The sequence below is a fragment of the Hemiscyllium ocellatum genome, chromosome 5 (genome assembly GCF_020745735.1).
Source record: "Hemiscyllium ocellatum isolate sHemOce1 chromosome 5, sHemOce1.pat.X.cur, whole genome shotgun sequence".
Lineage (NCBI taxonomy): Eukaryota > Metazoa > Chordata > Chondrichthyes > Orectolobiformes > Hemiscylliidae > Hemiscyllium > Hemiscyllium ocellatum.
This window is the reverse complement of record NC_083405.1, coordinates 48,925,730-48,997,818: the sequence shown is the minus strand read 5'-3', so window position 1 is coordinate 48,997,818 and position 72,089 is coordinate 48,925,730.

The window sequence follows — 72,089 nt, the reverse complement described above, 5'->3', positions numbered from 1 at the left end:
TAATAAATAACTTGAAAAGCTTTTAAACATTTCATAGGTTGAATTCAACCTTCTCTTTTCCAGAGATAAGAGCTCCAGCCAGTGCAATGTCTCTTGATAGTTATGACCTATCTTCCTTGGCAATACTCTCTTACCTTATTCTATGACTCTATTGACTTATTTTGACACGGGAATCAGAATTCTGAGTGTAGTCTAACCAAGATACTATACTTGTTTAATGAATCTTTATTATCCAATTTTATGGATCTAGGAATGAAACCCAGTTCTTGGTCTGCTTTAATTTACTAACTTTATTAACTTATGCCTCCTCTGCTTAGTGATTTGTTTAACTATACCTCTAGATCCTACTTAAGTGGTGTGTTGAAATATTCGCCCCATAGCAGCTCAATATGTATTAATAATTTGCTAAGCAGTACTTCTGAAATGGTGTTTATATATGTTCAAATGTTTAGAAATATTTAATCTGCATCTTTGTTTTGTCTCTTGAGAAATAAATTATTCATAAGCTTCACCTATTCCATAGCACACATCCCTTCCTTGTATTACAGAAACTCAGTAACTAATTACTGTAGCATTGCATGTTACTCTCATTTTTTGTTGTAATTTTATTGTTAATTTAATTAAATTACTCATAAATAACTTAGAAAAGAACACATGGCTGAGCTGTCTACATGATTAGATTTTTTGATTGCATAATCAGTCTAGTTTGGAACAAACAAAAGAAAATTGATGTAAATGAAAACAAAGATTACTAGAAATTTGTTTAGCAATGTATCTGATCTTGAGGGGAGTAAGAATGAATAATTATAACACATGCAGGTTTGCATTTTTACAATAGCCAAAGTTGCCAGCATTTTATCCTCCTCAGACTAAAGCAATAAATTATTATATCCACCAACAGTGAAATAAGGCAACAGCAGATTTATAACAGATTCATTGTACATGGCGATGGAAAGATGGTAGCATAGTGGTAAAGTCACAGGATTAGTAATCCAGAACATCCAAGTAAATGAGTTGGAGGGCCTGGGTCGAAATTCCAACATGACAGAAATTTGAATTTAATAAAATCATCTGAAATAAAAACAGACAGATCAGTGGTGACCAAAATCACTGTTGATTGTTGTTTACGTACATCTGGTTTGCTAATGTCCTTTTGGGAAGGAAATACGCAATTTTCATCTGCCTGGCTTACATTTTCCTCCAGACTATCAGTAATGTGATTGACTCTTAAGTGCTCTCTGGTCTATTAGGAATGGACAGTAAATGCTGCTCTAGCCAGTGATGCAAACATCTTGTACATTTAAAAAAGTATTTGAGGTTCTGTAGATTACTTTTCTCTTTGAATATTGCAATGTTTAGTGTTGGGATTTGCACATTATACTGAAATTTTCTATGTCTTGTCTCGGTGGCCTCAATACTTTAAAATTAGATTCTGAATTCAAAGTCATTTTGTAAATGGGTAGGAAGGTAAAGCAACACACCTCAAGAGAGAAGAAAAGAACATACACGTGGTAAAATAAATAGAAGCTCCTTCCAGCATGTGCTGTGTACTCAGATGACTTGCTTTCATCCTTGTAAAGGAAATCTGACACTAAAGGGGTGAAAGGGTTAAGGGGTACTGTGCGGCCCAACCAGAATAACACTATTTATGTATGTTTGATGGTTTATGGCCAAAATGTTAGAATGTCCAGATGTGATGATGTCTTTGGAGTTATATTCCTGTCCAAACATAGTTGGTCAACATCTGAATTTTCAATTGTGATTACACATATAATTCAAGTCTTGGAGAACATTACCACTAAAGGCTTTCGTTTTTCATCTCACTTAATAAGAAATCATCAATTTCTACCATCCACCCTGTTTTAATTTGTTACAGATAGCTTAGAGGGTTGTTTATCACAGATCTTCCAGCTTCAGGAACAAGTTATGAAAGCAAAAACTCAGCCAAGTGTTGAAGGCACAGAGTGCAACCAGAATTTTTTGAGATCCAAGGGATTGCTTTAATTCTTTAAGAGTTTTGGCTTGTGCCAACTATTCATTTAGTTTGAAATGTATCCTCTCTCTACAGATGCAGCATGGCTTCCTAGTGTTTTCCAAAATGTTCTGTTTTTATTCCTTCTTTTCATTTGATTACAGAAGAATAATTTAAAAATGGAAAATAAATTGTTATAATTTTAAATGCTTAGAATCAACCTGTCTAGACATGTACTAACACACTAATGGCTCAGGTGAGACTTGAGGTCAGGCCGTTGTTGTGGTTCTGTTCGCCAAGCTGGGAGTTTTTGTTGCAAACGTTTCGTCCCCTTTCTAGGTGACATCCTCAGTGCTTGGGAGCCTCCTGTGAAGCGCTTCTGTGATGTTTTCTCCGGCATTTATAATGCCAGAGGAAACATCACAGAAGCACTTCACAGGAGGCTCCCAAGCACTGAGGATGTCACCTAGAAAGGGGACGAAACGTTTGCAACAAAAACTCCCAGCTTGGCGAACAGAACCACAACAACAAGCACCTGAGCTCCAAATCTTCTCCCAAACTTTGAAGTCAGTCCGTTTCAGCCCGCCTTCATGATAACTTTATAATCATGATGAAGAGTCGTGAGTGTGGTGCTGGAAAAGCGCAGCAGATCAGGTAGCATCTGAGGAGCAGGAGAATCAAAGTTTTGGGCAGGAGGCCTTCAGCAGTGGATTTGCTCTGGTCAATGTAGGGTTATGAGTGGGTTTGCCTAGACTCTCAACTCTGAAATTCCTTCCCTGAAATTCTGAAAGCAGATCCTGGATTTGGGGATTAGAACAAAGAACATAGAACTATACAGCGCAGAACAGGCCCTTTGGCCCTCGATGTTGCACAGACCTGTGAACTATTCTCAGCTCGTCCCCCTACACTATCCCATCATCATCCATGTGCTTATCTAAGGATTGTTCAAATCTCCCTAATGTGGCTGAGTTGACTACATTAGCAGGCAGGGCATTCCACACCCTTACCACTCTCTGCGTAAAGAACCTGCCTCTGACATCTGCCTTAAATCTATCACCCCTCAATCTGTAATTATGCCCTCTTGTACAAGCTGATGTCATCATCCTCGGAAAAAGTCTTTCACTGTCTACCCTATCTAATCCTCTGATCATCTTGTATGTCTCTATCAAATCCCCCCTTAGCCTTCTTCTTTCCATTGAGAACAGACCCAAGTCTCTCAGCCTTTCCAGTTAAGACCTTCCCTCCAGACCAGGCAACATCCTGGTAAATCTCCTCTGCACCTTTTCCAATGCTTCCACATCTTTCCTGTAATGGGGTGACCAGAACTATACACAATATTTCAAGTGTGGCCGCACCAGCATTTTGTATAGTTGCAGCATGATATTGCGGTTCTGGAACTCAATCCCTCTACCACACTGTTGCCTTCTTAACAGCACTATCCACCTGGGTGACAACTTTAGGGATCTATGCACATGGACTCCGAGATCCATCTGCACATCCAAACCACCAAGAATCTTTCCATTGACGCAGTACTCTGCCTTCCTGTTATTCTTCCCAAAGTGCATCACCTCACATTTAGTGCATTGAACTCCATTTGTCACCTCTCTGTCCAATTCTGTTGTTTATCCAAGTCCCCCTGCAACCTGTAACATTCTTCCAAACTGTCCACTACTCCACCAACTTTAGTGTCGTCCGCAAATTTGCTAATCCATCCACCTATGCCTGCATCTAAGTCATTTATAAAAATGACAAACAGCAGTGGTCCCAAACAGATCCTTGTGACACATCACTAGTAACTGGACTCCAGACTGAATATTTTCCATCAACCACCACTCACTGCCTTCTTTCAGAAAGCCAGTTTCTAATCCAAACTGCTAAACCACCCAGAATTCCATGCTTCTGCATTTTCTCCAACAGCCTACCATGTGGAACCTTATCAAAGGCATTACTGAAGTCCATGTATAACATGTCAACTGCCCTACCTTCATCTACATGCTTGCTCACCTTCTCAAAAAACTCAATGAGATTTGTGAGACGTGACCTGCCCATGACGAAACCATGTTGACTGTCTGAAATCAAATTGTTGCTTGCTAGATGATTATAAATCTTATCTCTTATAAGCCTTTCCAAAACCTTTCTTACAACAGTAAGGCTCACTGCTCTATTATTACCTGGGTCACCTCTACTGCCCTTCTTGAACACAGGCACAACATTTGCAATCCTCCAGTCCTCAGGTACTAAACTTGTAGACAATGATGACTCAAATATCAAAGCCAAAGGCTCTGCTATCTCCTCCCTAGCTTCCCAGAGAATCCTCTGATAAATCCCATCCAGCCCAGGGGATTTGTCTACTTTCACTCCTTCTAGAATTGATACCACCTGTGCGTAACTAACCTCGATCCTTTCTAGTCTAATATCTCGTACTCATTCTTCTCCTCTACAATATTCTCCTCTTCCTGAGTGAACACCAATGAGAAATGTTCATTTCATGCCTCTCCAATCTCTACAAGGTCCACACTCAACTTCCCACTTCTGTCTTGGATTAGCCCTACTCCTACCCTAGTCATCATTTTATTCCTCACATATCTATAGAAAGCTTTAGGGTTCTCCTTTATTCTATTTGCTGAGGATTGCTCATGTCCTCTCTTTGCTCTTCTTAACTCTCTCTTTAAATCCTTCCAAGCTGATCTGTAACTCTCCATCGCCACATCTGAACCATCTTGCCTCATCAATACATAAGCCTCCTTCTTCTTCTTAACAAGAGATGCAATTTCTGTAGTAAACCACGGTTCCCTTACCTTATCACTTCCTCCCTGCCTGACAGGGACATAACTATCAAGGACACGCAATATCTGTGCCTTAAACCAGCTCCATATTTCGATTGTCTGCATCCCCTGCATTTTGCTACCCCATTCTAAGCATCCTAACTCTTGCCTAATCGCATTATAATTGCCCTTGCCCCATGGATAACTCTTGACCTGTGGCATGTACCTATTCCTTCCCTCGCTAAGCTAAACATAATTGAATTATGGTCACTCTCTCCAAAGTGCTCACCTACAACGAAATCAAACACCTGGCCTGGTTCATTACCAAGCACCAGATCCAATATGGCCTCCCCTCTTGTCGGCCCTTCGACATACTGTGTCAGGAAACCCTCCTGTATACATTGGACAAAAACTGATCCATCCAACGTACTAGAACTATAACATTTCCAGTCAATGTTGGGGAAATTAAAGTCCCCCAAATGACCACCCTGTTCCTTTCACTCTTATTCAGAATAATTTTGCTAATCCTCTCTTCCACCTCCCTGGAACTCTGCGGAGGCCTATAAAAAAACTCCAAGCAGTGTGACCTCTCCTCTCCTGTTTCTAACCTCAGCCCACACTACCTCAGTAGATGATTCCTCATCAAAAGTTCTGTCAGCCACCGTTATACTATCTCTGACTAACAAGGCCACGCCTCCCTCTCTTTCTTTTACTGCCTTGCCTGTTTTTAATGAAACCTGCAACATCCATTCCTCACCCTGCTCTCTCCATGTCTCCGAAATGGCCACAACATCAAAGTCCCAGGTACCTATCCATGCTGCAAGCTCACCCACCTTATTTTGGACACTTCAAACCAGCTTGCTGTCTGCCAGCACCTTCCTGTGACCCTGAAATCCTGTCCCTGTCCTTCCTACTCTCATCCTCCTGTGCACTGCAACTACACCTCCCATTCCCATCCCCCCTGCTGAGCTAGTTTAAACCCACCCAAATATCACCAGCAAATTTCCCACGCAAGATATTAGTATTCCTCTGGTTCAAGTGAAGACCGTCCTGTTTGTATAAGTCCCACCTTCCTCAGAATAAGCCCCAATTATCCAGGAATCTGAAACCCTCTCTCCTGTACTGTCCTTGCAGCCACGTGTTCAGCTGATATCTCTCCATATTCCTTGCCTCGCTATCACGTGGCACGGGTAACAAACCAGAGATAACAATGTTGTTTGTTCTAGCTCTCAGCTTCCTGAAATCCTGCCTTAATTCCCTATCCCTCTTTCTACCTATGTCGTTGGTACTTACATGGGACCCCAAAGATACAATCTGAGACACCATGGACCCTAGCAATTGAGAGGCAACACACCAACTGCAAGTGTTGTTCATTCCCAAAAAACCTTCTATCTGAGCCTCTAACTATATGAGCCCCCAAGGACTAACACTCTCCTCCTTTCCCTCCTTCCTTTCTGTGCAATAGGGACAGGCTCTGTGCCAGAGACCTGGGCCCCACTGCTTGCCCCTGGTAATTCGTCCCCCGCAACAGTATCCAAAACAGTATACATGTTTTTCAGGGGAACGACCACAGGGGATCCCTCCACTGATTGCCTTTTCTCCTTTCGAACAGTCACCCAGCTTTCCTCTTGCGTAGGAGTAACTACTTCCCTGTAACTCCTATCTACCATAGCCTCTGCCTCCCAAATGATCCGAGGATCATCCAGCTCCCGCTCCAGTTCCCTAACACTGTCTTGAAGGAGCGAGAGTTAGGTGAACTTCCTGCAGATGTACTTGGATGGGAAAATAATGGCATCCCTGACCTCAAGCATCATGCAAGAGGAACATTGCTCTCCCTGCACTGCTATCCCTGCTAGTCCCCTAGTCACAAAGTAAAAAGGAAATACTTATCTGATATGCCCCTCGTCTTTAAGGTTAGAGGAGTTGGTTGGGTGGGAAGCTCTACAAAGGTATATAGCAGGATGGACATAAAAATAAGAAGCCCCCCCCCACATTTCCCAGAAACCTCTGCTCTCTGACTTCAAATTTAAAAGCACAATGCATTGACTCACCACTCCTGGCAGGCCCCTGGTGCAAGCTCCCGCCCTTCAAGTTGCTGAGAGAGCAGAAGCTGTGACATTGTGGCTGGAGCGGAAAGGGAACACTGCGGATGCCAGGGACAGGAGACAAACAATTAGGCTTGTGGCTGAAGATGGGAGGCTGAGTTGCTAAAGGTAGGAGACCAGACTTTGGTGGTGGTGGGGTATGCTGGGAGAGGGAGTGAGCAGGCTGAGATAGGTTGGGATGGGTCAGGAAAACTAAGGTGTTAGAGACTGAAGGTGGAGGGTGCAGAGAATGTGTATAGGTCTTGGAAGAGAAGAATTAGTTGAGTGAGGAAGATAGTGGCTCAATTTGTTGGGTCAGGGTTGGCATGGTCTTACCGCAAGGGGTGGCAAGGAGCAAAGTTACTGGAGTGGGCTCTGATTGTGAGGAGACAGAAGCAGGTCTCACCCTGGGAATGGATTAAGGGAAGTATTGTGGTCACAGGCAAAAGCTGTCCTGCTACAGTAGGAAGGTACATATACTTAGTATGTTGCAGTATTAAACTTTAACAAAAGTGCTTGAACTGCTAAAGTTTCCTCCCTTTAATTGCTAGTTTGCCAGGAAGCTTAGCTAGCTTGAACCATTTGTAAATTGAAAGTCAAATCGGACACATCATTCAAATATTTAAATGAATCATCTGCCTTCTTGGAGTAGCTTAGTTCCTGCTCCCTATCCAGCTTCGGGGTTAAAATAAAAATTATTGGGGAAGCTGGAGACTGACTGTGGTGCATTCAAGAATTTTAACATCTGAAGAATCCAACTCTTTCTCCCATTGTGACAAGATACAAGTGTGAGAGTGAAACAGCTATCCTTTTACCCATTTGAGCTTCTGACTTCAATATGGTACTCTGAATTTCTTGAGACAGGGACCTCTACATTCAGAAACAAAAACAGGAAGTGCTCGAGAAACCCAGCAGGTCTGGCAGCATCTGTGCAGGTAATGTTTCAAACCTGATAAGACTTTTTCTATCCTGGATCATGTGACAACATAATTAGGATAATGCCAGACACTTTCTGATACAGCTATTGGGTCTCCCTGTCCTTGGTGGGCTTCGCATAGAACATAGAACAGTTTGGCACAGTGCAGGCCCTTCGGCCCTCGATGTTGTGTCGACCTTTTGTTCTACTCTAAGATCAAACTAACCTACATACCCTTCATTTTACTGTCATCCATGTGCCTTTTCAAAAGTCGTTTAAATGTCCCTAATGTATTTGACTCTACTACCACCTCCGGCAGTGCATTCCACACACCCACCACTCTCTGTGTAAAGAACCTACCTCTGACATCTCCCCTAAACCTTCCACCAATCTCCTTAAAATTATGCTCCCTTGTGATAGCCATTTCTGCTCTGGCAAAAAGCCTCTGACGATTCAATCTATCTATGCCTCTCATCATCTTGTGCACCATAACAATTCACCTCCATTCTTCTTCACTCCAATCAGAAAAGCTTTAGCTCCCTCAACCTTTCTTCATAAGACATGCCCTCCAATCCAGGCAGCATCCTGGTAAATCTCCTCTGTATCCTCTCTGAAGCTTCCACATCCTTTCTATAATGAGGCAACCAGAACTGAGCAAAATGTTCCAAGTGTGATCTAACCAGAGCTCTATAGAGCTGCAGCATAACCTCATGGCTCTTAAACTCAATCCCCTTGCTTTTGAAAGCCAATATACCATGTATCTTCTTAACAACTATTCACCGAGCTCCAGGCTGAATAGTTTCCATCAACTATCATTCTCTGTCTTGTATGGACCAATCAATTCTGTATCCAGTCTGCTAAGTTTCCCTGCATCCCATGCATCAGGGAATGCTGTTACCTTCAATCCTACCAGGTTATTACCAAGGAACATGTTGACCACAGGCAAAATGGGAAGACTTCCATGGTCACTGGTCCCAACACAAAAGGTCAAACTCCAGATGCACCCAGTAAAGGGGAATGGACATGTATTCTCTTTCAGTATCTTTCACCACCACCTTGGAACTTGCTGCAATCTCTGGTGGTAAGGTCAGACCTATTCCCAGTAGCAATGTTTGATTGATCTCAGTATAAGCTTGCTGTTCTCATTCTGAGGAAGAATGACCACTTCTCCTTTGGATATAAAATCCTGGTAACCCTCAGAGATTTGCTTAATGGTCAATATTCTATCATATCTGGCTGGTTAACCTCATAACAAATACTAGACTGGGGAAAGAAGGATATCAAGCTTTTCAGAAGCACTGTGAGAAGCCTTGGTGGAAGAGGTAGAAAGAAAGGAGCTTTTGATGAGAAGAAGATCTTCCCATCAGAAGACAGTGGCATCAAGTAATCCAGGGGTCCAAAGCCAACAGTCAAAGCCAAGAACTTGCATGCAGTGCCCTAACAAATTTATGAAATAATGTAAGTACACAAGGTCATTAAATGCATGTTCAATTGTCATATCTCACTAATTGCATCATTCGCCTCAGAAACTGCTCAATGCATGCAATTTTCAACATTCATCCATCATCAGTTATTACTCATATCTCACATGTACACTTTCAGCTATTCTCATTCGCTGAACGCAGCTTCAAGGCTTGCATCCACATTTCACAGGCTGGCGTAGACGTACTGCCAACTACTCAATCATGAAGAGTAGCATCGTGTAAGTGGGATAGCAACACACCTTCTCTCTTTTTGCAGGACAGTGGGATATAGATCCAGAGGCAGCAGGAGTTGAACAGGGAAGGTGTAGCTGCATGTGATAATGCCCATGAAAAAGATGAAACCTATTCATATTGGAGCAGTCATTGATGAAGCCATGGCCAGCTGGGACACTGAACCAGCAAACATGAAGTTATTCTCAATCCTAATTCCCCTTCTTACAACCTACTGCCCTCTAATATAAAGATTAGATTACTTACAGTGTGGAAACAGGCCCTTCGGCCCAACAAATCCACACCGACCCGCCGAAGTGAAACCCACCCATTCCCCTACATTTACCCCTTTTACCTAATACTACGGGCAATTTATCCTGGCCAATTCACCTGACCTGCACATCTTTGGACTGTGGGAGGAAACCAGAGCACCCAGAGGAAACCCACGCCGACATGGGGAGAATGTGCAAACTCCACACAGTCAGTCACCTGATTCGGGAATTGAACCCGGGTCTCTGGCGCTGTGAGGCAGCAGTGCTAACCACTGAGCCACCATGCCGCCCACAAAACTGCAGATAGCATCCATAATCACCTACTCTTCCTATGTGACAGCCTTACCCTTACATGTTTCTTCTGTTCAAATACCCAAGATGTCCAAAGTCACCCATCTCTGGAGGAATACCAACCAGCCAGTGATGATGAAGACATAACACTATCACCTCATTTCAACCCCTCTGTCGCTAACTTGGATATTGATCCCGTGTATTTATTTGGGGAGAAATTGGAGATGGATCTGAATATGGTGAAAATCTAGGACTGCAACTGGGACAGAGGGCAAAGATATCGCAGGTTTCAGCTTGTCAGGGGGTGACGTCACATATTCAGATGAGTGCATGGATAGAGTGGAATACAAAAGAAGTGGAACGGTGTGGACAGTAAAATACCTGGTGCGTTGGCATATGCATTAGAAAGCCTGAAGACAATGTCAAGGAGCAGCGTGGAAGAGTCCTGCATCAAAAAGGTACAGGGCTTTATACAAAACCTGGAGTCCTTCTTTACAAATATGGAAGTAGTGGTTAACTCTTTTTGCACTTTTATCAACATCAGAGGGCTGTCATAAACACTCTGACTACTATCATCATAACAGCACTACATTTTAATGTGAAAGTGACCTTTCAGGGACTAGAACTGTGGAAATGACGAGAGCTGCACAGATCTCAGATGAACGGCACAGACTCTCTTCCATCTCTCTCTCTTTTCTTCTCCCCATCTCCCTACCCTGCTCTGCATACTTCAACTGGGCACGCTAAGCTCTGCATTACCTAATTCACCCCATGTGTGCTGACTAAGGATGTCACTTTTGGATTTGATGGACACTGTTACATTGGCTGCTCTGTTAAGACTACAACTGAACACACAAAAACAGCTCAGCAAGTAATGCTGTCACAGTCTTACTCATAACTTAGGGCTGCAGTCTCTGCAGAGAGAGAACACTGCTGGCTATGGCTTAAGCTGAGGGTGAGGTGAGAAGTTCAGAAGGAAAGTCCTTTACAGCTGGATATGGGAATTGAACCAACACTGTTGGTACTGTCTGTGCATCAGAGACTAGCCACACAGCCAACTAATTAATTGACCTTAAACATTACCATTAAAAGGATCATCAAGTACGTTATGGGTTACTTGCTGGCTGTTTCCTTTCCTGGATGTTGCTGGATTTCTATAATTGCTTTTTGTATTTATTTAACATTACACGGCTACATGTAGTTGTTCAGCAAGTGCTGAAAACAAAATTATACTAACTTTAAGCTCACGCACAATTTAATTTGTGCGATTAGTGGTGCATGAGTAAGCATTTCAATTGGGATACTACATGCCACAAAAAAGGGGTGCTAACAAGCCCACCCTCTCACCCATAACAACTAAATTCTAGGAGATACTTTATCAAGTCAATCCTCATTATTAAAAACTCCTGGATACAGTAAGGACACGGGTTCTCAGTGTCTATCCTATTACAGTATGACCTTTTCTATTGACTATATGAAGCTTTCCTAGACCAGGGATATCACTTTAATGATATGTTTCTTGTAATAACGCACCACCTGTCATATCGTGGTAACAAACTCCAAATTCATCGAATATTTATAAGTACATAATCCAAGGGTAGCTTTCACCAATTATTCTTACATTTCTGTCCTCCGTTATGCTAGCAGACAATTTTCTACGCATGCAGCATTGTTGACTGGCTAATTATTTGGAGTTTATTGTCAAGTTTGAGTGGCAGGCAGCTACATTGCTGAAATGTTGGACATTCATCTCAGAGGCACTAAATCCCAAACACACTTAGCCTTCTCACAGAGCGTTTCACTACTGTCTGCTGTGCAACGTCTGTGTGAGGCAGCATTAAGATGGACAAATGTCTTTTCCATTCCTCTCAGGTCCTTTTTAGCAAGCTTCCATAGAGAGGTGTGGAGGCTAAACTGTAGTCTAAATTCATGAAATGAAATCATTCCATTCTGCACAAATGTGTACATCCTTTTACTGCTCAGAAAAATAAGAGAATCCACTTGATTTATTATAAACCCAGTGTTGTGCTTCAAAGTCAAAATCGATTCATTATCCCATTCATTGTAGTACAAGTCTATTTGCTTAAATGCAAAATGATAAATTTAATTAACATTTAAATCTTAGCTTACTTAGACAGAATTATTTGCATAATCAGTGCAGAATTATTTCAACAATCAATTAACTTTTTAATGTGGAGTATCCTATATGTGGAAGAATGGTTTTGAGTTAACTAGACTACATCTAGTGTATAACATTATGCTGCCATCCCAGCAAATGGATTAGAGTTTTTTTCTGCACATAAAAAGGTAAATGAATCTATTGTATCTGCTGCTCATTCATCTCTGCTGTTTCTCTGTATTGTTTTCTAGTCTTCCTGTTTAAATTATCATATCTAAATCCTTTAAAGATCTTATATAAAGAATGATTTGCTAATTTTATCTGGCATTGGAAATTTCAATGCAAAATGGAAAACATGGGTGTGCTGCCTGTACAAATGTAGAGAGTAATTCTTTAGTCTTTGTCTTTATACTTTTTACTAGCAGCTTCTATTTGGGTGAATAAATGTCCAATTTGTTGATTCTTTCTTTGCAACTAAACTCATTGATGACTCGGTATCCTTTTAGTTGGGTGACATGGTGGCTCAGTGGTTAGCCCTGCTGCCTCACAGCTCTAAAGATCCGGGTTTGACCCCACCCTTGGATGACTGTCTGTGTGGCGCTGTACACTCTCCCTGTGTCTGTGTGGCTTTCCTCCGGGTGCTCTGGTTTCTCCCCACAGTCTAAAGATGTGCAGGTTAGGTGGATTGGCCATGCTAAATTGCCCATTGTATCCGGAGATGTGTGGATTAGTCATGGAAAATGCAGAGTTATGGAGATGGATGTGGGTGGAATGCTTTTCAGAGAGTCAGTGCTGCTTCCACATTGTAAAGATTTTATTCTTTGGCTTTGCATTTTGAATGATTGAAATATTATTTTTGTGACAGGCTGCCCAGAATTTTATGTAATACCACCCTGACCTTTTCAGATTCAAAATGATTTCCTTGTTTTTTGAGCAATACAGACACAAATGTGATTCAAAATCACATTTCAGTTGAATTTTCCCAGTCCCGGAGTAAAGTTAGCAATGGAAAGACAGTGAGGAAACTATGGCAAGATTGGAAAAGTGAGATTCTTGACTTCAAGAAGGAAAAGTTTGATTTTCCACCCAAGCTTTGAGCAGTGAGGCAAAAGAGTAGCCAGTAACCAGCGACAAGTGTATTTGCATGCATTAATATCTCAATGTTACCTAATTTTCCCTCATTTGCATGCAATTTGCTATCATTCCAAACAGCAGAGAGGAACTGTACAGCAACAATCCTCAACATGGAGATCAGTACTTGGGAGGTCTTGCTTGCCTCTTGATTCTCTGATTCTCCAACATGGCCAGGAGTCCCTCACATCTCAGACCACAGCACTGAAAACAGTTTATGAAGCACTTCCATGAATACCAGGGTTCCTTTTGACCCATTTAAATCTGAACCCAAATAAAGATGAAACTGAAAGGATTGCAATTAGCAAACACTGTCAGAATGTTAAGCCTCAAAGCATAATCAGAGTGTGATTGTCAGTTGTTGTATACGTTAAAGCCCTTAGTTTTTTCCCATTGTTTGCAGTTGACAGCAATCATTTACTCTTACAGTAAAGACACTTGGAGGAAGATATATAAAATCCTTGTATCATTGCCTGGAGATCCTTCTGCATTTCTGAGGATGCCAGCCTAAAACTTACTATTGTTGTTTACTATAAAACAGGGGCACATTGTTCTGAATTCCAATAGTCCTCAGTGTAAAAATGCAGATATTCTCAGGATATTAACATATATATAGACAGCCAGAAGAGAGCTGCTCAGCAATGCATATTATTCTTCATTAAACATATTTTAACATATGTTTTTTAAAATCTGTTTCTGACTAACCATGCTTAAATTTGTCATTTTCCAGTTCAGACAAGGAAATTGATTTTCAATAGCAGATTCTAAACAAACATTCACATTGGTGACAAAGTAGAAATAGCTTGTCATCAAAATGAATATCTGGTAACTGGTGTGAAAGTGAATATCGACTTCAATAGCAAACAATTGACTGCCTAGTGACATTTAATATTTTCTAAAATCTCACTCCCATAGAGAAGACCATTGCATAGGGATCCTGTCAGATACATAATGACTGTAATAATAAAAGTAATTTGATAACTATCAAAAATAGCTTCATTAAATCCAGTTGCTCCAAACATATTCTTTTAAAAAAAATGTTAGCTCATGTTTGGACCAATCAGAGGTTGAACTGGCACCAAGATCCTATTTTCCAGCTGCAATTGAATGTTTCTACATGGAATTTTCTGGGCATTTTTTTAATTCAACAGTAATGTGTCCCTTTCCAGGAGGCACTTTGATAAAAAAAAGTTTCTTTTTCAAGTAATGGGGCAGCTATCTGGTCTGATGTAATACTCCAGAACCATCAGGTGAATTATATCTGAAGAATGATAGAATTATCAATATCAGGCAGAAACTTCAAAAGCAATCCAATGACTGGGTTCCAAGGTTGTTCAACCTTCTTTGATCGCACTGCACTGGCTGTCTTTAGAGTGAGTGCAGTAGGTGATGATCAGTCTGCTTTGAACATGTTAAGCAGATTGACTGAATGAGTACGGTTATGATTCCTCAACCTGAAGCAGGCTGGCTGCTTAGTTTTCATCTGAGATTACTCTGTTCAGCAGAGATGAGGCACGCTAGCTAGAAACATGATGCTGAAAAGGCTGAAACTGAGCTCTGTGGCGTTTTTGTAACTGAAGCACAGCTTTCTAAATTTTACTTATCTGCATGGACGTGCAACAAAAGCTACATTTTGATGTGGAGTACAATATGCCCATAATTTGCATTTTTCCATTGACAAGACAGAAACAATTTATGTACATGCATTAAATGGACACAAGTCTAGCGCCGGTGTTATCCAAAAGCTTCCTTATTACAACTTAAATGTCCAGCATGTTACACAGAGCAATGTGATGAGAAAGTAAACATCAAAGTCAAGTTGTAAAGTCATGAAGTAAGTTTGGTTTTAACTTTCTCCAAGAAAGACTCAGTACCTGTCTAAGAAACCAGTGCTTTATTCATAGCACCATTACTCCACCCAATATACCTGCTGACATTTTCTTGGGGACTTCCAGAAAAGTCACCCAGAAACCCACAGGAGCAGGTGGAAAACTTACTGCAGTCTTCAATATGGGGTCCACAGATAAAACCCATGGTTATTCTTGATTTTAAAATTAGAGACAACGTGTACTATCCGGTCCCATTCACTATCACTGTGTAAAAGAGTCCAGATATTGAAATTGGATGAACTTTTTCAGGGGGAACCCACCTATAAGAATACACATAATCAGAGGTCCTCTGTAATTCATTTTGCTGAGCTTTTTAAAAAGTTCCTCCTGTGTGACTGTGATCTCCTCCTCTCTCCCTTTCCCATTTCTTCCTCCTCTCATTTTCCTGACTGCAACTTTTCAGCATGATGTTATTCCATAATAGCCTTTCCATTTGATTAGGTGTTGATGAGGAATTGAAGAGGAAAGTATTAAATGACATCTTGCTGTTTGAGTTGGCAGGACCTCCATATTTTCTGCGACAAAAGCGCTAAATATCCAACTCAACTCCTGGTAAAAGTCAAGGTCAAGAATTCATATGTTCAGAGGCATCTATCTTCAGTTTTCCAAGAAGAAATGTGTCCAAAAAGAGACAGGTTGTCACAGGCTTATATGATGTCTTACAGCAAGGCCTATACACTGTCATTTTGCTATTTATGTGTGAGTGTTCATTAATGAGCTTAGCACTGACAGCAGAATGAACACAAGTCAGCTGTGTCAACTCTTAACACCAACATTTCAACCATGTCCCATGATTCAATTAACTCTGAGAAGAAGAGCACTTAAGATTTACCAATAGTGGTGACAGCGGTGCTTCTGGATAGAGCATGATGGGGTGGGGATTATGTGAGGTATTCCACACAAAGCCTCACAACCCCATAGAGAAGCATTCACAGGCCCACTTATCTATAAGTTGAGGCCATGAAGATGAATTCACTATGAAGGCTTTGGAATATTGTGTTCAGTTCTGGTTGCCTCATTGTAGGAAGGATGTGGAAGCTTTAGAGAGGATGAGAAGAGATATACCCCTGAACTGGAGGGCATGACTTATAAAGAAAGGTTGAGGGAGCTTGTGCTTTTCTCATTGGAGCGAAGAAGGATGAGAAGTGACTTGATAGAGGTATACAAGATGATGAGAGGCATAGATAGAGTGGATAGCCAGAGACTTTTTCCCAGGTCAGAAATGGCTATCATGAGAGGGCATAATTTTAAGATGATTGGAGAAAGGTTTAGGGGAGATGTTAGAGGCAAGTTCTTCACACAGAGTGGTGAGTGCGTAGAATGCATTGCCAGTGGTGGTGGTAAGGTCAGATGCATCACGGATATTTAAACAACTCTTGGATAGGTGCATGGAAGGTATTACAATGAAGGGTATATAAGTTAGTCTGATCTTAGAGTAGGATAAAAGGTCAGCACAGCACCAAGGGCTGAAGGGCCTGTACCGTGCTGCACTGTTCTATGTTTTATGTTCTATATTCTATGCTGAGGGAGTCAACACTGATGATCAGGACACTGAAAAGGTCAGAACTAAGATGAGTCAGACAGGTCTGAGAGAACCTGATAGCAGCTAGATTTGAGGACAAACGTGAGGACAAATCACGACACTAACAATAATGGAGAAGCAGAATTATGAGCCAATTATATTTCTGCCCTTGAGGAAATGCTCTGTTTCTACCTTTAAATCATTAGGATACTTTGTTTGTCATTAATTGCAAGTTAATTAGTTCCCTTGGTACCAATAACCTCTTATTCAGATTCCTGGCTAGCTTATCACCATAGAGTTATGTAGGATTACATGAATGCTGCCCTTATATAATTCAAACCTCAATTTGCAAGAGAATTTCATTGTTACAGCGATGTAGAGAGGCTAAGCTAACCTGACTGACCACTAAAGTCCAGGCATTGAGCTTAACCTCCCATTTTCCAGAGATCACTCCTGGAGGGCAGTGGTGAATGATAGCCTCAGAGCTCTTAACACTGTTGCATATGAAGTGCATGAGTAGATATGGTGACAACCCTGAAGGTAGTCTACTTGGTAAACACGATGGAATAATGCTAAGCACTCGAATTAGTTGGATGTGCCTAGTTGTATCCCGCAGCAATCTGTGTCGGGTCCTCAATTCATCACAATGTTCATTAAAGACTTAGATAATGGCATATGAAGTCAAATATCCAAACTTGTTAATAACAGTACAAGATTACAACAGGCTATTGATTGATTGGGTGAATGATCAAAACTGTGGCAGATGGATTTTAATAAAAACAGGTGTGAGGTTATCCATTTTGGACAAGAGAAGGATAGATCAGGATATCTGCAGTATAAGGATGCAGACATTGTGCTGCAGTTTTCCAAAAACCCTAGTTCGAGTATTTAGAGTATTGTGAGCAGATCGGAACACCACAATTTTGGGATGGACTTTGATCCAGATTTACAAGGATGATGCCTGGACTTTTGGCAGTATGTTATGAGGACAGATTAGACAAGTTAGACTTTATTCTCTAGAGTTTAGAAGTTTACTGAGTGATCTAATCAAAGTCTTCAGGATACTAACAAGAAAATGCAGGGTAGACAAAGATAAATCAGTTCCACTGGCTGAGGATTCCAGAGCTGGAGACACAGACTAAGAATTAAGCCCCAGCCATTCAAGAGATGAGATTACTTACAGTGAGGAAACAGGCCCTTCGGCCCAACAAGAGAGATGTGAGACAGCACTTTTACATGCAAAGAGCAGTGGAAGTTTGAACTCTCTTCCTCAAATGGCGTTGGATGCTAATTCAATTGTTACACTCAAATCTGAGATAGAAACATTTTTATTAAGCAAGGGTATCAAGGAACATGGGCCCAAGGCAGGCATCTCAAGTTAAGCCACAAATCATTCATGATCTTATTCAATGGAGGAGCAGGCTGGAGGAATTGAATGGCCTAATCCTGTTCCTATGAATCTATGTTCCTAGCATAAATATTAAGAAGAATTAACAGATGCAAAATGACCACAGGATTGTCATACAAAATGCTATATTTCTGTCAAGTGGAAAAAATGTATGTAATGTTGACATTTGTGCACTTAAAGTGGGGTCTTCACCATTTATTATTTATTATCTTAGCACTATGTTTTGGTACCACCCCAATAGTATAACTAAGCTTGAAGAAGTCTGAACACGGTATTGTCAGTTTGTCTTTGAAGAGTTTGACCGATATTCTCTGTTAGTCTGGCCTGTTGGGGGTCTCTTACACTACAGCTTAGCTTTGTTAAAAATGGGTCATGTCTTACTAATGTAATTTCATTTTTTGATGGAGCAGCAAGAATATTTGAGTCAAAAAGTGTGGTGCTGGAAAAGCACAGCAGGTCAGGCAGCATCCAAGAAGCAGGAGAGTCGATGTTTCAGGCATAAGCTTTTCATCAGGATGAAGGACTCGTGCCTGAAACATTGACTCTCGTTCCTGCTCCTCGGATGCTGCCTGACCCGATATGCTTTACAGTGCCACAGTTTTCGATCTGATTCCCAGCATCTGCAGTCCTCACTTTCTCTAGCAAGAATGTTCGATAAGGTAGTGTAGTGGACATTGTCTAGATGAATTTTAGTTTGGATTTGCTAAGGTTCCACATGGCAGAGTGATAAAAAAATTAAATCACACAGATTGGAGGGAAGTATGGCGAACTGGATCCGAAATGGGGTCAGCAATAATATTGGTTGATGGATATTTTTGCAAATGGCAAGCAGTTTCCAATTGTGCTCCGAAGAGGTGTCGCTAACGCTTTGCACCAACTTTTTCTAATAGCTCCCATTGTGAGTGTGGGTGAGAAGAGGTTGATGCTCCCAGGTTGCAGGGAGTGATGTGTTGCTGGTTACCTTTTTTAAATATGGTACCTGAATGTTGAAGGCTGGAATGTCCAGGTTGGTACAGAATGTCCTGCTTGCCTGGCGATAAAATTTAGTATTTTGGCCGTACGTGCAAATGTAATGCGCTGAGAAGAATGAAACCATGCGTGAAACCCCCACCCAATGTGTCTCCAAGTGAAAATAACTCCTGCTTCTGGGGCTGCCTCCACACCTACTACATTCACAGGTGACTGAATTGATATATAAGATAATCAGAGGGTTCGGTAGGTTGGACAGCGAGAGCCTTTTGCTTCAGATAGCGATGGCTAGCACGAGGGGACATAGCTTTAAATTGAGGGGTGATAGATTAGATTAGATTACTTACATTGTGGAAACAGGCCCTTCGGCCCAACCAGTCCACACCGACCAGCCGAAGCGCAACCCACCCATTCCCCTACATTTACCCCTTATCTAACACTATGGGCAATTTAGCATGGCCAATTCACCTGACCTGCACATCTTTGGACTGTGGGAGGAAACCGGAGTACCCGGAGGAAACCCACGCAGACACGGGGAGAATGTGCAAACTCCACACAGTCAGTCGCCTGAGTCGGGAATTGAACCCAGGTCTCTGGTGCTGTGAGGCAGCAGTGCTAACCACTGTGCCACCGTGCCGCCGATATAGGACAGATATCAAAGTAGTTTCTTTACTCAGAGAGTAGTAGAGGCATGGAATGCCCTGCCTGCAACAACTTTAAGGGCATTTAAATGGTCATTGGATAGGCATATGGACGAGAATGGAAGAGAATAGGTTAGATGGGCTTCAGATTGGTTCCACACATTGGCACAACATCGAAGGCCGAAGGGCCTGTACTATACTGTAATGTTCTATTCTATGTCTATGTCTATTTTATCTAAAAAAAACAGATATCAGCTCTTATTTCTCATTCTGTCATGATGCAATACAGCGTCAATTTGTCATCAATGCAAAAGTAAAAACCTTCACAATATATATACACTCCACACCAAGTTTAAAAGTGATATTCACGATTGCATACAAGTCAACTGTTCAGTCTTGTACTTTCCTTTAGTACCTATCTTCACTGTGCCTTTTCCTGTCCTAATCTTTAGCTGAAATAATTATTATGCTTCATTAACTAGTAGGGATTCAGGTTAATGTTGTGTGCATGAGCCTTCCCCAAATGCCATGGGCCAAATGCAGTCAAATGGGACTAGTTCAGTTTAGGAAACCTTGTTGACATGGACAAGTGAGGCTGATGTGTCTGTTTCCACGTTGTATGACTGTTTGACTCTCTGTGTATGAGACCAATACAATTCTTGATTTGGAGATGCCGGTGTTGGACTGGGGTGTACAAAGTTAAAAATCACACAACACCGTGTTATAGTCCAAAAGGTTTAGGTTACTTTGATTACTTACAGTGTGGAAACAGGCCCTTCGGCCCAACAAGTCCACACCGACCCGCCGAAGCGCAACCCACCCATACCCCTACATTTACCCCTTTACCTAACACTACGTGCAATTTAGCATGGCCAATTCACCTGGCCTGCACATCTTTGGACTGTGCGAGGAAACCGGAGCACCCGGAGGAAACCCACGCAGACACGGGGAGAATGTGCAAACTCCACACAATCAGTCGCCTGAGTCGGGAATTGAACCCAGGTCTCTGGCGCTGTGAGGCAACAGTGCTAACCACTGTGCCACCGTGTCGCCCAAATTGGAAGCACATCAGCTTCCTGATGAAGGAGCGGCGCTCCAAAAGCTAGTGTGCTTCCAATTAAACCTGTTGGACGATAACCTGGTGTTGTGTGATTTTTAACTTAATAAAATTCTTGCCACACTTCAGGTTCTCATTTCTTGCCTTGTACCGTTGGTATCCATGTCTAGCTGCTCCCAGTTCCATTGTTTCTGGAGGGTTTCCTATCCTGGGAATAAGATACAGGGCATGATTCCTCCTTTGTAGCATTTTCATCAGGCAAACTTGTCTATAACCAGCTTCCACCGTCTGCAGAGGCCATTCTGCATCTCCCTTTTAGAAAATAGATGTAAGTTTTAAGCAGTGCCGGTGAATTATCAGTGGGGCTTGAAAGTTACAATTGTACAGCATTTGCTGGTGCATGTGGGCAATCAGTAATGCAGATTGTGCTGGCTGTACCATAGGTATTGTAATAAATGGGTGGTACAAAGTTAGTGTGCTGATTTTACGTCAAACTACAGGTCTGGATTAATCATGCACTGCAAACCCTGTATGTGTTTTTAGAGCTCTCACATGTAAGCCTTGTTTTTCCCTCACCCTTGCAGTTTAAGTGACTAATCACATAACTTATTATTTTGTTTAGGATTTTGGATATAGAGGAATTAATCTGGTTGAACTTTTTTCATGTTCTCATGACACAAACTCTGTTCCAAATTGAGAAAACCATGGTGACCTAATTCTCAGAAATTTAAATTGCAGTATGCAGGAAACCTACTTATTTGATACAATAGATTAATTGTAAGTATTGTAATATGAGTAGTTTAACCTAGATTTAGTCTAAGAAATGACATTGGAGCAGATCTTAAGTGGAAACTTGAGATGTGAGCAGTTTTTTTCTTTTGCTCAGATATACGTTTCAAGATTATTTGATCATTCCTTTTGATCTGTGAGTGTGTGTACGTCTTATATAGACAAGAGAGATAACAGTCTAAAGAAAAGAGGAGAGCTTCTCATAGCAATTTACATATTGCAGAAAACCTATTGCATCAAAGTAAACATTCTCCTTTATTATTTTAATGCTTTGGCATTTAGAAGGTATCCATGAAAGGTTTCAATAAGCTTACATGTTATTACATTATTAGTTATTTTAAAATAGCTTTGAACTAAAATTTTGAACAAAAGAATTTCCAAACTATATAATTGAAAATCGCCAGAGACTAAAAACTAAGATGGGGCACAGTCAATTTGATTTCTTGCAGGCAGGTAAGAGGGAAAGGCTGAAATATCTTTGCAAATTTGCATCAGGATGATCCTTCTGCCTCTGGACTGGTCTCTCTGTTTTGAACAGGAAATGGCTGCTTGTTCCACAGACATGGACACCAGTACAGAAACTGACCTTACTGGAAAATATTACGTCACAGATATGTCCAGTGTCACAGTATCTTATTATTCCCCTTACCCCCACTGCCCCAACTCAAAGCCTGCCACTATGGAGCTGGGAATATTATGACCTGGAGTCAACATTTTCAGGAAAGGAGGACAGGGGAAAGAGAAAGAAAAGGAAAATAGAAATTTTAATTCAATACATAATGCTTTCTTCTTTCATTGTTGATACAAAATATAAAACTATTATTTGAATTTATTTGGGAGCATGGAGCTATTTCATTGGCATTTCATACATGAAAACTTAAAATTTAGATTGGATATTTCACAGTAAGCTGCACTAAGTGAAAATTCTTATTGTGAAGCATCCACATACACAGCAGGTCACCTGAGAATTGTAAGCACACAGCTTTCAATGTTTTCTTATGTTCATACAATCTACTGTCAAAAGTATCAAACTAATAATAGAATTCTCTGTGCCCGTAATTAGCCCAACATTTGTGAAGCTGTGCAGAAAGAGATAATATTTTACTGCAGAATCTTTTGAAGTGTGGTCTCGCCATTCAATATGGGTCGATGTATAAGTGAGTATAAATTCTTCTATGCATCAATAGCAATGAACTGCACCAGTTACCGACATGTTTTTAATGCTTTGTTTAGATTGAGCTTACTTTTGGCTAGGCAGTTAACTCAGAGCTGCACACATGTGTCCATAAGCTAGAGAACACAATAAAGTATGCTTTAAAATCATAATGCTTCTATTTCCAAAGCATTCTACGAAAATGCTTCAAAGAATGTTTGAGACGCACTGACTGTTATGTAGACATGACTAACTCTCTGTGCCACTTAAATATCCTGAACTACAATGAGTCTTTTGTCAATCTCAATCAGTTACAAAGTGTAGCCCACATTCATATTTTCTGGAATTCTCTGAAAAGTCCTCAATGCTGAGTTAGAGATTTTGGAGAGTTCCAACTGATTTATCTTTATAGTTGTACAGGAGAGGATAGACGGTATAGAAGGTATTGTATTTAATTGATATTGGCTGAGAGAGAACTATTGTCCAGGAAATGCTTTGCTCTTCATACAGAGAGAGCTTTATTAGTGTTGCACATAGTAGTTTTTTATATACTGGTGTCACTGGCCAATTAATCCTGAAGCATAGAATAATAGTCTGGAGATGTGATTCCAAATTTTAGAAAACTGGGGAACTTAACTTCAATCAATGAAATAAATCTTAAATAAAAGGCAAAATGGGTAGGTGATAAGTGGTGATAGTTGAGAAGGATTGCAAGGTAGTAAATGGAAAGAAAGTGGATAAGGTGACAGGAGGGTAAAGTGATAGATTAGATTACCGACAGTGTGAAAACAGGACCTCCGGCCCAACAAGTCCACACCGACCCGCCGAAGCACAACCCACCCAGACCCATTCCCCTACATTTACCCCTTCACCCAACACCACGGGCAATTTAGCATGGCCAAATCACTTAACTTGCACATTTTTGGACTGTGGGAGGAAACTGGAGCACCCGGAGGAAACCTACGCAAGCACGGGGAGAATGTGCAAACTCCACGCAGACAGTTGCCTGAGCGGGAATTGAACCCAGGTCTCTGGCTCTGTGAGGCAGCAGTGCTAACAACCATGCTGCCCACAATAGGCTGGATTGTCATTCAGGTTGAATTGGTGGGTGCCACAGGTGTCATTAGATCATCAAGATAGTCAAGGGTTAGATTAGGTCTGGTGGGCAGACATAGTTCAGGATAGGTGGGAGCATTATAGGGGAATTGGGATTTTGATGTAGGTTTTCAGGGTCATTTATAGAGGTGTTTGAGTATTGCTGGTGGGATCTGGGGGGTTTTTAGATTAGATTAGATTAGATTACTTACAGGGTGGAAACAGGCCCTTCGGCCCAACACGTCCACACCGACCCGCCGAAGCGCACCCACCCAGACCCATTCCCCTACATTTACCCCTGCACCTAACACTACGGGCAATTTAGCATGGCCAATTCACCTAACCCGCACATTTTTGGACTGTGGGAGGAAACCGGAGCACCAGGAGGAAACCCACACAGACACGGGGAGAATGTGCAAACTTCACACAGTCAGTCGCCTGAGGCGGGAATTGAACCCGGGTCTCTGGCGCTGTGAGGCAGCAGTGCTGACTACTGTGCCACGATGATGTTTTAAGGGTGAGTTAGGTAGCCATGGAGGGGCTGGTTTCAGGGAACAGTTGGGTCCAGGGTGAGAGTTGATTGTTTTTTGTTTCTGGCAGTTAATGGAGTGGACGGTCAGTGGTCAGTCATGGTGGTCAGTTTAATAGTTAACTGGAAGTTAGAGCAAATTTTAATTCGTCTATCCTTTCCTGTATAACTATTAAGATATATCAGTTGGAACCCTCCAAAATCTCTAACTCAGCATTGAGAACTTTTCAGAGGATTCCAGAAACTATGAATGTGGGCCAAGCTTTGTAACTGACAGAGATTGTTGTGAGGTTAGCAAAGCAATGTTGTGTTGAATTGAGCAAAGACTGGGGCTGAGGTGCAATTGAAAGGATATGACACTTAATGATGAATTCACTGACTTTGACCCACTTGTGTAAGATCATTTCACTGTGTCCAATGATTCATCCTGGCCTTTATCGTTCTGTCCTCAAAGGATAGCCATCTTCGGTCCACTGCATTACTTGTAAGATAGTGGTGCATCATTCAAGGTTGAGATCATGTGACTACAGAAGACCAGGAAGGAAATTTGTGCCTGATTGCATTTCAATTTAAGTATCACAGCTTTAAAAGAGTGGAAAAAAACAAGTAAACAGACTTGAAAGCATTATTTGTAACAGTGAGTTACCCAAGTTACAAATGCTATAATTTTAGTTCTCATGTATTAATAATAGTTTGTTATTCTAGCTCGTCCCACATTTATCCATCTAATTATATGCTTGACACAAAAGTGCTGGGTCTTCTGACACACAATTGTGGATTGTCAGCCTTTTTTTCAAGATTTGCTGGATGGAGTGTTGAGTTCTCTGGATCAGCTCAGTTTTATCATCTTCAGTTTTATCTGACTCTGCTGATTTTTACTGTTGGAGAGAAAGTGAGGACTGCAGATGCTGGAGATCAGAGCTGAAAATGTGTTGCTGGAAAAGCGCAGCAGGTCAGGCAGCATCCACGGAACAGGAGAATCGACGTTTCGGGTATAAGCCCTTCTTTCAGGAATGAGGAAAGTGTATCCAGCAGGCTAAGATAAAAGGTAGGGAGAAGGGACTTGGGGGAGGGGCGCTGGAGATGCGATAGGTGGAAGGAGGTCAAGGTGAGGGTGATAGGCTGGAGTGGGGGTGGGGGCGGAGAGGTCAGGAAGAAGACTGCAGGCTGGGAAGACGGTGCTGAGTTCGAGGGATTTGACTGAGATAAGGTGGGGGGAGGGGAAATGAGGAAACTGGAGAAATCTGAGTTCATCCCTTGTGGTTGGAGGATTCCTAGGCGGAAGGCGCTCCATAGCAACACGACAGTTGGAGGAAGAGCGCCTCATCTTCCGCCTAGGAACCCTCCAACCACAAGGGATGAACTCAGATTTCTCCAGTTTCCTCATTTCCCCTCCCCCCACCTTATCTCAGTCAAATCCCTCGAACTCAGCACCGTCTTCCTAACCTGCAGTCTTCTTCCTGACCTCTCCGCCCCCACCCCACTCCGGCCTATCACCCTCACCATGACCTCCTTCTACCTATCGCATCTCCAACGCCCCTCCCCCAAGTCCCTCCTCCCTACCTTTTATCTTAGCCTGCTGGACACACTTTCCTCATTCCTGAAGAAGGGCTTATACCCGAAACGTCGATTCTCCTGTTCCTTGGATGCTGCCTGACCTGCTGCGCTTTTCCAGCAACACATTTTCAGCTCTGATTTTTACTGTTGCCTTAGACAGCTGTTTATTTAGTTTCAGTCTCGCACTGTTTGTTTGTCTTTTCATCAGTCAGTGACACTTGCAAAACCTTATAAATCTTTCTGGTACATTCAGGGTGATTAGCCCAAACTTTTGACTTGCTTTTGTTGAGCTCAGTGGTTTTAGCCTTGTGTCAAGTATCTGGAATTCCAGATCTTCAAGCTGGCCATAAAATAGTGTTTTCAAATGAATTTGTCCTCTCACGGTGAGCATCACAGAGCCTCCATCTTCCCCTTGAGGGCTTCACTTTTTGTTTAGCATCTGTTGTAACTTTACAGGCATCTGTGAGACTCATAATGTTGTACGAAGCACCAATGTCTATCTAGCACTGCATATTCGTTTGAAGCTCTTATTCTGCTGTCTTCATCAGTTGTATTATAATGCAGGTTTCAAGAAGATACTAAATCTTTAGGACAGTTAAATGACAGCACAACACTTGATGCTCAAGTATAAAATCTTTCTATCTTGCTATCTGTACATTCAGTTGTAAGCAATGAATGTGTTTAACCCAGATTGTATGTGTAAGTCTGAGATGTAATATTAGTGTCCATAAATAATTGTTGACATATTCCAGATATCTAAGTTAATACAAATGCATCTCTCTGCTGCATATGCTATGTGGTTTAGCACAGAAAAAAACCCACAAAACACTTCATTACAAGCCATTTTTCTCCTTTAGGCTGCTCTAAGGTGAAGATTGAGTCATTTGAAATGTTGGCTTAAAGATTCCTGAAGAAGGGCTTATGCCCGAAACGTCGATTTTCCTGCTCCTTTGATGCTGCCTGACCTGCTGCACTTTTCCAGCAACACATTTTTAAGCTCTGATCTCCAGCATCTGCAGTCCTCACTTTCTCCTCATTTGAAATGTTGCCCAACATCGCTCCATTATCTGTATGATTTGTCCAAATAGTCATTCATTTTTCTGGTTGGTCTTCAGAGGGATTTTTGTCTGCTTCCTAACAACATTTGTATGCCAATGAGTTTAGCTTCTTGTAGTTAAAACACTCTTTTCTTATGCTGTACATGCTTTCTTTTGTTTTTGTAAGATGATCTCTGCAATATTGCCCGACTTTTCATTTGGTTTTGATTTTTCTGCTTATGTAGACACTTTTGTTTTTTCCTCTATAAATGATACATGAATTGACCTCGGCTGCTTTTCAAAGAAGTGCTCAGGTCTAGACTGCTTTTCCACATTATAGGTGAACTCGCTTGTTTTTCTATCTGCTATATCTGTGGCTTTACAAACTTAAAGATTCTCCATATGCTTATAACTTCTTTAAGAGTTACATTCTCTGCCCTTAGCAGTTGTGCTTTCATCGTAGGATCTCTTATGCTTCAGATAATTCTTTCTTTAATGAACCTGGGGATCTTACCATACGGGGAGTGGTTGAGGACTTGTGAGTTTATACTCGATGGAGTTTAGATGGATGAGGTTGGGATCTCATTGAAATTTACAGAATATTGAGAGGCCTGGATAGAGTGGAGATAGAGAAGATGTAAAAAAGACTAGGACCTGAGGGCATACTTTCACAGTGAAGTCTATCCCTTTAGAACTGAAATGCTGAAGAGTTTCTTAAGTCAGAGGGTGGTAATTCTGTGGAACTCATTACTTCAGAAGGCTGTGAAGCCGCAGTCATTGAGTGCATTAAAGTCACAGATAGGTATGTTGTGATTGGTGAGGAGACCGAGGGTTAAGGGGAGAAGGCAGGGGAATAGAGTTGAGAAATATATCAGCCGTCATCAAATGGTGGAGCAGAATCAATTGGCTAAATGGTCTAATTCTGCTCTTTTACCTTATGGCCTTATGGGATCATGTTTCAGGTACATGAATTCACAAGTTTCAGTTAGATGTGGTAATGCACTCACATAACTATTAATTTACTTTTTTTTTCATTTTGAACTCTAATATTGGATATGTACTGTTTATAGATTAGGTTCACTTAAGTACTATGCATCTCTTTAAGACTTTCAAAATATCTGCAATCTTCTTTTTCTGTTTTCAGAGAAATTTAGGATGGAATATTCTTTGAAATAGTCTCTCTTCAACAGCGATAAGAGTGTAGCTGCTAGTAGATGTTCTGGTTTCTTAATTAAATCCGTTACAATTTCATAGTTTTCTCTTCATGAATGAAGTAACTGTCAGTTCAACTTAGTATCACAATTTATTCCAATTGAGGCTGGGAGAGTAAAGGCTGCAACTATTATTGAATCAGTATTAGATCTGTAGCTTACCTCGTTAAAAAAAATCCCTTCTGTTTTTTAGTGGCTTTTTTGCAACTTTCACAGTTCTGACATTTCTGTGTTCCTCTTTTGGAGGCTCCGTGTTCTAAAGCTTTACAACACTCAATCTCAGTTCAAGTCTGACACAATTTTTCATGTTCACAGGATCATGGTCTTTTGTCCACTGTGTATTTATTAAAGTACTTGTAAAATGGCTACCTCATTATAAAGCACAGAAAGGATATTTGTACATGATCTCACTTCAATCCATACAGTTATGTTTCCTGATTGACGTTTCAGAGTTTGCCTGGAGATTCTCTGGGCTCTTTGACCATAGATAACATCTCTCTCCTCCTACCAACCATCCTGTTAAAGCTGCCAGTGCTGGATCCACGAACCTTGGAACTGTTTGCTTTGCTACACTATTTAGGTTGTGCTCATAATGCCTTCCCTCACTACTTTCAGCTAGAATGCACCATCCCTTTCAGAGGTGGGGGCTGATTTTAAGTTGTGGGCCCAGGTTTGTTTTAAGTGGTGCTAAACCTGAATGGATTTGAGACCCTTGTTGAGTTGTGCAGTATGTCAGCAGGATGGTTAAGCACTAAACTGTATGGAGCTATGATGTGAATGAGCAAGCAGAACCATGTGTGAATGCTGCCTGTATTACGTTGATCAGACATGGGTTAATTGTGCATTAAAATTACCAAACCCGCATTTGAGGTCTATCCAATTTTACCGTCTAAATAATTTAGCATGATAAAACCATCCTTTGACATTTCACAATATCATTCTGTGACCTTCCTTTGAAAGGGTCTGGAAGGAAATGGAATGTAGTTAATTGGAAAAAGAAAATTCCCCACATGCTTCTTCCACTTAATTCAGGCTAAGTCTTTAATGAGACAAATATCAGCTATTTGTAGCAGTAGAAAATGTCTGAAGCTTTATATCTATTTATTAATCTTGTCAAACTGGGGAGAGTAAGAAATTGAGAATACATTGTAACTGCCAGGTATTAATATTGCAGAGGCTAGCTTGGTGCTTGGAAGTCAATGCATAATTTAAAGGAAAGTCCGGCTATCACCCATGTTAACTCTTGAAAGTGAATTTGTAAAAATCATTTGTATGAGTTAAGATTAAATAAGTGATTTTATTTTTTTTCTGCCAAGAGTCATAATCCCAATCAAAGTCTTACATGAGGGCCATTCATTGATATGCTACCACATGATGTAGCATAGATCAATGCAAACTGTGTCCATGCCTGTAATTCCACACGTCAACGCAATGGATAAAAGGACAATATCTTTCACAGGAAATTGGACAGGAATGGAATTAAGTTAAAAATGACAAACCTAGTTAGAGACAAAACAACTGCCAATGCTGGAATCCAAAGTAGACAAGCAGGAGGCTGGAAGAGCACAGCAAGCCAGGCAGCGTCAGGAAGTGGAGAAGTTAGATATTTCGGGCATAATCCTTCTTCAGAAATGGAGGTGGGGTAGGGGTAGTTGCAGAAAAAGAAAGTTGGGGTAAAGGGTTATGGATAGGGAGAGGGGAGGAATGGTGAGATGGTGTTAGGTGAACAAAGGTGATAAGTTCAACTTGGTAGGTTGATGGGAAAAACAAATCCAGTTGGTAGCTGGAAGGAAGGGTCAGTCGAAGGGATGGAAGGGAGGAGGCAGAGCTGGAAAGGAAGTCAGGGTTTGGGTGGGAAGGTAATTTGAAATTGGAGAACTCAATGTTGAGGCCTTTGGACTGGAGGCTGTCCAGGCAGAAGATGATGTGTTGTTCTCCAATTTGCATTTGGATTCACTGAGGAGCCCGAGGTTGAACATGTTGGAGAGGGAATGGGAGGGGGAATTGAAATGGGATAAAGAATGATAAGCAGCAACCATGAGAGTGGCCAAAAAGAAAGCAGAAAATAGAATTGTGGACAAGCGCTGTATTGACATTTAATTGTTTGTGAAGGCATAATGATTATAATAGAATGAATACGACAATAAGCATTTTACAGATTCTGCTGAAATATTTTGAGTAGAAACCCAAATATGTAGTGGCTACTTTGTACTTTGTAGCTATCTTTCTCTCACCTGCAATTTATCCATCTCTTCCCCTTCCCTCTTTTGACTTCTCTATTTCCATTTCTGGGGATAGTCTGTCTACCACAACAAACTCACTGAGTCCCACAGTTACCTTGACTGCACTTCCTCACACATTGCTTCTTGCAAGGATTTCATTGTATTCTCCTGATTTCTATTTCTCTTTTGCATCTAATTGGACCTTCCACCTTCGACTGGAGTGCATTAGGCTTGTCCTTCTTCTTCGTCAACAGAGGATTGCCCCACCATAGTTGATAGGGCTGTCAACTTTGGCTGATCCATCTCTCACACTTTTAACTTCACTCCTTCCCCTTCCTCAAAGGCCAACAAAAGTGTTCTCTTTGTTATCACTTTCCATTCCACCTGTCTCCGTATTCAAAACATTATCCTTTGCCAAGTCTACCACCGCCAGCAGGATACTATGACCAAACACATTTTCCCCTCCCCTCCATTCTCAGCATTGCACAGGGACCATTCCCTCCATGACATCTTGGTCAACTCCTCCATCACTTCTAACACATCCTCACTCTCCCATTACTGTCAGCAGAAGGTATAACAACTGTCCATTCACCTCCTTTCTGAGGCTCCAAATGTATTTTCTAAGTGAATCAGAATTTTACTTGTACTTCTTTCAATTTTGTTGGAGCTTCCTATGGCTGCAAGTAACATAAATTGGCTGCCTGTGGTGTTTGGTTGACATAAGATGGCTGAAGAGAGCTGATAACTGATGCAATAGTTTGCATGGTCACAATTGTTGCCTTCACACTGATAAGCTAACAAAGTGCCTCATAGAAATATGGAAGTCTTACAGCAAGCTAATTTAAAGCTTGCTATTTAATGTAGTATGAAAGGAGAAAGTTCAACACATTTTAGTTAAAACTTTTTCCATAATTATAAGTACATATAATTCTACACACATATATGTTCGTACAATAATAGTAGTAGCTTCAGCTTTCATGTATTAGACGTTGGAGAATTTAATTAGATTCCTGTAGACAGTCAGCTCTAGGCATAGTGACAGTCTTGATAAGGAATACACTTGAAAAACCTGGATAAGAGGTGCCCTGTACCAACCAGTCAAAAGCTTGTTATTTAGTAAAGTGCAGAAGGGAAAGCCTGATCCCACCATAATCAAGACTTCTTAGGCAGTTTCTATTATTTGTTAAATAATCTTTTTTGAGCATGTTGAAATAATAAATGCCACTGACAAACCAATGTCAGGAGTATTAACTGAATTCTTATGGATAGGCAACCTTAAACAGTAGCGATAAACTCCCATTGTGCTGGCAGGGATGATTGAATACTGTCAGTATTGGAATGTGTAAGATGCATTGTGAAGGCCCAAGGAATGGTGATAAAGACAGTTGATAAACATCATGAGATCATGGGAAGACCTTGTGTTGTCCATTGAGTTATCCATCACTGACCATGCAGTTAAAAGATTGGATGTGTGTGGCAGAAGGGAGATAGCAGGCACTGATGTCAATGTTGCATGTAGTCATTGTAACATGGATTGTATAAATATATTATAATTGATTGGGTGAGTCAGAGCCTCTTGGAGACTACCTCCAGAGACCACTTGAATGTTATGTTGGTAAGGAGCTCTGAATAAAGATCGAATTGTACCATCAAACTTGGGACTCAAGACTCCTGTTTGTAATCTCTCCTGAACAAATCTAGTCCACTCTATTCATTCCTCACAGTATGAACTTCTTTGCATTGACAAGACCAAATACCGACAGGGTGACCACTTTGCGGAACACCTCTGTTCTATCTGCAGTAGCTATCTCACCTTCTCATTACTTGAAACGTTGATAAAATGCCTGATTTCTATATTAATATTTCCATCTTTGGCCTGCTACAGTATTAACAAAGCATAGCACAAGCTCGAGGAACACACCTCATTTTTTGTTTCAGCATTTTACAGCCCCTAGGTCTCAATGTTGAATTCTACAAAGAGTATGATCACTGTCTGTCATTTTTCCTACATCCCCTACAGTCCCCAGGCTATGTTCTTGTTGGCTTTGCTCTGAGCAAATCAACCATTTTTAACTTTTTACACCTAGCCTATATATGTATCTAATTCTTCTTTACCACCATAATCACTTTATTCTGGGTACCCTCGCAGTCTAGATTAGATTACTTACAGTGTGGAAACAGGCCCTTCGGCCCAATAAGTCCACACCGACCTGCCGAAGCGCAACCCACCCATACCCCTTACCTAACACTACGGGCAATTTAGCATGGCCAATTCACCTGACCTGCACATCTTTGGACTGTGAGAGGAAACCGGAGCACCCGGAGGAAACCCACGCAGACACGGGGAGAACGTGCAAACTCCACACAGACAGTCGCCTGAGGCAGGAATTGAACCCAGGTCTCTGGTGCTGTGAAGCAGCAGTGCTAACCACTGTGCCACCGTGCCGCCGTCTATTCCACTGACTTTTTCTCCCCCTCTGTCAATAGCTTAAAAAAACAATTTTCCACCTCCTTTTATTTCTGAAGAGGAGTCACACTGGACTCGAAACTCCTTTTCTCTCAACAGATGCTGCCAGACCTGCTGAGTTTCTCCTGGTTTTGGTTTTTATTTCAGATTTTTTTTTTCAGTGTATGTTTTGCCTTTATTCAATGTGGAAACTATTGAGTTATAAGTGGTGATGGATAGAGATGTGACAAAAACTGAATACTGAGAAATGCACAAATACTGCTGGGTAAGATTAGGACTCTGAAAGGAAATTAGGATGCTGGGCTTAATAATATTCATATGTCATCTCTTGCTCAATTTTTAATGGTAGTCTGAGCTCAAAGATAGTCCTTATGGAAAATTTCATTTTCTGTTCATGATAAGAAAATAAGTAATGTAAAACCATTAAATTATAGGCTAATTAGCTGGACATTGCTAGAAAGTACTCTTAGAGATTTGGAACTGAATTTTCAGATGCCACCAATTCTGGGGACTGTTGTAGAACAGAGAGACCTAGGGGTCCAGATACATAGTTCATTAGAAGTTGCATCTCAGGGTAGACGGGGTGGTTAAGAAGGCATTTGGCATGCTTGCCTTCATTGCTCAGACCATTGAGTATAGGAGTTGGGATACCATGTTGTGCTTGAGCTGAAAAAATGTTGTGCTTGTCCAGGATGTTGCTGAGACCACTTTTGGAATGTTTTGTGCAATCCAGCTACCCTGCTATTAGAAGAATATTATTAAACTGGAGAGTATGAAGAAAAGATATACAGTGATGTTGCTGGGATGGAAGTTTTAAGTTATAAGGAGAGGCTGGATAGGATGGGACTTCTTTCACTGGAGCATAAGAGGCTGAGAGGTGACCTTATAGAGGTCTATAAAATCATGAAGGGCATAGGTAAGGTGAATAGCAAAGGTCTTTTCCCTCGGGTTGGGGAGTTCAAAAGAGGGCATAATATTGAGGTGACAGGAGAAAGATTTTAAAGGAATCTGATTTTTTACACAGACAGTGCTTCACAAGTGAAATGAACTGCCAGAGGAAGTGGCAGATTCAGGTACAGTAACCACATTTAAAAGACATTTGGACACATGAAGAGGAAAGGTTTTGAGGGAAACTGGGCCAGATGCAGGCAAACGGGACTGGTTTAGTTTGGGAAACTTGATCAGCATGGAAGATTGCACTGAAAGGTCTGTTTCCGTGCTGTATGACTCAGTGGTTTGATGATAGCTGCAGAGGTATATGAAAATTACAAGGCTGGCCGATGTACCAGTTTCCTGCCCATTCCCAATATTGACCTATGAGGTATGTAGATTGTTGGTGGCTTTGGTAAAGCAGAGGATATACATTCTGTCCCAAACTTAAGGATAAGCATTGGAAGTCAGTGGAGGAAATCACAGTTGGCGTTTGGTTTCCCAACAGTAATTGGGGATAGATCAACTGCCTGGACATACGCCAAAGGCCATCAGAGCCTCCATGGTTGCCTATGTTGGGAATCAGATAAAGCCACCCTGGTTCCTCTCCACAGACATGCACAATACTACCCTGGAAGCTTTTAATTCATTTGTTTTAATCAAAGTTTGAAAAAAAAAGGTCTCGGGGACATCCAGAATATAAGCATTCATCAGCCTGAAAAGGGACTGCTTGTTCCATTAAGGCAACTTATCAATTTTGTCTAAAAGATGCCTTGCTGCTAAAATTAAGTAGGAGTCTGACAGCATATCCTGAATGGTAGGATCCAAGTGTTCTGCTGCCTGACTGGTCACATTTCTGTGATCCTCTGATTAGCCACTGAGCCAAACTAAGATTCATGGGATTGGAAGCAGAGGATATACATTCTGTCCCAAACTCAAGGATAAGCATTAAGCACCTGCTGGAGGTCACAGATGAAAGAGCAATGCAATGCAAGTGGCCCCTAGGGTTTGTTATGTCTGCCAGATGATGAGAGAAAGCCAAGTGATTGCAAAGAAAAGGTGAAAGGGAGCATGGGAGTATAAAAGATGAGTTCAAGGATTAATACAAAACAGAGGAAACTGAAGGCTGGAAGAATAACAGCATTTTCCAGACTGGCAAGGCAAAAGAAATCCAAGTTTATTTACGTTACGGTTGGCTGGCCTTTATGGAAATAGTTGTGTTTGCAAGAACCTTCCATCAATGCTCACACAATAGTTTTGGCCACTGCCGGTAATTAAAAGGAAACAGCGGTGCTCAGTCAGGGGAATAATCAGCACATTAACTGAAGTACAAAGGAAACTGCGTAATGCTGCCACACAACTTAACAAAGAACTTTTCATTTCCATAAATAAATAGATCACTTAGTGTGTCACTTGTCAGACTCATTCTACATGATGTTTATTATTGCAGTAATTTGGCAATCATTTACGATTTTAGAGAGCGACTGGCACTATATTTGTTTTATAAGCCATAGCAAAATGACTGAATTTGTGGAAATATAAAAGTTTTCAAGCTGTCTTCCACTCATTCCTCCTGTTTCTTACACCTTCCTTCTTCTACCCCCGATCATTCATATTCTTCTGTCTTTCCACTATCCCGTTGCATCCCAAAGTTTGTATAAAAATTACATTTACCCTCTGTACCTTTTTTGGCATTTTCCAAGCTACTCATTTGATATAGCCATCACTGTTATTTTATATCCTAACTCCTTTCTCTTCCTCTCACCCCATTCATCCCATGTTCACCATACATGTTCACTGGGTGCTAGCCTCGGTAAATTCCTTTCCATTGTGCTCAGCCCATTCAATGCTTTTGGCTCTGTTGACAGGTCAACAATTATGTCCTCTCTCCATATTTTCCATATTGCCTTGCCAAATATCCATTCACTCATGAGCAAAACTCTTGCTGTCCAAAATCTTGATAATAAATGTTTGCATAGAAATCCCAATTTTGATTGAAGCTTAGGTCATGTTGATAATATGCTACCCTTTATTGATTACACAACTTATACCTTTCACTTTTGTCACCAGGTTCCAGTAGCATCTCCTCCATTTGAGAACCTCATCCTACCATCTTTATTTATCTACTGCTGTTCCGAGCAAATTTCTCTCTGATGTAATCTTCTTTCCACAACACTAAGCAACGTCTGTGATTTAACTCATCACCCTGAACTGCCTTGCACTTCTCTTCTGAATTCACTGCTCTCTTTGGCATTTAGAATCTGTTCAAGTTCAAGAGTTCTTTCTACAGTTGGCCTCCATCTTTCCCTTACATTGGCCATATTATTCACAATCATGAGTTCCTACCATAATCTATGGTGATAACCAATGCCCAGTCCTTCTTCTCCACTATCTCTTTCAAGTTTTCTAATACCTCTGTGCCTGGAAGACATCCAAGCTTGGGTGAGGTACAATTTCTTCCAGTTAAACAATAAAGTCATAGACTTTATCCCTTACCACAAATTCAACACCTGTGCCATTGATTTCTTCCCCTGCTGTCACTAAGATAACAAACTGAACCAATTATTTGTTACCTCAGCATTCTATTCAACTCCTTCAGTCTCATTACACCAATGTAATAGCACCTGCCTCTTCACCTAGTCAAAGGACATTTGCAGCACAAAAGCTTGTTTATATATGTATTACACTCAGCTTTGATCATTTTGATGCTCCTTGGCTCCATGAACTCAAACTCATCTGCAACATTGCTTTTTGTATCATCCATAACCTCAGCCTCATTGATCTACACTTGTGACAGATCATCTAATGCTTTAAATTTCAGATTCTTGTCTTAGTCTCACCCCTTATTTTCTCTGTATCCTCCTCCAACACCCTCCTTCCAACTCTCCATTGGTCTGCAAATGGTATATTGTGCATTCCCCAGCCCATCAATTTCACCACTCTGGATTATTCTTCAGCTGTCAATGTTACACATTCTGCTACTCTGTGTATAAGCCCTTGCATCCTGCAATCTCCCAGAACATTTTTAGCATTCCTATTAACATATACAGCTTTGACAAATCTTTCCTAATATTCTCTTCAATTGGATGGTACTCATTGTTTTCCTCATGCTTCTGTGAAATTTCTTCTATATTCAGAGGAGCTCAGGATTTCTTTGTCTCTGTAATTGAATTGAACACTAATTGGTTCTTCTGCTCTCTTCCTTCCTTATAACACACTGCACTAAGCCTTCGACTCTTAGCCAAAAATTGACCATATTGGCCATACCAACCTCCTCCAATGCCTCTCCTCATGATCCATCTGGGTAGGATTGCACTAGCTTGATTCCATTCTTACCTATCCAGTTGTATTTAAAAAATCACTTATAATAACTTCATTTCCTATTCCCCAATTATTGGTCCAAAATTCTCCTAAGGATGTCTCTTTAGTTCACCCTTTTTCACACCTACAGGCTGTTGCTCAGTCACATCATATGGAAAGATGTAAAGTTCCACCTGCGTACTGGTAAGAGGCAGCATGGCATCTCAATCACATCTCTGGACTCTGCCACAGACCTGAAAATAAATGTTTGGAATACCAGATGAAGAGATATGATCTAAATGATATTTTTGTAAATATAACTGGAGCTTTTAAACAAAGAGCACTTTGTTGCAAGAGCTGGGAACTTGGGTAGAGTTATACAGTCGAGAGAACTTACAGAGAGATGGCAGGTGTCCCTATTGTGGGTTGAATAAGAAAATTGCATTTATGAACTTGGTCAGAGAGAACTTGAGAGCTGTCCAAGAAGCATTGAGAGCTCATTGTTTTCTCTCTCATAATTTGTAAATACTTTTGGCAAAGTCTGTGAGCTGAACTCCCCTCCCCCCCGAAATCACCTTTACTATTCATGGTAATTTCTCACAGTGGATTAATTGCATTCACCTCATCATTTCCAGCAAAGGAACCGAGCCAGTAGAACCGTTCAAGGAAGACACCTTATTGCAGAAAAAGACTCAAGACACACAACGATATGCTTGACTCCGAACTGCCCTCTGAAATGCCCTAGCAGGCCAATCTGTTATATCAAATGTTAAAAAAAGTCTCAGAAAAGGAAATGAAACTGGATGCACCACCCAGGATTGAGCTTGGTACCAGAAATTACAAAAAATCAGTCTTAACAAGCCTTCAGAGTGTTCTTTGCTTACCACCTCTGGGCTATGGCCAAAGTTGAGAGAGCTGTCGCACAGACTAATCAAGCAACAGCCTGAAATAATCACATTCACGTGATTGTACCTTACACACAATGTGACAGACAGCACCATTGCTATCCTGAGGTAAGTCTTCTCCCACCAGCAAGATGCTCCCAGCAGAGATAGTGGCTCTGTTGTACAGTCAGACACACGTTGCCCTGGAGTCCTGAACATTGACTCTGGACACCACTTAGAGGAATTACTGACTGTAGCAATGGTCCAGAATATACTCAGGGTGAGTACTTTACTGTTCATCACCAAAATGGCTTGAACACTTCTGACTGAGTTGGTTGAATCCTAAAGGACATAACTACCAGCCACCTGTCTGTGGCTGGTGGGGAGGAAACTAATAAGAAAAAAAGGTAATCTTGACCTCATCCCCACGAATTTAACTGATGCAGATGCATCTGTCCATGACGTCTTCAGTGGGAGTGACTGCCCACACAGTCTTGGGAAGACTAAGTTCTGTTTTTACATTGGGATTATCCTCCATAGTGTTTTAAGACACTGAAACCATGCGAAATGAGATAAATTTCTGCACATACGTAATAAATCAAAAACTGGACAATCACAAGGTGCTGAGGACTTTCAACAGCAGCAGCACTATAGTTTCAGTACAATCTGCAAGCACTTGATCTGGCAAACCCTCATTCTATCATTATCCTTAAACCAAGAAATCAATCCTGCTTCAACAAAGTGTGCAGGACAGCATGCTGAGAGCAATACCAGTCATACCAAAAATGAAGTGTTGACCTGGTGAAGCTATTAAACAGGAGTACTTGTGTGCCAAACAGATAAACAGCAAGTGATAGACATAGTTAAATGATTCCACAATCAACCAATCAGATCTAAGTTTTGCAGTCCTGCCACATCCAGTGATCAATAGTGGTAGTGAACAATTAAACTATCACTGGAGTAAGAGACTTCATAAAAATCTTCATCCCCAATAATGGGTTATCTCAGCACATCAGTACAGAAGATAAGGCTGATGCATTTGCAATAATTGTCAGGCAGAGGTGTCGAGTGGATGATTCACCACATCCTCCTCCAGATGCCCCAATGTCATAGCTGACATTCTTAAGCAAATTTAATTCATTCCACATGATATCAAGAAACTTTTGAAGGCTCTGAGTACTGCAAGGGCTCTGACAATATTCCAGCAATAGCGCTGAAAGCATGTGTTCCAGAACTTGCTGCAACACTTGCCAAGCTGTTACAATTCAGTCACAACACTGGCACTGACTTGAACAAATGGAAAATTTCCCAGATGCATCCTGTACATGAAAAAGCAGGACAGTTTCAAACTTGCCAATTCTTGTTCCATCCGTCTACTCTCCATCTTCAATAACATGATGGAAGATAACTATCAAGCAGGCCACTTAGGGCCTAATTTATTACAACTTTGGTTCAAACACCGACAAAAGAGCTAAACATCAAAAGTAAGAAGAGAGCTACTACACTTGACTTCAGACCACATTTTACTGAAAGTGGCATCAAAGAGATTAATCTAACCTCAATAGGGCTCTGGAAAACTCTCCACTGTTCTGAGTCAACAAAGAACAAAAGATGGTTGCTCTTCTTGGAGTTCCATCATTTCAACTCCAGTAGATCACTGCTTGAGTTCCTTACGTTAATATTCTAGATCCAACCATCTTTAATTGTTTCAACAATTTCTATATTAATCCAGAATGGCAGCCAAGGTACAAATGAGCTGAGTTACCATCAGCTAGCTGGCTCTTGATTCAGAAAAGTCTTTGTTTTGAAGTTCTTACCTTTTGGCTTTGAGTCACTTCTTGACTTCAAATCTCCCTGTATGTATATGTTTGTCACCACTATGACCTCACTGAGATATCTTCTATGTGCCAATTTTGGCTTCTTGTGCATCCCTGATTTTGATTACTTGCCAACTTTGACTTCTGCAATTGAGACACAGTCCCTCCATAACGATCGCCATTTCTCTTCCTCTCTTTCATCTTTTAAGACATTCCTTAAACTCACCCCTTTCACTAAACCTCTGGACATCTGGCCTAATGTCTTTTTAAAAAGCTCAGTGTCAAAGATTGGTTGATAATGCTTGCGCGAGTACTGTGGAATTCTCTGTTACTTTACATGTGCTATAAAGATGCACACTGCTGCTGTTATTTAAGTATGGAGTGAGGTTAATACAATGATCAAATGAAAAAGCTGAATCTTCCAAAGTAAAATAAACAGATAGAAGATCAGGCAACAAGTCAGACTTCATGTTGGGGGGACAAATTGATATAGAAAGTGGACCAGACTAAAGTTTTGCTGATTGGATAAAGGAAGTTCTGTTTCAAAACATAGTCAGAATCACTTGATGCAGTGAAGATTTGAAAAGTACGGGAATCAATTATTGTTATAAACAGTTTTTTAAAGATACACAACACAGATTTTTAGTTGATGGTTGGTGAGCCAAGCTTCTAAAGATTGAACCAACATATTCAAAATAATGTGAGCTGAGAACCTGAACAGACTACTACATTAGTGAAGAGCATGCTATGTTTACTATTTAATTGGCCTCTTCAATAAAAGGCTTTTTATAAACTACAATAATCATCTTACTGTTGGACTTGCTAGTCACTTAATTGGATCTCATGTGAAACATGTAAGAACAACAGTAAACTTGGAATGAGAAAAGGCATTGGGCCCCTCAGCTTGTTCCTTCCAAGAACCATATATTACTGGCTTGATCTGTCACTTTTCAAAAACTCTCAACAGAACTAAACAATTATTTGCTAGTCCTGTGTGAATCAAACACATCTATTAATTTCTCTTTAATTCTCAGTTTTGTTGAAACATTTTGATTTAAAGTTATCATTTGACCTAAAATCAAAATGAATGCCTTGGAAACTCAACAGGTCCTACAGGGAGGTCACATTGTGGTTGCACAGGACATGGGTTAGGCCACTTTTGGAATACTGTGTGAAATTCTGGCCTCCCTGCTATAGGAAAGATGTTGTGAATTTTGTAAGGGTTCAGAAAAGGGATGTTTCCATGGTTAGAGAGTTTGAGCTATAAGGAGAGGCTGAATAGGCTGTGGCTATTTTCCCTGGAGGTCAGAGGGGTGATCTTATAGGGGTTTTGGTAGAATCATGAGGGGTGTGGATTGGGGAAATAGACAATGTCTTTTCCCCCGGGTTGGGGATTCCAGTACTAGAAGGCATAGGTTTAGAGTGAGAGGGGAAAGATTTAAATGAGACCTAAAGGGCAACTTTTTCACGCAGAGCATGGTTCGTATGTAGAATGAACCCCCTGGGTAAGTGGTGGAGGCTGGGACAATTAAACATTTCAAAGGCAACTGGATGAGTATATGAATAGGAAGGGTTTAGGGGGATATGGGCCAAGTCCTGGCAAATTGGACTAGATTGGTTTAAGATAGCTGGTCGACATTATTGAGTCGGACGGAAGGGTCTGTATCCGTGCTGTACATTCCTATAACTCTGTGACTCGAAGAGGCAGATAATTTGTTTGACCAGATGATCTCTTATGATGAAGACACAACTTTATTAATAACAATTAAAAACAGCTAAAAAGCACACAACACCAGGTTCTCACCCAACAAGTTTATCTGGAAGTATTAGTATTTGGAGCGCTGCTTCTTCATGGTTGTGGAGAATAAGATTGTAAAATACAGAATTTATAGCACATGTTTACAGTGTGATATAACTGAAATTACATATTGATAAAGACCTGGATTGTTTTTAAATCTCTCATCTTTTAGAATGACCATGTTGGTTTCAGTTCTTTCATATGTAAATCGCAAAACATTTTAAAAAAAAAGTTACATTCTCAAGTGAACTTTAACAACGGGTGCCATGTTAGCCCAGATAATGTATTGAAGGTGTGAGTTTATTGTCTTTAGATTACGTGACCTTTAATCATACATTCTGGAAACAGCTTCAAGCACGTACAAATTGATTTAAACGTGTAATGGGATATTCTTGTATCAAAAAAGTACAAAAATCTTCACTCGTCATCGCATATGTACTATGTACTTGTGATTCTAATATCTGTTTGATAAAGCCATCACATTGATAAAGGGATGATTTTTGTGTCCCTGATTTTCATGCATGTTTCAAAATATAATAAACTGATATAACTTAAAGCACTTTTATGAATGCTGTCTACTGGCATTTTCATTGAGAGCTCTTACCTGAGCGAGATGGAAAACTCACTTTTATACTTACAAATCAGAACTACATGAATTCCTTATGACCCCAATATCATTTTCATCAGCTGGCATTTCTAATACTCCCGCCCGCCCCCTCCCCCTCTCTTCCTGAGCTTTTCCACAAACCATGGGCTGGTTTCTGTCACAGAATCACCGAATTGTTATAGCTGAAAAAGAGAGAGGTCATTCAGTCCATCATGTCTGCACCTGCTGTGATTAAGTGTCATTTCTCACCTTTGTGTTCTTCCTTTTCAGATAATTATCCAATTTCCTCTCAAATGCCTTAATTCCACCTGCCTGCAATTCACTCTCAGGTTGCATATTTCTGATCTTAACCACTTGTTGCACCAGAAATTTCACCTTATTCTTCACTGCTTCTTTAGCCTAATACTGAAAATCTGTGTCCCTTTCACTTTAAACCATCTACTAGTGAGAACAATACCTTTCAATCTACTCTGTCTACAACTCTCTTGATTATGAACATCTCTGCCAAAATCTCCTCTCAGCCTTTGCTTCCCCAAGGGAAATAATTCTAACTGCACTTTTCTATTGCCTAAGTGGATAGGTGAGGGGGAAAAACTCACAACATTTGAAAATGGGTGAACACTTGAAACAACAGAACATTCAAGGTGATAGGCCAAGTGCAAGAAAGTGGAACTAGTAGATTTAGAGCAGTCTTCTTTTGTTAGTGCAGACTTGATGGGCCAAAGGGCCTCTCCTATTATGAATTTGATCTCCATAACTGAAGTTCCACATCCCTAGAACTATTTTTGGGAATCACTTCTGCAATACCTCTAATTGCTTAATTTAACTTGCTTTTCACCATCTGGCATTTCCTTCTTTCATGTTCAACTGCGAACATGCTGTTGTGGAAATTACTTTATCATTTTTGAATTTTTCTATAATTTACTTACAAATCTGTTCCTTGCACCTTTCAGAATAGTTCCCAGTTAGGATGGTGTGTGGTTTGAAGGGGATTTGGAAAGTGGTGGTGTTTCCAAGTACCAGCTATTCAGTTGAGCTGCTTTGTTCTGGATGAAGTTGCTTCAGTGCTTTTGGAGCTGTACTCCTCCAAGCATGTGGGGTGTATTCTATCATACAGTTGATCTGTGCCTTGTGGCTGGTGGACAGGTGTTGGAAAGACAAGAGGTGAGTTATTTTAAGTTGAGCAGCAGAAAATTCGAACTGGGACATCCTCCATACAGTTAAACATAAAACAAAAATTAAAATGCAACTATTAACATTGCATTAACATTGGCATAAGTTGATACGATTTGGTAATTACACACAAGCAAAGCTTCAGGCTCATGGCTTTGGTGCAGATCATGAAACAATGGATTGGTAGTTCCTGCAAAATGAATGCCTTCTGCTGGAACCAAGACAGTAAATTAGTTCAATCAGGGTATGCAATCTCAGAAACAAGAAAATTCATTGTTTTATATATCATTTTATATAAAATGTTTAAGCTTCTTGACATAATTAAATCAAATCCATATGTGACATGTAATGTTCATCTTTAATCTGAAATTTGCCTTTGGTCCCAAATTGAACCCTTTGGACGGTTCTGTTAGAATCTCAAAATTAGGTTATTTCACTTCAGGTCCTCATTAACATGCTTTCAGTTTATTTCTATATGAATCAGGGATTGGCTACTTACCTATGGCAAATCAGGCAACTCTTGGCCACCTCCAGGGTCACGGAGCAGGTTATTGCAAAGTACACATTGCTTGTTAGCACTGCTAAAGACACCTTCCATCACTTTACTGATGGTCAAGAGTTGGCTGATGGGGCAGTAATTGACTGGTTTGGATTTGTCCTGCTTTTTTGTGCATAGGAACATACCCTGAGAAGTTTGTGCTGATTTCCAAGTCGGAGATCCTTAGGAGCAAGTAGGAAGCTAGAATCAGCAGGTATCTGCTCTGACTTTCAAATCTGAACTTTTCTGTACCTAGTTTCTGTCTGGTGGGGGCAGGAATGGGAAATAGATTTTTATAAGTAGAAGTTAGACTGATAATGACCAATGATACATGCAAATGAGGTTCTCACCACTCAGAGGTGAACATCTCATATCGAAGTCCAACACTTGCTTGCAAATAGGATGTTTTGGTCTCATTGTCAAGAAGATTATCACTGGTAATTTCACCCATGGCCCATATCATTCAGGAGCTGAGAAGACTCCACCCTACCGCTTGTTCTTCTGATGAAAACTCCTCTTTCACTGGTATAATGATTCCATCACTTATTAGCAGCATTATTCCACCACTTCTTTCTTTTTGCCTGTCCTCCCTAAAGGTTAAATATGCTTGAATATTCAGATCTGAGCCTTGCTCACCCTTCAGCCATATCTTTAATCATAACCATTTAGTCCTATCTTTGCCCATCTTTATTGTGAATGCTGTATGCATTCAGATAGAATGGCTTTAATTTTACCTTTTAAACATTATTCTGTCTTTCGACTATTTCATATTGCTATTTGTTTCCCCTGCTTTCCATTTTATTCTACTACTGTTCTATTTATTTGTTTCTCTCCTGTCAGAATTTTCTCCCAGCTTCCCATTCCCTGTCAAGCTAGTTTCCATACAGCACTCAAGTAAACTTGTGTCTTTATGTTACTTCAACTGAGGTCCATGAACAGAGTGCAGGACAATACTGCATCATGAATCTTCTATTCTGCATGTTTCATTTCTATAAGTTTCATGGGAAATTTTGGCAAAAGACCAGCCATAATCCTGGTCATTAAAAGTAACTACTGTGTGTTATATTTTAATCTATTTGGTGTTATTTTAAAATTCATCTCTCTGTTCTCTAATGGGTTTTTGATCCTTTCTCCCACTCACAGCCATTTCTGTTCCAGTGGGTACTTCCTATCTGTCTTACATCCAATTTATTCTGCTGCCTTATTCAAATGTGGTACATTGATGCAAATTCTAATGGATCTATTCGATTTGGGACCAAAGTAGAGCACTGTGTGTTCAGTTTTGTAACTACCAAAATAGCATCATCTCAATCTCATTCTTTGTCATTTTAGAAGTGGGTTTGGGATGATTTGGGGTATAAACAAGCAAATTAGTTGAACATCTGCTTTTAATATGATATGGTACAGAGCTTGCCACATTTCCAGGCTTTTGGAGAGTTTTGGGACTTGTCATCCTTATGGGTTCCTATTTGTTAACTTCTTCTACCTTAAGAATGAGTTTCCGATCAATATAAGCTTTCCTGCTCGGTGATAAGTGTATGGATTACATACGGTGTTTCTAAGATTTCCTTGCCTTTGTCACTTTATGTTGCCTGAAGCTTACCTTTGAATTTGATGTTGACAACTTCCAGACTTCAAACTTTGACAGATGAAGTCTGCAGAGTATTTTTGTGTAACCATTTAAACTGCAACTCCTGCGTCTTATTTAAAGTCAATCTGATGTCCATTGATTTCAATGTTAGTACTCCAGAATTTGTTCTTCTTCTCTGCAGTTACCCCCAAACAGAGTGATTTCCTGAGTAGGACTTTCCACAGCGGAGGTAAGTCTTGTGATTTGGAAACTCTGGCTCTTGAAAGCAAACTGCTGCTTTTAAAAAGACAACCGTTGTCAGCTTCAGGGGTTTAGATGGGGTTTTTGTCCCAACTACGAACAATACAACCTCCACTGCGGAAAATTAAAATGACGCAAATTTTTGTGCACCCTCTATAGTGAGTGGCTTGAAGTGGTTCACACTTGTATGGTCCCAGCTTGGTCTTTCTAAAGCTCTCCACATTCTGAAATTTCCCTGGCTTGGGGGGGGGGGGGGAGAGCGCGGCAGCTGGAGTCTACTGCCCAACTGAGTTGTACAAGGTATTTTCCATGATCTGTGTATCCTAGTTTTTGGAGTGTTCTGATGGATTTCCCTTTTGCAGGGCTGGCCTTGAAGTCTCCCTACTGCTGTTGGATGCTATGTGTACTGCCATCTGTATCTTCTAAGTGCTTGTGCTCTTTAGAGGCTTACATAGCCAAGTTTATGTGACTATAGTCCCCTTCCAATTTTCTGATGAAGTATCCTGTAAAGAATAAGGAGGTAATTGCATCTCCACTATTTAAAGTATTAAGAATGGACTCTATTTTACTCTGAAGACTGTGAGGAGGACTTAGGCTTTGGACCTCACCAAGTCCTCATGACATTAGCACTGTTGGTGATGCTTATTACGTGCATCAAGTATATAAACTATTTTAGATTTTTTGAGACCCATATAAACATCCTTCTCCTCAGTATCCACCATTTTCTGAGTCCGCTCATGGCTTGCTATTACTTAAGAATATGGTTATCAGCTTGTGAAAGATTGACATTTTATGTAGAGTAAACACAATAGATTGAATTGTGTTCATTTCCTTAACATTTACTGCCAATAAACAACATGCATAAACGTGGTAAGTCAGGGTTTCTTTATTTCCTTCTGCCTGACAGAACTGAGTTCGATATGATTTTACACATCTCAACATAGCTCCTTGTGCATGCGCTCAGTAGGTATTGTTGGCATTTTGATACATTTAATCTTATTTTACACCAGTGACTCTAGCAGGGAGCTGATAGTGAATGGTGAGGTCAGGTTATTGTATGCAACTGATGCTTCACGGGATCAAAAAAATGACAGCAGCTTCTGCAATGACAACGGGTTGAATGAGAGATTTTACAATCTATCCCCTGAGTGTGGAAATATTAAGATGTCTCCAATTTGTCTGTAGTAGCCTTTAACCTCTCTACCCACTGTGTCCCTGTGAGCGGACACTGTCTATTCGCAGCACCAGCTCCTCAAGATGGATTATGACTGCCTCCCTTCCAGGAATGCCTTGTCTGTCTAGGGAGGACACAACTCCTGTCTCGCTGCAAGGTGAAGAATGGTGCTACCAACACAAGGCATTCCTCTGCACTTGTAGCTTTCCAATCACTGACAACAACATTATAGAGTCACTTCCTGACCAACACACAAGGGTTTTGACCTATACGAGCATGCACTATCCTTCTCCCATGACAAATTAGACTTCAATGGCATCCCACAGGTTATTCCTTTTCCTGGCACTTTGGTCTGTGTTTCTCTCTCTACCACTCTGCCAGACCTATTCATGTCATTTCTGATGAAGGGCTTGCTCAAAACGTTGATTTTCCTGCTCCTCAGATGCTGCCTGACCTGCAGTGCTTTTCCAACACCACTCTAATCTTGACTCTCTCTCTCTCCTGCATTAACCTTGCCATGTGCTTCATTTGTCTGTACCTCTCCCTTTATAAAACTGCTGTTGTTTTAACTTTTTTTTCCCCAAAGTTCCAAATCAATGCAACAACATATGAAACAGTAATTGCTGCTCCTGGAATTTGAGGAAATCACCTCCAACATCTAAAATACCTTAAAAAAAGGAGTAGCTGTTACAGACAGACATTTTTCCTGTCCTCCATCTTGGGTTACCCATGGGAGACTGGTGAGCAAGGTTAGATCCCACAGAATACAGGGAGAACTAGCCATTTGAACTGGCTCAAAGATAGAAGACAGAGGATGGTGGTGGAGGGTTGTTTTTCAGACTGTAGGCCTGTGACCGGTGGAGTGCCACAAGGATCAACTACTTTTCATCATTCATATAAATGATTTGAATGTGAGCATATGAGGTATAGTTAGTAACTTTGCAAATGACACCAAAATTGGAGGTGTGGTGGACAGCAAAGAAGGTTACCTCAGAGTACAACAGAATCTTGATCAGATGGGCCAACGGGCTGAGAAGTGGCAGATAAATGTGAAGTGCTGCATTTTGGGAAAGCAAATCCTAGCAGGACTTATACACTAATGGTAAGGTGCTAGGGAGTGTTGTTGAACAAAGAGACCTTGGAGTGTAGGTTCATAGCTCCTTGAAAGTGGAGTCGCAAGGAGATATGATAGCGAAGATGATGTTTGGTATGCTTGCCTTCATCAGTCAGAGTATTGAGTACAGGAGTTGGGAGGACATATTGCAGCTGGACAGGACACTGTTTAGACTACAGTTGGAATATCGCGTGCAATTCTGGTCTCCTTCCTATCAGAAAGATGTTGTGAAACTTGAAAGGGTTCAGAAAGGATTTACAAGGATGTTGCCAGGGTTGGAGGATCTGAGCTATAAGGAGAGGCTGAACAGGCTGGGGCTGTTTTCCCTGGAGCGTCGGAGGCTGGGGGCGACCTTGTAGAGGTTTACAAAATTATGAGGGGCAAGGATAGGATAAATAGACAAAATCTTTTCCCTGGGGTGTGTGTCCAGAACTAGAGGCCATAGGTTTAAGGTGAGAGGGGAAAGATATAAAAGAGACCTAAGGGGCAACTTTTTCACGATCAGGGTGGTATGTGCAAGAAATGAGCTGCCAGAGGAAGTGCTGGTGGTTACTACAATTGCAACATTTAAAAAGCATCTGGAAGGGTATATGAATAGGAAGGGTTTGGAGGGATATGGGCCGGGTGCTGGCAGTTGGGACTAGATTGGGTTGGGATAGCTGGTCAGCATGGATGGGTTGGACCGAAGGGTCTATTTTCATGCTGTACATCTCTATGACTCTAAGACACCGAACTCCAGCATCTGCAGTCCTCACTTTCGCCTATTCAGGTCATTAATGCATCTCCAACACTGTACCCCCACACTAGCCTTCTGCTGTTTACCTGATTAGCAAACTTCAGCCAAGTTTGGTCTGTCATGGGGATCTCATTCAACTGCTATCAGGGACAGGATGTTCTTGTGGCTTGAAATCACTGTCAGCGAAACCTTAAAAAAGCTGTCAGTATGTTGGGTGGCATGGTTAGCACTTCTGCCACACAGTGCCAGGGTTCTGGGTTCAACTGCAGCCTTGGGTGATTGGCTATGTGGGTTTCCTCCAGGTGATCCATTTTCCTCACACAATCTAAAGATGTGCAAGATAGGTGATTGGCCATGCTAAATTGCCCATAGTGTTCAGACATGTGTATGTTGGGTGCTTTAGTCAGAGGTAAATGTAGAGTAGTAAGGGAATGGGAGACGGTCTGGATGGGTTACTCTTTGGAGGGATGGTGTGGACTTGTTGGGCCAAATGGGATTCTATTCTATGTCTATGTAAATATTTCATCTGAAAATCTGCAGAATGGGGTAAACAGAAGGGCCTGACAAGAAGGCCCTTACTGTCTGCTAGCTCCTCTATGCCTCAGCCACCATTGTATAGTTAAACAGCAGAACAAGTAATGGCAGTCACTCACCTTCTCCTAAGCAGGTTCCTTTTGTCTTTCACGTCAGATACTGCTATTTGCATGTGAGTTATGGACAATTTCCATCTGAAGATTATGCCTCACGTGTGCACGATCAGGATCTGGAAATCCTTGTGATGCTAGCATCCCAACCTGAGAACAGAAATTAAATCCATGGATTGTGGTTACTATGGGAGAGGGAGCACAGGTGCAATGTCTGTATCATAAAATAAAAGGTAGAGCAAGGTTAGGCATGAAAACAGTCATTAATAGAGCAACAGATTGATGCCCAAAACAAATGAAAGCATATACGTTTTATGACATAAACATTAAGTACATTCAGACTACTGGTTTAATGTTAGAGAGGCATTGGTGAAATAAAATATACAGAAAAAAACACTGAAAGAGTTAACGATTTCCTGTCATCCTATTCTTTAGATAAATAAAACTGTAATGTGTTGCTCATTCCATCATTATTTTATCTTCAGGTGAATTCTGACTAATCATTTAAGAGGATTTCCATCGCCCCTCAGGTAGTTCACCTACTAACATACCAGTGTATACTAACACCTCGGAACACTTTGATCTGCAGTCTGCTGAATGCTACTGTTGTCCTTGAGTACCTGGTGAAAGACAAAAGTCTCTTCATGGCTTCTGTTTCTACTCATTATTCAGTGACTTCCTCCCACATGAGGAAGTCAGTTGAGGACTCAAACAGACACAGCTGTGATGTCTCAGACTAACATGATATGGCTGTGCTGTTCTAAGCATTGCGACATGTCTGCATAAGGTGAAGGCTGGCTTGAAGCTGTAATTGAATGGTTGAGTACTTTGCCAATACTCGCTCTTTAACAGCTGGCTTGATGAAATAGCAGAGGTCAACTATTGCCTGTGGAGAATATCTCTGTGTGAGTCATTTATTATGGAGAGGATAAAAAGGGAAGGGTTGGTAGAGAAATAAATAACATTTGGTATGACTTGAGGGAAGACTGCATTAATTAATTTAACTTAAGACAAGATGTTGACATGACTCAGAAACTAATTTAAAGGAATGTACTGTGCAGTTGGTAACTGTAGTGTTCGACTTCTTATTTTATTTCTTGCATTTAACTTAGAGATACTTGATTTTCATTTGCAATTGATTGAAGGTTCCTATTCTTTTTCAAAGCAGCAAAGGCCAACCTCACTGTGTAATGAATGGCTAAAGACCATTAGGTGCTGTAATGTATTATTAGGCATCCTCTTTTCTAGTTTCCAAGTTCACACTGTTACATCATCCCAAGAAAGTCCTTGCTGATTAAAATATTGATAAGACCTCACAAATATACAAGACAGGTACAGAGGAGAAAGATCATTTAAGCCACTTTACCCCGTCCATTTAGAAAGATCCTATTTAGTGCATAAATATTTCTTCAATTATTCCAGAATTTTCATTTGCAATTGCTCCACCCAAGCGCTTCGTTCGCTGTGATGATAGTTGGTTGTGTGATGAGGTGATACTGCTTTGTGCAAATTTATAGAGTTATAAAGTCGTAGAGATGTACAGCATGGAAACAGACCCTTCGGTCCAACCCATCCATGCCAACCAGATATCCCAATCCAATCTAGTCCCACCTGCCAGCACCCGGCCCATATCCCTCCAAACCCTTTCTATTCATATACCCATCCAAATGCCTCTTAAATGTTGCAATTGTACCAGTCACCACCACATCCTCTGACAGCTCATCCCATACACGTACCACCCTCTGCGTGAAAAAGTTGCCCCTTAGATCTCTTTTATGTCTTTTCCCCCCTTACCCTAAACCTATGCCCTCTTGTTCTGGACTCCCCGACCCCAGGGAAAAGATTTTGTCTATTTATCCTATCCAAGCCCCTCATAATTTTGTAAACGTCTATAAGGCCACCCCCAGCCTCTGATGCTCCAGGGAAAAGAGCCCCAGCCTGTTCAGCCTCTCCCTGTAGCTCAGATCCTCCAACTCTGTCAACATCCTTGTAAATCTTTTCTGAACACTTTCAAGTTTCACAACATCTTTCCTATAGGAAGGAGACCAGAAGTGCACACAATATTCCAACAGCGGCCTAACCAATATCCTGTACTCAATAATAAATGTGCACTGTAGTAGATCAGATTAGATTACCTACAGTGTGGCAATAGGCCCCTCAGCCCAACAAGTCCATACTGACCCTCCAAAGGGAAACCCACATCCTCTATATTTGCCCCTGACTAATCCACCTAACACTACAGACAATTTAGAATGGCCAATTCACCTAACCTGCACATCTTTGGGCTGTGAGAGGAAACCCACGCAGACACTGGGAGAATGTGCAAACTCCACACAGACAGTTGTCCGAGGTAGGAATTGAACCTGGGTCCCTGGCACTGTGAGGCAGCAGTGCTAACCACTGAGCCACCGTGCCGTTTTTAGTCTTAACATAATATTGTACATCTTCTTTGTTACAGGCAGGAATTTATCCACAGCTGCACCTTCTCCATTAGCACAACTTTGCCAAACAGTGGTATCATCCTTTACATATGTGGGATATTTGAGGACTCTGGGTTTATATTGAATGAAGTTTAGAAGGATGAAACTGACAGAATACTGAATGGCCTGCACAGAGTGGATGTTGGGAAGATGTTTCCATTCATAGAAGAAATTAGGTCCTGATGGCATAGCCTTAGTTTAAAAGTAAGACCTTTTTAGAACGTATATAAGGAGAAACATCTTCAGCCAGACAGTGGTGAATCTTTGAATTTCACTGCCACAGAAGACTGTGGAGGTTAGGTCATTGAGTATATTTAAGATGGAGATGAACAGGCTCTTGATTGTCAACGCAATCAAGGCTTACAGGCAGAAAGTGGGAAAATGGAGTTGAGAAAGTTATCAGCCATGATTGAATGGCAGAGCAGGCTTGATGGCCGAATTTCTGCTTCTATACCTTATGGCCTTATGGCCTTATGGTCATCCATTTGGAGGCAACTGTGCTCAATGCGATTAGCCCAGTACTCTCTCACATTTAGAACAATGAAAGATAATCTCCTTGAAACCTGCAAAATTCCTAAAGGGTTAGGGAAAGGGTAATTACATCAAAAATGTTTCTAGGGAGGGTTTCTAGGACTAGAGGAGGGTTTCTAGGACTAGAGGACACAATATCAGAATAAAGGACAAGCAATTTAGGAATGAGGTGAGGTGAAATTTTTTTTAGGGAAAGGAGACTGAATCTGTGGAAATTTTTATCTGAGGACTGTGGAAGCTCAATCATTAAGCATGCTCAAGGTTGAAATTTCCAGATTCTAATGACGTCAAGGGACATGGGATTTAATGTGGGAAGATGGCATTAAAGTGGAAGATCAGCCATGATTGAGAATGAGAAGCTAATGGCTCATTCCTGCTCCTCCGTTCCAAATGCGTTCTGCAGCAACCAATAGGCAACCAAAGGCTTTCACCTAAAAAGTAAATAGTGATCTTTGTAAATCATGTTGGTTTAGACTTCCTCAAGCAGCTGACTAACTGAACAGATATACAAGTTTAGAAGATAGTGTAAACAGAAGTAGCATGGTCCAAAGTGGCAGATCTGGCTCAAAATCATCATTACATGGCAGTTCCTGCCCACTCTGCATACTTCAAATATACACACAGTTTCACCTTCCACAACATGGTGATCCATATGAGTCAACCCAGATCTTATTGAGTGCAGCCCATTGACATTTTCCTTTATTACTTGGTAACTGAAGAGTCAGAAAAAATTATGCTATGGAATTATATGTACAGCCATTATTTTGAGTTACTTTCACCCCATTATCCTGACTGGTATTAAAGAGTTCCTCATTCAGAATTGCTTGACCTGAATTACTTGGAGGAAAAGAGGAACAAACAAAACTATGGCAGTCATTTAAGGCTACAGAAGGAGTGTTCTGCACCCAGAGGCTAATAGATGTACACCTGCATCTGCAGAGAATGTGAACATACCTTTCTTTAGAGACCAATTAGTGATTGTGAAGAGTTCATCTCTCAAAGTTGGTTCTGACAGCAGACCCCTTGGCAATTGTAAGTTTTTAGAGGTGTGACTTCATGTTAAGCTTGGAGAAAAAATGTTGGAAACTTTCCAACAGATTAGACCGTGCCTGTGGAAAGCAGACAGGATTGACTATCTTGTAAGATCCTTCTTCAGAATCAGCTGAGGCACAGAATTTCCTATTTGAAGTAAGATGATGTTAGGTACAATTGTTCTGACTGAAATTATTGGGCTGAATCTTTGCTTTGGAGGTGGGAAACAGGTGCAAGGAACAAAGAGTCAGTTGTCAAATGTCGATCAGGACACTAATTAATTGGCATGGAGCCAGATGCCTTGTCCAATTAATAGAAATGTGCAGGATTCCATACTCTCTGACTTTGGAATAGCATTTGGTTGCAACCAAGGGTAGGTGAGTAAGAAGGTGTTTTCACAAGGACATGCCCATTATTTAAAACTTCAGTTAAAAAATAGAAAACAAAACCAAGTGACATTTGTGGAAGAGGATGTGTGTGCGTGTGTATATATATATATGTGGTGCTGCATTGATATTTTCCATCCAGGCGAGCTAAAATAGCTTGTAAGAAAAAACCTTTGCATGATGATCCCCACACAGTTGAACTGCCTGCTGTCACAAACAGAAACCTTCTCTAACTCAAACCTCAACTCCATTACTTATCGCTAACAAGAGTTTTAATGAGCTAAGTTGGCTACTTGAGGTCAGCTACACCAGCTCCAAATTAGACTTTACCAAAATGGATGATGCTAAGAACGTGATAAAAAAAACCTGACATGTCGACCATTGTCATTAGATCCTTCTCTGTTCCTAACCTGCTTTTCACATATCACCTAACACTGTTAAAGCCTGTATATAAACATGTATGAGTTAGTCTCCAAAACTTTGCACTACAGGGCTGGTTTGGAGGTAGGGTTTAGGGTGGTGATGCTGAGCCCAATCTCCACTTTGTAATGGTTTATGGATTCAATGGTTAGAATACCATGAACAGCATCCCCTGAAATTTCAATCCGAATTTGTCTGATTTGACAAGATCCCTTTTTAGGAATATGTAATCAGGAAGTTACCCTGCTAAAATAAAACCAAGAAATACAGATGTTGAATATCTGAAGAAGGATCACTGGACTCAAACCGTTGACTCTGCTTGCTCTCCCAGATGCTGCCAGACAAGCTGAGTTTCTCCAGCAATTTTTGTTTTTGTTTTAGTTGCTCTGCTAACATGGCTTTAAGCACTTTGTATTAACTTCTCTTAACAAATTTGCAATTGTTAAGAGAAAGGCAAGATTACTAAGAATGAAAAGTGAAATGCTTCATGAAATGTGTTGAATGAATGACACAAACTAAAGTACGAATACTTGAAGCAAATATGGAGGTCACATAACTATGGAAACCAACTATCATGTTATTTACAAATACAATTTGCCAAGCATCTCCTTTTTCATTAAAAAACAAATTAAAATTGCATGTTCTGTCACTACGGGTATAAGTTATCCAAGTTACCCAAAATCATGGTCAATGAAGAAATTTATCATTTCATTAATAAAACTGTCAATTTGAGTCAGTCTCACTTTAGTCCATGTCTACACATGCAATGCATACATAATACTTAAATCATGTGCATAGTCAATAACTGTTAATCTGATATCTGCTCATTTCCAGGATGAAATTCTAACTCCTGTGAATATTGCTTCCACGATGAGTGTTGTTGTCATGGTAACTGTTGCTTATCCATTTCCACTTATTGGGAACAGTAGATCACTGATGCCTGTGCAGACAATTAGATCATACCTTCCTGATTCGTTGCCTACAGTAAAGGAATCGCTTCTCTGGTTTTGCATGCATTTCTGCAATTGTAGCTAGCCATTTACATTCATTGCAAAATGCTCAAGGTGACAAATGCTCAACACATGTCCCAAGTTGCCATGTGGCCTGACCAATATTGAACACATTAAACACTTGCACACTGGCTAGCTCAACTGATGCTTAACTCTATCAATGATTTGGCAGTTTTATCAAAGAGAAATTTGGATCTCTGTCCTTTCATCTTGATTTTGATGCTCATAACTATTAATACTTATGGCTTCAGTAATTTTTTTACTATTATAATAGTAGCTTCGATGTGGCATAACATTAGCCTTTGGACTGGACCACTTTCCATAGCTTAAGTAGGCATATTACTTCACTTGAGGGTGTCCTGTGTAAAACTGTATTGGATTTGTTCAATTTCATCGTGATCCCTTTAGTGATTTTTATTGTAGCTTCAGCATTTCCCTTTAACTGGCATGGTGTGGCACTGATCTATGCTTTTCAATTTCCCAATCATTTAAGAAGTGCCTGCAATCTTCACTGATGAATTGAGAATCATTGTCACTCATCACATTGTTGAGAATGTTATAATGACTGAAACGTGATGTCTGGCATTCTATGATCTTAATGATAGTTATTGACATCAGCTGATTAAACTCTCAACAATCTGAATAATAGACAATAGGGTGCAGAAGTAGGCCATTCGGCCCTTCAAGCCAGCACCACCATTCATTATGATCATGGCTGATCATCCATAATCAGTATCCTGTTCCTGCCTTATCCCCATAACCCTTGATTCCACTATCTTTAAGAGCTCTATTCATCTCTTTCTTGAAAATATCCAGGGACTTGGCCTCCACTGCCTTCTGGGGCAGAGCATTCCATAAATCTACCACTCTCTGGGTGAAGAAATTTCTCCTCAACTCCATTCTAAGTGGCCTACCCCTTATTTTTAAGCTGTGTCCTCTGGTTCTGGACTCACCCATCAGCAGAAACATGCTTCCTGCCTCCAGAGTGTCCAATCATTTAATAATCTTATACATCTCAATCAGATCCCCTCACAGCCTTCTAAACTCAAGTGTATACAAGCTCAGTCACTCCACTCTTTCAATGTATGATAGTCCTGCTATTCTGGGAATTGAACTCATGAACTTATGCTGCATTCCTCAAGAGCCAGAATGTACTTCCTCAAATTTGGAGATGAACACTGCACCCAATACTCTAGGTGCGGTCTCACCAGTGCCCTGTACAGCTGCAGAAGGACCTCTTTGCTCCAATATTCAATTCCTCTTGTTATGAAGGCCAGCATGCCATTAGCTTTCTTTACTGCAAGCTACACCTGATGCTTGCTTTCATTGACTAATGTACAAGAACACCTAGATCTCATTGCGCTTCCCCTTTACCTATCTTGACTCCATTTAGATAGTATTCTGCTTTCTTGTTCTTGCCACCAAAGTGGATAATCACACATTTATCTACATTAAACTCCATGTGCCATGCATCCGTGCACTCACCTAGCCTGTCCAGGTCACCCTGTATTCTTATAATATCCTCCTCACATTTCACCCTGCCACCCAGCTTTGTGTCATCAGGTAATTTGCTAATATGGCTTTTAATTTCTTCATCTATATCATTGATTGTATATTGTAAACAGCTGTGGTCCCAGCACCGAACTTCGTGGTACTCCACTGGTCACCATCTGCCATTCCGAAAGGGACCTGATTATCACTACTCCTTGCTTCCTGTCAGTCAGCCCATTTTCAATCCAAGGCAGTATTTTGCCCCCAATGCCATATGCCCTACGTTTGCTCACTAATCTCCTATGTGGGACCTTACCAAAGGCTTTCTGAAAGTCCAGGTACACTTCATCCACTGGCTCTCCTTTGTCCATCTTCATTGTTACATCATCAAAAATTTCCTGAAGATTAGTCAAGCACGATTTCCCCTTTGTAAATCCATGCTGACTCTGACATATCCTGTTACTGCTATCCAAATGGGTCTTAATTTCATCTTTTATAATTGACTCTAGCATCTTTGCCACCACTGGCGTCAGGCTAATCGGTCTATAATTCCCTGTTTTCTCTCTCCCTCCTTTTTTGAAAAGTGGGACAACATTAACCATTCTCCACGATTTCTAGAGCCACCTCCTTAAGTACCCTGGGGCGCAAACCATCAGGTCCAAAGGATTTATCAGCCTTCAGACCTAACAGTCTCTCCAGCACCATTTCCTAATATAAATTCCTTTCAGTTCATCCATTAACGTAGGTCCTTCAGCCACTGGGAGATTGCTTGTGTCTTCCCCAGTGAAGACAGATCCAAAGTACCTCTTCAACTCTTTTGCCATTTCCTTACTCCCCAGAATAAATTCACCCGTTTCTGTCTTCAAGGGCCCAATTTTAGTCTTAATTATTTTTTTTCCTCTTTTCACATACCTAAAAAAGCTTTTACTATCCCCCTTTATGCTTTTGGCCAGTTTGCCTTCGTACCTCAGTTTTCTTTCTCCACGTGTTGCCTTCTTGGTTATTCTCTGTTGCTCTTTAAATGTTTCCCAGTCTTCCGGCTTCCCACTCATCTTTGCTATGTTATACTTCTTCTCTTTTATCTTTATACAGTACTCGTTAGTCGTGGCCACTCCTGCCTCCCCTTAGGATCTTTCATTTTCTTTGGAATGAACTGATCCTGCACCTTCTGCATTATACCCAGAAATACCTGCCATTGTTGTTCCACTGCCATCCCTGCTAGGGTATTGAACCATTGAACTTTGGCCAGCTTCTTCCTCATAGCTCTATAGTTCCCTTTATTCAACTGCAATAACGACACTTCCGATTCTCCCTTCTCCCTCTCAAATTGCAGATTAAAACTGATCAAATTATGGTCACTACCTCCTAATGGCTCCTTTACTTCAAGGTCCCTGAACAAATTTGATTTGTTGCACAACACCAGATCCAGAATTGCCTTCTCCCTGGTAAGCTCCAGTAGAAGCTGTTCTAAGAATCCATCTCGGAGGCACTCCACAAACTCCCTTCCTTGGGGTCCAGTACCATCCTGATTCTCCCAGTCTACCTGCATGTTGAAATCCACCATAACAATTGTAGAAATACCTTTGTGACAGGCCAATTTCAAATCCTTATTCAATTTACACCCTACATCTAGACTACTGTTTTGTAGCCTGTACATAATTCCCATTAAGTCTTTCTACCCTTTGAATTTCTAATGGTTGAAGGTGACAAGAAAGTCTGTTCCTGTGAGAGTGGAAATGTCTACTCCAAGCTTTATTCACACTTTGTATGGAATTCCATGTGTCATAAGCAACTCTTTAACTTATAAAACCTGATCATTAATACAGACAATGTACTGGCTAATGTGGGGTTGAGTGTGCGCTGCTGGAAAAGCAGAGCAGGTCAGGCAGCATCCGAGGAGCAGGAGAATCGACGTGCATGATGAAGGGCTTCTGCTTGAAATGGCGATTCTCCTGCTCCTCGGATGCTGCCTGACGTGCTGTGTTTTTCCAGCACCCCACACTCTGATCTCCAGCATCTGCAATACTCACTTTCAACTGGCTAATGTGATCTTGCATGCTATTGGTAAAAAAAGATTGATGATCAATTTTCAACATTGATCAGTTAACTTTTAATATGTGTGATGTTTCATAGATTATATTTTTAATAGAAGGAAAAATACTGACTTCAGATGGCCTACAGTGATTGTCTGACCAGCTTGAGTTAAATTACTTGAAACCATAAATAAACAAGAAATTAAATGAAATTAACATGTAATCAAAATGACTGAAATCGATAGCTTATTAAGCTTGTAAAAAACGCCAGACATGGGAATAGAACTGTGTGTCAGGCAACAACTTTTGGGTATAGCATAGACAAGAAAGATGCATTTTTAGCAGCTGACTTGAAGGCTTGGCCTCAATGTCTCTTCTTTATTTGTTCCTCTCCTGGAAGGTGATGTCTGGTGTTAAGCAAATCAGAAGAATAATCACCAAAAACAGAAAGGTACATACAAACTCTACTACTACTACTAAGGATAGAAGTCATCAATTTATTTTTTCAAAAATGGTCTCTATTTAATCCAAACATCTCAAAGACCCTACAGGTTTTTAAACAGCAGATTCTTCACCTTCCTTGTTGTACTTGCACCTGTCCATTTTAAAATTTTATATTTGTGCCAGTGTGTGCATTTGTTGTAGTTTTTTCATGTTCTGAGTAGTTATCTGACCCTGCTGTTAATGTTTGGACAATGGTATGACTTTTTCCTAAGTTTACAGCTCTCAGAAAGTCATTAATCTTGTAAATGAAATTGCTTCTCTGATAATTAAATCTTTTGTCTCAAATTCCAGAGGGGAGCTGCTATCTGCAAATTAACATTAACAATGCCGTACAGAAGGGCTGTGCCAGCTTTGCATTTCAAGAGCTGCAATGGATTAGAATCTTTTAAAAGCCTCCTCCAGTCTGCTTCCAAAAAAACTCACCTGTATATAAAACTGAACCTTCAGTTACAACAGCCAGCAGTAACAGTGTACAAGTTCTGCTGAAAAATCTTTACTTCAAAGGAAAGCTATACTTGATTTGAATCTGACTGCATCTATCTGAACTTAACTGAACCACAATGCCACAATGGGAGAAAAAAAGGTCTCTTATTCACCAGGCAGTCAAAGACACATAAGCTATTAACTATTCAGTTAGTTTCATACCTGCAAACTATAACGTATTGTTCTTGTATGAACAGTTGTTGACAGATATACACCTTTAGATCTTTAGAAATATGTATGAATAAATATTACTCTTTGTTGAAATGGATTCTGGGTGAGTGGTTATCAGTTTGGGGAAGATTGAGGTGGCACAGGGATATAAAGGTATGTAAGGATAGATGGGGTGGACAGTGAGGGCAGGGATTCTAACAGCCATTAATAAAACTGTGCCAATGTTTCAGAGAACTGAAGAATAAAGTTCATTCAGGGGTGGAAAAGAAGAAAGAACGTTTTTAATGGGTGATGGTTGGTTAATGTTTTATGTGAGTTTGTTGAGGGTCATCCGAGGTAAAAGTTTGGGGAAAAGAGTACAGGTTTGTGATTGCTGGGGCAATTTCCATATCCTTAAATAATTGGAGTTATAGAAGTCAAGTGGATGGTTCCAGAATTATTTCGGAAGAAATTTTGAGCTCTTGGTTTTTTACAGGTCTCAGGGGTTAACATTTCCAGCAAAGGATGATGGTCTTTTTTAAAAAAGTTTTTGCACATTTGTTTGTGGGTTTGAATAAATTATTTATAACCTTTTTGTGAACACTCATTTGAAAATATTTTCTAAAACCTGCTGTTCTCCTGGTGAAGATTTAGCATGCACGACATTTGAAATAAAACTTCTGCCCAGAGCAATGAGCTCAAAGTACAGGTTATGAGGCACAGTAACAGCTGTCACTCCAAGCTACCGAGTTTCATAGAATTTTCACTACTCATTGAAATTTGATTAATTCTACTGTAATGACTCTGGTAAAAGCCAGAGGGGAAAAGGACTGAATGACAGTGCCCGTTAGCAGGAAATTTTTATTCAAGTAAGATAACTGAAGGTGTGAACGACTGCCCTTGACATCAATATCGTATTTGACAAGTGTGACATTAAGAAGCCCTAACAAAACTGAGTCAAGGAGAATCAGGGAAAGCAAAACTCTCCCATGGTTGGAGACATACCTGGCACAAAGGGATATGGCCATAGCTGCTGGAGGCGATATTGATTTTAAATTTCACAGCTGCATGCCAGTGTTGGACTGGGGTGGAAGAAGTTATAAATCACACAACACCAGTTTATAGTCCAACAGATTTGTTTGAAAGCACAAGCTTTTGGAATACTGCTCCTTCATTGGGCAGCTACCTGACTTTTATATACACCTGTTGAATTGTAATCTGGTGTTATGTGATTTTTAACTTTAAAAATTCGGGTTTCATTTAGAAATGAGAAAAAGCTTAATGAATAAAGCCAAACATTATATATGCTCTTTGCTTTTCTGTTGTCTGGCATAAGATTTAGAAATCTCAAGATTTTATTGGGAGAGATTGTCGTATTATAATGAACTACTAGTAATATTCAAATTCTTTCAAAGAATTAAGTCTGATCTGAAGTTTGTTATTCTTTATACTTCACCATCTGGAACCTATTGTTGTCTGCCATCTTATTTAATTTGACACAAAAAGGTCAGGTTCATGCTGTTGGCAGCTTTCATTTGTCACAATGAACTGCTCAAACTGAAAACTTCAAACAAATGTTAATCAGATGCATCTCAGGTTAGTTATTATGCAGAAACAAAGTCAGATGAATTTGGATTTCTGCCAGAACAAAGTATTCCATAGGCCTGATTCTCTTTTTAACTTATTCCTTCTCAGGATATTAGAGTTTCTGGTATTATAGCCAACCCCAGATTGACTTTCAGAACATGGTGAAGATGATGACCTTCTAATTGTGTCACTGTAGTCAGTTTGATGAAGATGTTCTGACAGTAGTTCTAGGTAGCAAATTCCAGTGTTCTGACCCAATCACAATGAGTGAATAACAATGTATGTCCAAATCAGGGTGGCACAGTGTTCCAGGTACCTGCTGCCCTTGACCTACTGGTTGGTGAGGTTGCTCTCCAGTTTAAAACATTTAATTTTTCAGAGGTAGCTTTAATCAGAGGAGATGGTTGAATATGTAATTTGATTTGATTTGATTTACTGTCATGTGTACCTAAGTACAGTGAATAGCTTTGTTTGTGAGCAGTACAGACAGATCATAGTAAGCGAGGGCATGCGGATCATTGGGTGAATACAAAATTGGACAGGTTATACCGTACAGGACGTATGCAAGGCAAGATCAATAGTAACAAGATTGACATTATTTGAAGTTAGAGAATCCATTTATCAGTCCAATAACATCAGAGAGAATGCTGTTCTTGAACTTACTGGTGTTTGTTTGATTAAGCTTCTATATCTTCTGCTTTATGGAAAAGAGTGGAGGGGAGCTTTACTGGGGTGGGATGTGTCTTTGATATTGGCAGCCTTTCTGTGATTATGAGAGGTGCAAATGGAGTCCATGGATGTAAGGTTGGCTTCCGTGATAGTCTGGGCTGTGCACACAACCCTCTATGGTTTTATTCAGTCCTGGACAGAGCAGTGCCAAACTAGGCTGCTATGCACCCAGACCGTATGCTTTCTATAGTGCATCTGTAAATGTTGGTGAGGGTCTTTATGGACATGGAGAAAGTGAGGACTGCAGATGCTGGAGACTCAGAGTCAAAAGTGTGGTACTGGAACAACACAGCAGGTCAGGCAGCATTCGAGGAGCTCGAGAGTCAACGTTTCGGGCATAAAACCTTCATTATGAATGTGGAGGGAGAAGTGGGCGGAGAGATAAATAGGAGGGTGGGGGTGGCCAGGAGGGCGAAGGTAGGTGGGATGGCAATAGGTGAATATAGGTTGGGGTTAATTGTGATAGGTCAGTGCGGAGGATGGAGCGGATAGGTGGGAAGGAAGATGGACAGGTGGGACAGGTCAAGAGAGCAGTGCCACGTTCGAGGGTTGGATTTGGATGAGGTGGGAGGAGGGGAGATTTGGAAATCAACGAAGTCAATGTTGATGCCATGCAGTTGAAAAGTTCCAAGGCTGAAGATGAGGGGCTCTCCCTCCAGTTGGTAACTGGTGGCTTTGATTTAACAGGGGAGGACTTGCAGTGGATATAACAATGGACTTGCATGTCCCTGGGTGATTGGAAAGGGGAATTAAAGTGTTCGGCCACAGGCTGTGGGGTTGTTTGCTGCATGTGACCTAGAGATGGTCTCTGAAACATTCCACGAGTTGATGTTCTGTCTCCGCAATGTAGAGGAGACCACATCAAAGCAACTGTAGATAAAATTGGAGGATGTACAGATTCATCTGCTGGATGTGAGATGAGCCTTTGGGGCCTTGGATAGAGGTGAGGGAGGGTGTGTGGGTGTACTTTACACCTCGTGCAACGGCAAGGGAAGGAGCTGGGAGTAGGGGGTTGTTTGGTGGGGGATGTGGACTCAACAAGGGTGTCCCAGAGGAAATGGTCTCCTATTTGAAGGAACACAATTTCCCCTCCTACTTGGTTGACAATGCCCTCCAACACATCTCCTCCACTTGAACTCCAACCCTCCAACCGCAATAAGGATTGAAACCCCCGGTCCTCACCTTCCACACCACTAATTTCTGGATACAACACATCATCATCTGCCATTTCTGCCAACTACAAATAGACCCCACCACCAGAGATATATTTCCCTCCTTACCCCTATCAGCATTCAGCAGAGACCATTCCCTCTGCAATTCCTTTGTTAGGTCTACAACCCCCTCGTGGGCCAACCATTTCAACCCCCCCACCCACTCCCCCAAGAACATGCCAATTCTGGACCTCCTCTACCACTAAATCAAAGCCACCCACCACTGAAGGAAGAACATTTCATCTTCCGCCATGGGACCCTTCAACCACACAGCATCAATGTTGGCTTCACTAGTTTCCTCACCTCCCCCACCACCTTATCCCAGATCCAATCCTTCAACTCAACACCACCCTCTTGACCTGTTCTATCTATCCATCTTCCTTCCCATCTATCTGCTCTACCTTCCCCATCAACATATCACAATCACTTCCTATCTGCATCTACCTATTGCCTTCCAACCTAACTTCGCCCCTGCCCCACCGCCACCTACCTATTTATCTCTTAGCCTCCTTCCTCCTCCACATTCCTGATGAAGGTCTCTTGTCTAAACTATCGACTCTCCTGCTCCTCGGTTGCTGCCTGACCTGCCGTGCTTTTCCAGCGTCACACGTTTCGACTTATGGGCATGCCAAATTTCCTGAGCCACCTGAGGAAGGCAAGGAGCTATTGTGCCTTCTTGACCATCACATCTACACGGAAAATCCAGGACAGGTTGTCTGTTATCATTACTGCTAGGAACTTGACACTGTCAAATCTCTCAAGTTCTGCTCTGTTGATGTATTCCCCTACTTTTATTCCTGCAGAAAATGATCAGTTCTTTTGTTTTGCCAACATTGAGCAAAAGGCTGTTATCTTTGCACCATGTCTCCAAGCTCTCTATCCCTTTTCTGTTATCTGCCTCATCGCTATTTGATGCCTGTCCTATCACAGTGGAGTCGTCAGCAAGCTTGTAGATGCTGTTTGTTTGGAATTTGGCTACACAGATGTGGGTATACAGGGTGTACAGCAGGGGACTGGGAATGCCCCCTGTGGGATTCCACTCTTGAAGGTTATTGTGGAGGAGGTGCAGTTGTCTATCTTTACTGATTGCGGTCTATGGGTTAGGAAGCTGAGGATCCAGTTGCAGAGGGCAGAGCCGAGACCGGGATCTTGGAGTTTTGAGATCAGATTGGAGGGGATAATGGTGTTGAAGGTAGAGCTGTGATCAATGAGCAGAAGTCAGAATATGATCAGAACCCAGAGTAACTTAAAACATGACTAACATGAGCAGAAATTACTAAACATGATTGCTGTGATATTTAGGAAGAATTTGGGGCTAATATTCCAAGTTAACATCTGGTGTAGCATTAGGATATCAAAACTGTTGTTAGCTTAAGGGAGCAATGCCAACATTTGAATAACCACGCAATCTGGGCATTGAGTAAAATGATAAACAAGTTATGCCGCAGCACAACAGAAATTTAGTGAGGTCAGTCTTGGAATATTGCATACATTTCTGGTCACCACATAACCAGAAGGTTGTGGATGCTTTGGAGAAGGTACAGAAAAGATTTACCAGGATGTTGCCTGCTTTGGGAGATTTCAGCCATGAATAAAGATTGGATAGACTTGGTTTGTTTTCACTGGAATGAAGAAGTTGTGGGGGCAACCTATTAGAAGCTTATGAGATTGTGAAAGGCTTGGATAGAGTGGAAAGTATGAGGTTTTGTTCCCCAGGATGGAGGGGTCAGTTACTATGGGACACAGGTTCAAAATGCAAAGGGAAACGTTTGAAATTGATGTGCGAGGCAAATTTTTCACACAAAGGGTGATGAGTGCCTGGAACGCATTGCCAGAGGAAGGGCTGGAAGCAGTCACAAGAGCAGCATCATGAAGCACCGAACACATACATGAATAAGAAGGGAAGAGAGGGATACGGATCCTGTAAATGAAGACAGTTTCAATATAAAAATATGTCAGCACAGGCTTGGAGGGCCAAAGGACCTGTTCCTGTGATTTATTGTTCTTTCTTGTTGGTATTTTGTTTGAAAAACGTTAACCAAAATGAAGAAACTAGCAGTAAACCTGGAGGAGTCAAACATGCATGCCCTCTGATCAAGTTACAAAAATAGAAGAAAAAGAAGAAGTGTTAGTTTCAGGTTAATGTCACATTTGTTTTATAATATTCTGGTGATGCAATTTCCATTACTTTCAAAAGGTACAATTTAAAGTCTGGTTGAAGATTTGTAGCTGGGGTGTCCGTTGTTGTGGTTCTGCTCGCCGAGCTGGAAGTTTTTGCTGCAAACGTTTCGTTCCCTGGCTAGGGAACATCATCAGTGCTATTGGAGCCTCCTGTGAAGCGCTGCTTTGATGTTTCTTCCGGTATTTATAGTGGTTTGTTCTTGCCGCTTCCGGGTATCAGTTTCAGCTGTAGTGGTTTGTATGTGGGGTCCAGGTCGATGTGTCTGTTGATGGATGTTCTTGCCGTTTCCGGGTGTCAGTTTCAGCTGTAGTGGTTTGTATATGGGGTCCAGGTCAATGTGTCTGTTAATGGAGTTTGTGGATGAATGCCATGCCTCTAGGAATTCCCTGGCTGTTCTCTGTCTGGCTTGTCCTATGATGGTAGTGTTTTCCCAGTCAAATTCATGTTCCTGGTTGTCTGAGTGTATGGCTACTAGGGATAGCTGGTCGTGTCGTTTTGTGGCTAGCTGATGTTCATGGATGCGGATTGTTAGCTGTCTTCCTGTTTGTCCTATATAGTGTTTTGTGCAGTCCTTGCATGGTATTTTGTAAACTACGTTAGTTTGGCTCGTGCTGGCTATTGGGTCCTTTGTTCTAGTGAGTTGTTGTCTGAGTGTGGAAGTTGGCTTGTGTGCTGTTATGAGTCCTAATGGTCGCAGTAGTCTGGCTGTCAGTTCTGAGACGCTCCTGACGTATGGTAGTGTGGCTAGTCCTTTTGGTTGTGGCATGTCCTCGTTCCGTGGTCTATCTCTTAGGCATCTGGTGATAAAGTTGCGTGGGTATCCGTTTTTGGCGAATACCTTGTATAGGTGTTCCTCTTCCTCTTTTCGCAGTTCTGGTGTACTGCAGTGTGTTGTGGCTCTTTTGAATAGTGTCCTGATGCAGCTTCGTTTGTGTGTGTTGGGGTGGTTACTTTCATAGTTTAGGACTTGGTCTGTGTGTGTTGGTTTCCTGTGTACCCTTGTGGTGAATTCTCCATTGGGTGTTCTCTCTACTAACACGTCTAGGAATGGGAGTTGGCTATCCTTTTCCTCTTCTCTCGTGAATCGTATTCCTGTGAGTGTGGCGTTGATGATTCGGTGTGTTTTTTCTATTTCTGTGTTTTTAATGATTACAAAGGTGTCATCGACGTATCTGATCCAGAGTTTGGGTTGAATTTGTGGTAGGGCTGTATGTTCTAACCTTTGCATAACTGAAAGTAACCACCCCAACTATGAAAGTAACCACCCCAACACACACAAACGAAGCTGCATCAGGACACTATTCAAAAGAGCCACAACACACTGCAGTACACCAGAACTGCGAAAAGAGGAAGAGGAACACCTATACAAGGTATTCGCCAAAAACGGATACCCACGCAACTTTATCACCAGATGCCTAAGAGATAGACCACGGAACGAGGACATGCCACAACCAAAAGGACTAGCCACACTACCATACGCCAGGAGCGTCTCAGAACTGACAGCCAGACTACTGCGACCATTAGGACTCATAACAGCACACAAGCCAACTTCCACACTCAGACAACAACTCACTAGAACAAAGGACCCAATAGCCAGCACGAGCCAAACTAACGTAGTTTACAAAATACCATGAAAGGACTGCACAAAACTCTATATAGGACAAACAGGAAGACAGCTAACAATCCGCATCCATGAACATCAGCTAGCCACAAAACGACACGACCAGCTATCCCTAGTAGCCATACACTCAGACAACCAGGAACATGAATTTGACTGGGAAAACACTACCATCATAGGACAAGCCAGACAGAGAACAGCCAGGGAATTCCTAGAGGCATGGCATTCATCCACAAACTCCATTAACAGACACATTGACCTGGACCCCATATACAAACCACTACAGCTGAAACTGACACCCGGAAACGGCAAGAACATCCATCAACAGACACATCGACCTGGACCCCACATACAAACTACTACAGCTGAAACTGACACCCGGAAGCGGCAAGAACAAACCACTATAAATACCGGAAGAACCATCAAAGCAGCGCTTCACAGGAGGCTCCAATAGCACTGATGATGTTCCCTAGCCAGGGAACGAAACGTTTGCAGCAAAAACTTCCAGCTCGGCGAACAGAACCACAAGAAAGGTACAATTATTAGGATCCCGTGTGATGTTATTACTGGACAAGTTAAATCCCAGGCTGGCTTGATAGACAATATTTTTTTAAAATTTGTTTTTAACAATGCAGTTTCTCACTCAAATGAAAGCATGAAAGGTTGCAGATTCTATTGTAACAATAAAACACAAGTTTGTTAACCACAAGAAATGAATATAAAATAGAATAATCCAAACCATTTGCTTATAACATAAATTCAAAGTGTTTTAAGCATACAATAAAATTGTATCCCAAAACACTCCTGCATAAGTTCCACAGATGCACTATACCCACAAAAGCCCCTTCTACCATACCAGAGAAAAAAAATCTTTTCCTAACATCACAGTGAGCTGAAGATACATGTGACTTTAACTCTAGGAACAGAAATACTGATAGCTTCTTCCAGAAGCCGTAACATACCTCAGCTCAAAAGTATTCAGTTTCAAGTAACCTATTCAGGGGTTTATCCCAACACTTCTGATTTGTGACTATCAATGATTTTATATGCTAGTCTGGCTTTTCTCTTTTCTCCCACACCGCTCATAACAACCACTTTCATCCAACAACTTCACAGATCTGCCCAAAACAGAGTGAAACTGAAAAGTTTCTTTCTCTAAGCTGTAAGCATTTCCCCTAATCTTAAAAAAATTCCTTAATCTAAAAGCTGCCACTGGAAGGGGACATGGTGTTAATAGAGAGGTGAACCTGGGATACCACGTTAACAGGATCTGTTTGAAATTCCTTAAGCAGAGATGAGAATAATATACTTTTGGTGATAGTATCGTGTTGAAGGTGATAGAAATAAAAGGGAATAATCCTTTGAATGTGTAGACCTTTGTGGTGGCATGTGAAGATGAGGAAATCCTGTTGTGATTCAAGGAGGTAACAAAAGAGGTTAAGAACAGAATTGGAAGAAATGAATTGGTCGTAGTTGAGGGACCTGTTAATCGCAGTGAGAACGAATGTTTGACTGAGGATAAAGGAAGGCTATTTTTGATTTGAGCACATTAGATGGCAGCCAATTTAGCCAGTAGTTGGCATATGTTTTCAAGCTCTCATGTATCTGTAGAGCAAATTCCAGTTCCTGACTAAGGGACAATAAATTAATCAATTTAAAATATGATGTTTCATAAAAATTATACTTATTAATTAGCTTCCTAGTTGCGTTAGGTTTTCTGATAGCAGTTGGTAAGTTTAAATGTTTTGATAGGAGATTACGACATAGTTGATAACAGCTGACACACTCAGTTTTCTAACATTGAGAATAATGAGAAATTCTAGCAAACAGTTTGCAAATAGAACATTTGGCTGTCTCTATTTAGATGCCAATCAACTTGTGGTGAAATTCTAGCATTTTAGATTCCACATTTTCAATCTTTGCAGTTTTTCTGCCATCTCAAAGAATCTGCATTTTTAAAATATTCTTGTTCATTTAGGGTATGGTAGTGTTATATAGCACAGTAAAATTCTGCAATGTAGGTTAAGTGCAACTCCTGTTCACACCAACCCCACACACAGATGAATATCTGGTCTTTTCTGTTGATTAACACTGCAGTGCACTACTCACGTTCAGCATACTCTAAGTATAATACTGGGCTGTTAAAAAGCAGACTGGGACTTATAAAAGAAGCAACGCTCTAATTTAATGTATTTTTCATTTTAAACACAACTGTTATGTTCTTCTCTTTTTGCCAATAGGGTGATAGCTGTGTTGAGAACAAGCCAATTTTGCAAAGAAGGCCTCAAATTAACCTGTTGGTGATGCATATTGCTGCTGCCATTTTCAGACATGGGTCTTAGATTTTTACCAATATGGCAGATATGTGGACACCAAGCAATCCCAACTTAGATGTTCATTTAAGTTTATTAAAAATGGATATTCCATCGTCAAATTTCAAGGCCATCGTTTTTGCTGAATTCTCTTTTCTTTTGCCGTATAACATAATAAAAGGCCATTAACATTATAACATATGAGTGTTTTTGCCATTTGTTTTAAAGCAAGAGTCAATACTTCACCTAGTTTTTTAAAAAAAACTGACACTTAACTATGACATGGAACATAACACAATGGCCCTTTGCTTGCATGCTGCAGCCTGCTATGCATCCAAGATTTAACTAGAAAATCATACAACTCTTCTACAGTTTTTGCATAGTCTGTAATTGTTTATCAAAGCTCTATAATTAAAGCATTATTTGTGGAACACATATCAAAATAATAATAAATTCAATTATTTTGCTTCAGAAATTCTTAGCATTATAAATATTACTGAAAGAAAACTGTGTAGGGCAAATTTTACATGATTAATTGCTCCAAAATCATGCTGACAGTTTTAATGCTATTGTATGTTAGTCCAGAGTTTGATGACAAAGTGCAGTAAATTTTGCTACCCTAAGGAAATCATTTGATGAAAGTTCTAAGAAATACATTGACTAGAGGTAACAACCTAAGTCTATTTGTGATTTGGAGGAGGTAGTGTTGGACTGGGGTGGACAAAGTTAAAAATCATAAACACCCCCAGGTTGCAGTCCAACAGGTTTATTGGTTATTCCAAAGCACTGCTTCTTCATCAGATGGTTCATAAGCTAGTGCCTCCAAATAAACCTGTAGGAGAATTACCTGATGTTGTGAGATTTTTAACTAAGCATATTTGATATTATTATATATATATCGTGTTAACCATCAACATTGGAGGTAATCTGTTCGAATTGCAAGAGCACGTGAGTGGGGGCTAAGAACAAAGTGGCGAGTGCCCAATAGACCACAGTTCATTGAGTACCCGCTAAGGCCTGACAGCTCGATATTTTTAATCATTTTGTTCAAACATAGATACTTGAGGCTAATAGTGATGCTAAAGTGCTTAAAATGCTTCAATGAGGCTGATAGCACATGAAACAAGGTAGCTGTGATACACTTAACACTTAGTTCATTACATTGTAAACATCTAATACACTCGTATGTGCACTCAATGAAAAGATGATCATAGATTCACAGGAGAAGGAGTAAAATACTTCTCCCTTCAATCCTGCTCCATCACTCACCAATATTATGGCTGATCTGGTTGTGGTTTCAGTGATCCTGTCTGCACGTCGTGAACCTTCATTCCCTGGTCTTTCAAACCCAGCCTTAAAATAATATAAAGCCTCAGCCTCACCACCTTTGGTGAAAAGAATATTATTTTAATAAACATTGAAGAGAAAACAAGAAGTTCCTCAGCCAAGTCTTAAAAGGAAGACATTGGACTGTGGATTCCCAGACCTTGAACAATGGTCGGACTGATACACCAAGTTAACTGTAAATGTAAACTCAGTAGACATCTAGAAATTGTACACTGTCACACCTGTACAGAATTAAGGAAACTTAAAACAGAAGGATTTAAAAGGAAGAGCTAATGAGAGGCCATATAGTCAGCCTGGAAGAGGATAGGAACCTCTTTATTGCTGTCACCAATCAAGGGAGTGAGTGAATAAAAAGATGGGCTAGTTTATCCTTCCTCACCCAGGAGCTTAACAATTTGGGAAGTCCAAGTTGGGGAATGTTGCTTGGTACTGGTCATATCAAGTTTGCCTTGATGTGAAGCTAACATGCAGAACCTGCTCTCAGATATTATTAATGAAATTCAACATTGTTCCTCAGATGGTGAATGATTTGCTGACATATTGGAAGCAGAGTGTTTGGTGACAAAGACCTCAAAGTTCACATTAAGAACATGGTCAACAGAGTGGCAGTATTACTAGCCCTCCTGGATGCACCAGAAACATGTACAATGTACAGCAGATACCTTAAATGGTTTGAAAAGAATTACCTGCGATGCTTTTGAAAAATCATGCAAGCCCACTGGCAGAATACACTCTTCATACCAATGACTTCCCTCAGGTCAAAATCCTCAGTATTGAAGCACAGGCTACAGTCAGTCAGCTGCACTGGGAAGGCCGTGTCATCTTCTAAAGCTAGCTCTCTCCTCAGAACAAGCAATTTCCAGGAAAACAGAGGAAATACTGTAACAATACCCTCAAAGCTTTCCTGGAAGAAATGCAATATCCTCACTGATTCATGGAAATGTCTTGCGCAAGACCTCATTTGTGAAGGATCCAACTATTTTCTGTATCTATGGCCCAGCCCAGCTAAGAGCTAAATGCAAACAGCAGAAGGAGCGTGTGAAAATCTGAGCATGCCATCCAATCACTTCAGCAAACACCACCTGCCCATCCTGTAGCAGGGTGCATGGCTCCAGGATTAGGCAATTTAGTCCTCTCAGGATCTGCAACATCAAAATGGAAGAAAGTCATTCTCAGTCTCAAAGGACTGCCTAAGATAAAAGAAAAACAAAGCTGTAAAAAATGTCTTCATGAAAAATGTATTTTAC